This window comes from Diplotaxodon limnothrissa, linkage group LG3 (assembly GCF_057381915.1).
Source record: "Diplotaxodon limnothrissa isolate DT_005_m linkage group LG3, D_limnothrissa_male_GT1.1, whole genome shotgun sequence".
NCBI classification, from domain to species: domain Eukaryota; kingdom Metazoa; phylum Chordata; class Actinopteri; order Cichliformes; family Cichlidae; genus Diplotaxodon; species Diplotaxodon limnothrissa.
The window spans coordinates 15,873,096-15,923,940 of record NC_140598.1 but is presented as its reverse complement, the minus strand read 5'-3'; the positions used below and the strand labels follow the sequence as shown (position 1 = coordinate 15,923,940).

Sequence of the window (50,845 nt, the reverse complement as noted above, 5' to 3'; positions counted from 1 at the left end):
CCCAGAAAGAAATGTAAGTAGAAATCGATGATCTAAGTGAGAACATGAGCCTTTAAAAAGTCCCAGTGGGTGCAGTCAAAGCAGTCCCTCAGTCCCAGTATAGAGTCTTTGGTCCAGACTGGAACAACTGTGTGCCCAGTTTGAGCTCTCTTCAGTGCTGTGACCTGACAGACCCAGAGGGGCCATCACATCACATTTAGAAGCTCCCCTAATGGAGCCACAACACATGTCCAACACTTAGTCTGTCTTGTTGGACCAACTGGAAGAAATGATTCAAGGACTTAGTCACAGAACAGAGATTCAAATCTCCAAAATCCAACTGGCTGCATCAGGACATATAGTCTGAAACTCTGCACAGTTTCCTGTTTGAAGCTGCTTCCTGTTGGCTTCAGCTGTTTGGAGTTTCCATTTTCTAAACTTCTACATTCTGAACCTTCTTCAGCTCTGAACAGATGATGAAACACTGAATGATTTCAAGCTCACACTTTGTCTAATAAACTTACATCTTTCATTCTTTATACAGATTGTATCGCTGTGGTTTGTCAAAGATCAGCTGTGATTATCTGGCAGCAGCACTGAAGTCCAACCCCTCCCATCTGAGAGAGCTGGACCTGAGATACAACGACAACCTGCAGGATTCAGGAGTGAAGCAGCTGTCTGATCTTCAGCAGAGTCCAGACTACAGACTGGAGACTCTGAGGTCAGTAGAGTGATGGAGTGAGTGGGTGGTGCTGTCAGCAGTATTGTACTAAACACAGTCAGTATGAAACAAAGATCCAGTGTTTCCTGTAAAGCTGCAGCTTCTCAGTGAAGCTGTGAGAGGAGAATGGTGACAGGCTTCAGGATTGGACACAAACACTTCCTGTTTCTGACCTTTATGGTCACCATGGTAACGGCTGACACGCTCTGATCAAACACTGTCAACAGCCAATCAGCTCTCTGAACAAAGCAGCACGCAGACCAATGACTGCATTCGTTTCCAAGTTTAAAGCAGTGAAGAACACAGTCTGTAGGTGAGGAAGAATTTAGTGAGAGCAGATGTTTGGATGGAATTCCTCCAGTTAACAGCTGGAACCGTCCATCTGGATTGTTGGGCTTGTTGTTGGGGTTCCTACAGAGCTCAGAGTGGACACACCAAGGTTCTTCTAATGAATGAAAGTCCAAACTCAAACTAGGAGGGAAAAACATTTTCATCAACTTCAATAAAAATCCAAAGATTAGAAAAAGTGAAGCAACAATGAGTCCTAGTACAGTCCCAGCACTGAAGTCCCTGCTGCTCTTTATACTGGATGTGCTGCATCACTGACTGACAGCTGATGAAGAGTCTCTGGAAACACTCGTTTATCTCCTCTGCTCTTCCTTCTTCTCTCTGCAGGTGGAGCTGATGATGGTAAACAGGACGGTGTGTGTGCTGAGAGAGGAGGAGCTGTGTCCTGATGATCCAGAGAGGTTGAAGCAGCAGCAGCTTGTGTGTAGAGACGCTCTGACTGGGCCATGTTACTGGGAGGTGGAGAGGAGAGCTTCATCCAGCAGTGACTGACAGAGGAATGAGAAGAAGTGCAGATGACTGTCAGTGCTGCAGAGTGAACTGCTCTGAGAACAGCTCCACTGTCAGACACAATGTAGAGTCCAGCATCATCCCTGTGTGTCCCTCTGGATCTGACAGAGGATCATCAGTGTATCTGGACTGCTCTGCTGCTGCTCTGTCCTTCTACAGTCTCTGCACAGTCTCTGTCTGACTCTGGCTTCAGACCCTCCTGGATCAAACTCACCTGGAAAGACTTTCAAACATCACTCAATAGATTTGAATACAGAATATATTTGATATATACTGTAGATGTACTGTAGAGTTGCAGTTTGTCACTTGTAAATACAGTCTGTGAGCAGCTGTGAGCTGAAAGATCTTTCTAGAAACACGAAATGTTTTCACTCTTCTGTTGCTTTTTCATATATTTCCACAACATTAATATTGATCCCACCTGTCTCACCTGTTTCATGCTTTTATACATAATAACAGGACACGTGTGATCTGAGCGCTGCTGTGGTTGCTGTGCTGCACGTCTTCATTTAGATAACAGAGACATCTAGTGGTTCAGAGGGAGAACTGCAGGAGGTGGAGCTGTGTTTTAGCATGGAAAACTTTTTATCTTTTAGGCGCAGATACAAATATGACAAGTATCAGTGTGAGATACAAAAGGTCACATCAGTCAGCAGAGGGAACAGTGATCACACAGCAATGTAAGAATAGAAACATAACAGTGAATCTGGACATGTATACAGATGGAAGCAAACAAACAGGATGTAACACTACATTAAAGCCACAAATGGGAAGAAAACAAACACAAAGGAAAATATATTTGATCTCAGGAATCCAAATCAGATGCTTTAGAGCAGGGGTCGGCAACCCTGGGCACGCGTGTCACAGCTGCCACGTGAAGGGTTAACTGATGGCACGACCATAGCTGGACTGGCCATCGGGCATACTGATGGTGATTTTTCGTTTTTATGGGCTGATGATGTTTTTTTATGTTTTTTGTAACGGTATAAACGATGGAAGGTGGTGGATTGTCCGGATGCTGGTCGATATGTAAAAATAAGTCAGTTGTTTGGTGGTGGCTATGGCGGAGCTTCCACAGAGGCAGCAGGTGGATGAGGGAAAGGGGAGGCAGGAGGAGCAGAGACCCGAGGCGGCCGCCGGTCCGAGTGTCAGGTGAACTGAACTTCAGGTAAGAAGTTATGACCTGCAGTCTGTCTGGGTCAGATATAAACCAAGTTTAGGTGGAGTTTATTTTCCTTGTGCTGACTTTTTACAGTCAGTTACAATAACTCATACTGTGTACTAGCTAGCATGACGGAGTTTCTATACAGCTGGGTGGTGCTATGATGTTACTGATAGTGAACTTTACAGTGGCTTGCAAAAGTATTCGGCCCCCTTGAACTTTCCCACATTTTGTCACATTACAGCCACAAACATGAATCAGTTTTATTGGAATTCCACGTGAAAGACCAACACAAAGTGGAACGGAAATCAGACATGATTCCAAACATTTTTTACAAATAAATAACTGCAAAGTGGGGTGTGCGTAATTATTCTGTCATGGAAAAACACACTGCCATCAACTGTTTTGTTTTTGTCAAAATCACTGTAATATAATCACTGTACCTTTATATACACGTGACTTGTATTAATGCTGCTGCCCTCTTGTGGCTAAAGTGTAATTATGTTCTTGTTATTAGGGAAAACATTTGAGAGTAACATGACAAATGAGTCAGCACTTTGGCTTCAGCTTAAGAAATCCTCATTTTTATGTCATCAGTTATAGTTGCATGTATTCATTATCATAATTTAACCTTTAATATTGATGTCTTAAATTGATTTTGAGTAAATTAGCAATTTTATGGTATTTTATGGTTGTATTAAATTAATACATCACTAATGAAGTAATTATTTCAGTAATTAATTTAAAAATGTACATAGTCAATTAAAGAAATATATTAATAATGAATTATCCATTAATTTCATTTAAAATGTTTCATTATTTGTTTATATACAATTATTAGTTAATTACATATTTAATCAATTATTGGTTTGTTTTCTATTTTAATTATTTTACTGACACATTTAATGAATTATTTAATGATGTATTTATTTAATTCACGTTGCTACTCCTGGCCCTGCATCGCTGTTCATAAATACATTTTATTTGTCAGCTTCACCCATCAAAGTCAGGGGGCGGGGTTAATGCTGATCAAGTCAAAACCATTGCTTTGGTCTGGTGGGCGTTCTTTTAGTGGGCTTTTCTGTCACGGCCTGCGTGGCAGACTATGATGAGGGGAAGGACGACCCAAATGCTGGACTCTTTGATGAGGTCAGTGCATTTATTTACAGTGATGCTAAATAATCCAAACAACAATAAATCCCCAGTGCGTTCCCGACTCTGACATGTCCTCTTGCCAGTGTTAGTGTTCTTTGTCTCCACTCCTCAGTGTCTGAGCACCCCGTGCTCGCTGCCCTCTCGTCTCCACACTCCTCCTGGGGAATAACAAAGAGGCAGCCGTCAGCAACGCCACAATGCAGCAGACTAACCTTAACTAACTCGCCAAGAGACTAACGTGAAGTTACGCAATGATCCAGCATCGGAGACAGCTCCACCACACTCCTAAGTAGCTCCTCTGACGAGGCTTGATCAGCTGCAGGTGTGAGTAATTCTCCTCCGCAGGTGTGGCCAGGCTCCTGGCTGACACACCCACACACACACCTAGATACACAAACATGGAAACAGGAGACAGCAGCACCAAAAACACACATGTCCATAACTTCTTACAGGCCCTGGGTCACCCAGACCCCGGTCCCATGACAATTCCTCAAAACTAAGTAGGCCTACACACCAGGGTTTGGACATGTGTGGACCCAAACTATACTTACACTTTACCCTTTTTTGTGTGTCACCAAATACACTTTAATATCTTCTAGACAAGAATGTAGTGGCACAATCTTTAACCTCCTAAGACCCAAACTCCTCCGTGGCATTCATTTTTAGTTTCTCTTTGATATTTGGGCTGATTGGGACCTGATGAATGTAAAAACAAAGTTTCTGAGAAAAATGAGAGCCACATATGAGGATATTTGTCTAAAATTTTGATAGCACAGTGGCAGTGTAACATCCTTGTGAGTGGATATCAGGCCCTTGTAGAGCAAAATGTAGTATTTTGGTCTAAACAACCCAAATTGTGATGTCCACATATGTGGACGCCAGGTCCTAGGAGGTTAAATATCTGCTCACTTTGTCAAAATGAACCTAATCATCTCTGATGAGTTCAGTGATGTCTGCCAGCTCACCTTGCAAGTGGTCGAGCTTATACCGCCGACAACGCGGCCACAACTTGTAAACCCCTGCTGACTATCAGCTCTGGAGTTATTTATTTATGTTAGTTTCAACTGTTCCTGCAGAAAGTAAGCACGTGTTACTGATAAAAAGTTCAATAGAAGCAAAGTCTAAACTTTGAAAACAAAAAACAAAAACCTGTCTGATTAAGATCTGATCTTTGGGGGGTTTCAATAAGCAGTGTGACCCGTGTATATGCATCAGGGGTGGTTTTGATTATCGATTTATCGATTAAAATCGATTCTCGCTTGGATAACGTGATATCGATTCATTAAAATCCTGAATCGATTTTTAATATAAATTTATTTTGGCCAAAACGCCAGAATCTCAGGTTAAACCTCCCAAAGTTTCAACAACCACCAAACAGCTAAAACAGTAAATGAGAGCAGGAACACGGATTCTGCACAAAGACGTAAACACAAAGCGCGGAGCCGCCGACGCATCAGAATCAGTGAGATGTGACTTTCTCACCTGACGGCACGGACACGAGCTGAAAGCCGACAGCTCGCTGATTCTGATGTTGCGGCGGCTCCACGCTTTGTGTTTACGCCCTTTTTGAGCTGATTCTGAAGCTGCAGGTTTGATCTCTCCAAACAATATTGAGTAAACCAGCATCAAAAGAAGCTCCAAACTACGCTTCACATAAACATCGTCATGAATTCCCTCTGATTGTTTTGCTGCCACCAGGATAAAATCACACTTCATGCACAGCTCTCTCTCTCTCTCTCTCTCTCTCTCTCTCTGTACTTCTAGAACAGTTTCCTGTTTTCTGCATTATTCGCTTGCTTGTTATGCACAAGTCTACCGTTCTTACAGCCTGTCGGACGCTGTTTTTTTTTTCTTTTACTTACTTCTGAAAACAAAGCCTCGTTTCTGCCGTTCAATACTGAACAAATTTAAACTTTTTAAAATGATGCAAAATTGCAAAACGCTCAGCTGTGTCTGTAATCAAACCTCTGTAACTTTGCTCTGCTTCACGTCAGCAGCATCAGGTAATGTTCATATGTTCATTAATGGTTTTCTTTGCTTTTTGATGTACTGCAGAATATTTGTATAAAATCCCAGGCCAGGAAAACCTTCATGTTTTTCTGTTTGATCCTCAGCTACTTTGACACAAAGGCCTCTGCTGTGACGCTCACAGCTTTGATAAAGTCTGGCAAGTGTCAGATTTCTTTTTATAGATATAAAAATATAGAAATGTACTGATGCATGTAGTAACTGTTAGCTTTAACTGTACAAGGCTTGTTAGACATAATGAAACACATCGTGCAGATTTCTGGATGTTAGACTATAATTTTTATAATGATTATTAATCTTGAGTCTAAAAAGTCAGTCAAGTATATCCAGGATATCTTTCTGTTAACTGGATTCACTGACCCTAACACTGGGACCAGGATAAGCGGTCGCATGAAGCTGGTTATCAGCTGACAATCTTATGATTTAATTAATTTAATTAAGTTATTTAATTTTTCTAATTTTTCCTCTACATTTCCCCTGAAATGAAGGGATTGTGTTAAACATGCTTTAGTTCCTCACATTCTTCTGCATCTCTTTGTTCAACCCCCTGAATTAAAGCTGAAAGTCTGCACTTCAAACACATCTGAGTTGTTGCATTTAAAATAGATTTTAGTGTATGTACAGAACCAAAATCAGAAACTAAGTTCTCTCTGTCCAGATATTTATGGACCTAACTGTATAATCTATACAGCACGTAAAAAATGCTGTAAATAAAGAAGTCTGTGAAAATGTGGCGCTTAAGGTCAATTTAAACTGAAGTGATATAATCTTCTCCCCACAGTTTGAGTTTGTATTGTCTCAGCTGCAGACAGACTATGATATTAATATTATTAGTTATTAATATTATTAGTTATAAAGGACACCTTCCTGCCTTTAGTCTTATTCATGATGATTATTAGTCGTCTTCTAATGTCCACAAGTCTGTATGATGTGTTTCATAGTTTCTAACAAGCCTTTTAAACTTAAGTTACTGCATTGCTGAAACACCAACATCTGCTTATTGAACAAAACAAAAACAACCAAAAGTCCACACATCTGATTTCATTTTTATTTTAATAGACTTCCAAAGATTATACCAGATAACTGGCCTCAGAATATAATTGAATAAACATTTTTGAAAACGATAACCTAATCCTGTCTTGACAGGCTGAGCTCTTCAGTATCCACCAACAGCATCGTCATGCTGAGTCAGACGTTTCTGCTCCTGGTGGAAATACTCTTCCTCTTTCCACATTGTACCAAATGTTTTTAAATGTTAGTTTCAATTTAAAATGAAAGATTAAAAAAGTGTAACACATATAAACATCAGATAATTAAGACAAGCAAATGGTTCAGTTCCACATGTGCGCCGCTGACACATTAAACTTCAGTAAAATGATGCAGTTATGAAACAACTTTAATCTAAAACAAACTGATTTGCTCAGGAGCAAAAACAGTGAAGTCAGTGACTGTAAGTGAGTGAGCTGTGCTGGTGACTGGATATCAGATTTCCAGTCATTAGAGCAGATAAGTGGCAGAACTATATTACTGATTTAATTTAAATGCAAATAGCCCAAATCCTGATTAAAGCATCAGGTTCACTTATAAAGTATTCTGTAGTTATCTTAGTGTCCATCGCCCTTCCCAACATGGGAATAAAGCAGCTGTGAGAGAATTAAACATGAATGAATCAATGGTACGGAAGTGGAGGAAGCAAGAAGAATGAGCTGAGTGAAGTTTGACTCATGCGACATTTTTGTTTCGCTTAATGCGCCTTATAATCCAGTGAGCCTCATGGTCTGTAAAATATGGTGCATTTGCAAATTATGTGCACAATATTGGAACTAAACTATTTTATATTGACAAACAGCGGCCCGCATTAAACTGTGACTGTCACCAGGTAATGTGGGCGTGTTTGCTGAATAAGCAGCAGGTGTTAAACAGCTGACAGGTGAACAGGATGCATGCAGGTAAACTCGAGGGCCCTTCGAGCTGATCGGTGGTGTCGTGAGGAGAATTTCAGCTCATTATTCATGTTACAGAAACACAGAGGTACGAGACCAGGCAGAAGACTTTCTGATTATTTGTTTTTAGTTAAAATAATTCCATTGTTGTCTAGTGATGGTGTGGTAAAGCTCTGTGAATGTGTCCAATTTTTCCGGCTTTGTTGCTTCACCCAAAGGCAGATCACACAAAGTTTAACTGCTTATTATGAAGAACTGACATCTGCTGGTCATTTAATGTTCAGCAGCACTGCTGTGAGAATACCTGTAGGACACATACCAGTGGATATGTGAGCACATGCACAGCTGCAGGGCTAGAAGGGCCCAAATGAATTAAATAAATAGATTCTTAAATAATTAATTAAATGTGTTATTAATTGATTAATTACATTTATTTAAAAATCATTAAATTTTTAATTAATTTGTTGTAAATGTTGGAAATGAAATTATTTGGCATTAAATCAATGATGTATGTATTTAATAAGTATTTTGAACTTAGATTCCTGTCAACTCACAATCGACACAAACACAGTGAACACAAAGCTCCAGCTGTCTGACAACAACAGGAAGGTGACACATGTGGAGGAGCTTCAGTCACATCCTGATCATCCAGACAGATTTGATGTTTGTGAACAGCTGCTGTGTAGAGATGGTCTGACTGGTCGCTGTTACTGGGAGGTCGAGTGGACGAGGAGGGCTCGGATATCAGTGAGTTACAGAGGAATCAAAAGGAAAGGAAGGAGTGATGAGTGTGTGTTTGGTGGAAATGATCAGTCCTGGAGTCTTTGCTGCTCTGATCATTATTCCTCTGTGTGGCACAATAACAGAGAAACACCCATTTCCTCCTCCTCCTCCTCCTCCTCTGTCTCTAACAGAGTAGCAGTGTGTGTGGACTGTCCTGCTGGCACTCTGTCCTTCTACAGAGTCTCCTCTGACTCTCTGATCCACCTCCACACCTTCCACACCACATTCACTGAACCTCTTTATCCTGGATTTGGGTTCTGGGATCCATCGACTGGTTTCATGAAGGGTATTTCAGACTTTTTTGGCACACTTAGGTATGAATTGACTCTTTGTAGTTAGTCTTACCTGTTAGAGAAACAGTTCAGTCTGTACATGTCTGTGTCTTTCACTCAGAAACACATGATGAGATTCATGGATTCAGTCAGTTGATGTTTTAAACTAAATGATTCACAAATTATTATTCAACACAAGTTTGGTGAGCAGCAGGGCTCATCCTGCTTTTTGTTTTTGTGCATTATAATGATGAAATAACTTTGTCATGTCTGTGGTGGCCTTTGGAGAATTAAACCATCCTGTAGAAACTAGATATAAATGTCATATTTTCCAACATTGATATTTTTCTGTGTTTCAGACGACAATGAAAAGATAAAGAACAGTCTGTAAATCACAAGTTATCAATTCAAATGATTATTAAAGCCACAAGAGAAGCTTCCTGTTATTTGTACCACTCACCTGGTCATGTGATCCAGCTGTGCAGCCAATCATAACTGCCATCACTTTCTACTTTGATATTTCCATGGTGAATGGACTGATTCTTGTTTAACACATTCATACTCTGATGGATGCATCGGAGAGGGTTAGTGTCTTGCTCAAGGACACTTTGCGTGCCAGCTGGAGCAGTCAGGGATTGAACCACCAACCTTCTGATCATTAGATGCCTTGCTCTGTCTCCTGAGCTACAGCCATCATCAAAGCTCTTTCTTAAATCCTCTCTGAGAGGAGCTCAAACACGAGGAAGAGACGAAAGTGAGGGAAGAGAGTGGACTCATTAGTAAAATGAAAAACAGCCAGCGTTGATGTTTAAGACAAGTGAGGTAACAGAAACACTATATATAGCAGCGGTCACCATGGCAACATCAATGTCGGTTGCTACGTATTGTACTGATCCTGATCTGTGAGCCTCATATCAGGATATGCTGTTGTTTGTATTTGTTTGCATTGTTACCATTTTTGTGTCTTTTTTAACAAACTACTTTTATCTTGCCATCGTTTGTCAGAGAGTCAAACTACATTTGGTTCATCTTTCTACAATAAAAACATTTCTTCATCTTAATTATTGTATGTGCAGAGTTGTAGTTACTCACAGTGACCACTGGAGGCGTGTGATCCTGATAGTTTCCCTGGAACCGTCCAGTTCATCCACATGAATGAAGCTGTTGGTGATTAACGCTCATCTGTACAACTTTAACAACAATATCAAACATTTAATCGCTCTGCAAACAGCTTGTCTGATGTATAAACTGTGTCTTAAAGGATCAAAGTAAATGTCACATTGAAAGCAGATTTCACTGTAATGTCCTCTGTTTGAAATATTCCAAATATAATCTGGCTTGGTAATGATTTACTCATATATTGTCCACGCAGACTAAAGCAGTAGGAGATGAGATGAAAACAATTAGAAGAATCTTTACTCTTTAATGTCACAAATTCCTCTTTGTATGTAACATAACAACATACATGATACAGCTGCAGCAACTGAGGCGAGGAGAGAGGCAGCAACAAGAAAACTGGAAGAAGGAGACCAACAACACCACCTGTGGAAATCTTTCCCCAATCAAGCGTCATCATATCAGCATTTCATCAAAAGCACACATGCTCCGACCTGACAATGCAGAGCTGTGGCAAAATCATTGAATCATTTATGAAACAAATGAGTGCATCAAAAATAAGAGTGGAGCTGCAATGAAAGAGAAGTGAACTTTCTTCAGTCAACACAAAGTTTTCCCTGACAGGTGACATTTAATTAAAGTGACTTTATCACCACACACACATTCAGAGGCAGTCTACAGGAGCAGAGCTGCAGCTATTCAGCAAATGTCTCCCTGCAATCCTCACTGCAACACCTACATGTGAAAATGAAACCACCTCTACTGTTCACACATGAAACGTCGTGTGAAGAACCAGTTTTCCTCACATCTCTGTTTTAGTAACTCTGAAGTCTGAACTTTGGATTTTTGCATCCTGTTTGTACTGATAACTGTCAGTGGATGATTTTGATCCCAAAGAAATCTTTAACACACATGTAGTGATGGGACGTGTGCACTGAAACAATGGTTAGGAAACAGAAATCGCCTGAGAATCTGCTCATGTTTAAGATTTCTTCTTTACAAACATTTTCTATGGCTGTTCCCAGTATGACCAGTGATACAAAGCATGGGAAATGGGGATTAGTTCATTCAGACAAATACACTTTTTCAAATGTAAAAATAAAGAAATGAATCAATAAAATAAAAAGTCAAAGAAATAAAAAATAAGGGTCTGAGGCGTCTGTCTCACTGTATCCATGGCAACAATTTACTTCCTGTTCCTTCATATCAGAACCACATCTTTGAAATCAAAACATTTAAGATTCAAATTCAACCACAGATGTGTTCAATGAAATATTAAATGAAGCAGTGCAATGTTTTTATCACTATCCAAGTTTGAACTCTAAGTAGAAGATTTAAAAAAGCAACACACACACACACACACACACACACACACACACAGTATGCAGACATGATTTAGGTGATGATAACATAACGACTGCACAGACCCGTGGGATGATTCATGTCCTTTTTCTTACTCTATGCAATGATGAACTTCTTGCTTCAGGACCTTCTTGATCAATTTGTTTTCTAATCCACAGTTTTCTACCTGATCTGTGTGTTTGAAGTAAAATGTGTTGCTTCAAATGTAAAAGTTAAACAGACAGAAAGCATCAACGTGGACTTCAATCAGTGTTTTGTGTTCATACAGGTCAGCTGTTGCACACAGAGGTCCTGGATTTACACTGTGCCCTGGTTCCTGTGTTTCTGTATGTAGTTTAGTCTAAAGTGGATCCTCCTCATGCACAGACTGAATTATCTGTTCAACAATCAGCATTTCTGATTCATGGATTTCATTTGTTTTTGCTAGTTTTGACTGAGATTTCAACATATCTGTGGTGGCATCTGTTCAGTGTTATGGAAGTTTTACAGCACTAATCTCACTTCACTCTGTAACATAACAGTGAACAATATTACTATTAGAAAGATTATTAGAGAAGCCACAATCAGATGATCCCCTATGAGGTGTCCTTGGTTATAGTGTGAAGTCATCTGAGGGGAGAGAGAAGAAAGAAACACTTCAGTGTTAATGAAAAAGTCATCAGTCTTCTTATGGGAAGAGACCTCCACCAGACCAAGACAGATAACCATCCAACACGTTCTCATCCCAAAACCTAACAGACCGATGCCATGTGACAAACCGATGCCTTGTGACAAATCGATGCCATGTGACAAATCGATGCTATGTGACAAACCGATGCCATGTGACAAACCGATGCCATGTGACAAACCGATGCCATGTGACAAACCGATGCCTTTCGGTCTCCCTCTCTCTCTTGTGCTCCTGCCAAAAGCAAAGCAAAGCATCCACCCTTTTCTTACCGGCGTCGTGAATTGCTTGTCAACATCTACTCATCCTAACGTTGGTCCAGTCTTTGTCTCAGTGTCAAGTCAGTCAACACTTTAGTCCACATGGTCAGTCCAGTCACAGTCCAGTCACACACATCATGCACACACATTCACACTAGATCTTGCTGATAGTGGAGCCTCACGCACAAAGCATCAGAGTCTCCACCCTCATCAATATGAGCTCATTTATTTGTTGTTTCTTTTGTTTTTAGAAAAAGAGTTCTTTATGATCTTGGACTGGATTGACTCGCTGCAATCCTTTAGACAGGAACTGGCAGGTTCCCACAGGTGACCTTTTCCTCAGCCCATTGTAATCTGGAAAAGCTCACCTTATATTTGCTCTCACAACAATGTTTTACAGCGCTGTTAATTCAATCTTGCAGGCCTGCTTAGAACAAAGAAGGAGGAAAAGAGAGCTGATTATTAGCTCATCAGAGCACAAAACATCATCACCAAAGGGGGCGACACCTGACAGTTTTCTCTAAGTGCACTGTTACAAAAATAATGAGCCGCTCCTCGACATGTCCATGTTTAGTAAAACTCCCTCTATTGAAATAAGAAAACAAGCCAAAGCTAACTGACAGAATGAACCCATCACTAAAACAACGACCCCAAAAATCTTCATCACAGAAAAGTTTTGCTTACTAATCCAACAATATGTTGTGGGAATTAGAACTTTCCGGGTCATAAAGCTTTTGCCCGACTCTTGGCTTAACTAATACTGACATAGTCTGAAATCAGACTTAAAGTCACTCCCTCTGTTCATTTAGGATAAATGTATCTATATCTGATTTAGGCTAAGTGCCTTTTGTTTAGATGAACTGCTGGACTTCCAGACCAGCAGGTTTAGGGAAGTCTTTATGGGGTCACACTCTGACCCCCCCCCCCCCACACACACACACACACACACACACAGGCACGCACAGGCAACGTACTCTTTGTTTGTATGTAGACGTCATATGTTAATGAACGTCATATGTATATTCATGTAACCTCAATAAAAGAGCAGTGTTACGGGGGAGCGGACGAGAGCAACTGGGGTGAAGCGAAGGAACGGCGTTTGTCCGGTTCTCTCCCGTGCACGGGAAACATAAAGAACTTTGCCTACTCGTGTCTTGCTTTGCTATGTAATTAAATTGTCCTTAACGTTCCAACGAATAGGTTTATGCTACAAACCTATCACTGAGGTTAACTACACAACCCCTCGCCACCTCCTTATACACAGGAGTGAGTACAAAAGGGTTCGTACGGACGCATCAGCCGGCCGTCCTTCTGCTCGACACTGTTAGCTGAAAGATGATCGGATCATCCTCTGTCCTGTATTTAAGGCTGAGAGTCTTTGTCCAGTCTCTTTTCCACAGCTACTGTCCACAGCACTGATCCACCTGCAGCACAGCCCCACTCAGTTGTTTTATGATTTACATTGTGCACGTTTCCCTTCCACTGAGCTTACAAAACCTCTGACAGGAGAAGTCAGGCATGTGTTTCCCCCACCTCCCCTTTTAGGCAGTAATAAAATAGAAAACAAACAATCAAACAGGCTAAAGCTAGAGCACAAGCAAAGACAGCACCGGTGACTAAGTTCTCCCATACTGGACGTACGCTACCACGTGGGCTCAAACAGCAGCACATCAGCTCAGTTTACATACTGTTGACATCTTCATCAGAGGATCAGCAGGGAGCGCTGCTGAGCTGCAGTGGTCTCCACCAGAGTGACGGAGCAGGAATCACAAACAGCACAAACCCACCGTGTTGTTTCCACCCTGTTCAGGAGATCTGAGCCCCCATCCCTTTTTTTCATGTTGCAGCTCTGCACTGCAGGTCCTGAATGCCTCCCGGTTACCCTCAGTGTGCTTAGAGTTTAATTTACAACCGACGCTCACAGATCATCTGCAGGCAGGTGAACGAACCCTTAATGTGAGGATAATAGCAGAGCTGAGCTGAGGTCAGAAATAGTCAGGAACGGTGTCGACACAGTGAAGTCAGCTGTTTGGGAATTTGTCTGATTATCAGTTTGGGGGGGGGTCGGTGTTAAATAACAAAGGCGGTGTAGGATGGAGAGAGGAGGAGGGAGGGAGCAGTGATGATATGAAGTCAGAATACACATGTGGCAGACATAAGGGGGTCCGACAGGAGCAGCATCAGTCTCTGCTCTGTTTTGTTAATAACGTAGAAAAATAATTTTGTACAATCAAGCTACATCGACGGACGCTTTACCTCACGTACCCTAAAATTAAAAATCAGTGACAGTAAGACGGAGGCTGCACATGACACCATGACTGAGTTCACAGCTGTTGCTTTGATTCTAACGTTTAAGACTTTTGGCATCGACTCCGTTTTAATAAATGAGTGCTGGGAGGCGTCGTTTGACTTCAGGAGCTCCTGCAATGCTCCTGCGATGCTCCTGCGATGCTCTTACTCTGCGGGAGAAAACCTAAAACCAAAAGTAGCAAACATGGAGCGATATGACTCGTTTAGATTTTGGGAAACGTGCATCGACAGGTACAGTGTCCTTTTCCCCACGTCTTTAAAAATAATTCATGCATAGATCCCCCACTGAGAAAACCCTTTTATATACTTTCTCCTTTGTACACATTTTATATAGAACTATATATAATATCATTTCTCTATATCTATATTTTCAGAAAAATTCTTTCCACACAATAAAAAACAACAATTAAACAAATGCTTCAAACAAAACAACAAAAAGAGAGAAGATGGAAGAAAGAAAATCACGACTGAGGCCAGTTTGGCACTTTGTCATGAGAACATGACAGAACTCTGTTAGTTGACGGTAAATAGCGAAACTCTATTTTTCTTTGGTTTTTCTTCTCCCTCGATGAGAAATGAAACACAGCAGTACTTACTTGGCACCTAAAAATGCTGGTCGAATGAAAGATATCAGTGTTTTCATAGTTATATGTTTAGTGTACGCCTCCCCCCTCCAGACTGCTCAGCAGATCGGGAATTTTTAGAGAAGAGCAGGAGGGAGGCGTGTCAAATGAGAGGAAGAGAGCAGTAATAAAACACGGATGTAGAAAAGAGAAGCATAATGTGCACATAACACACAGGAGATGGAAAAAGAGATGACGCCAACGTAAAAAAGAGAAAACAGCGAGGAGCGAGAGAGCATTCGTCCCTTTGACAAATGTTGGAGGTCTTGAGCCTGGAAACAGCAGACCGTCTTTGAAAACAGTATCTTTGAAAGATCTGAGTCACCCACCCCAAACTGCTCATCTGCTGCTGGACACTTCAGTTGCACCTCCACATGCCACCAGTGGAGGGAGCTGCCAAGTTTCACAGCACATGACGCAGCAGGTGGAGTTGCTTTTGGAGAAAGAAGAGAATAAGAGGACAGAACGAAGGCCCACGTCTAGAGGCCTCCCTTCCAGAGCGGAAGCAGAGCCAGTGTTCCTGGTCCCTAGGTGGCGCTGTGTCGGGCCTGTCCCTACTATACCCTGGTGGTGGAGTGGGGGTGGGGCAGGGTGTTGTTGTGGCCGGTGGAGGGGAATGTGTTGAAGGCGTGAAGAGGCTGCATGCTGGTGATGGTGCTGGGGATCACGGTGATGGTGTATGGCGTCATCAGCGGCACGTTGTCGGGGGCGCGGCGCAGCGCCAGGGTGTAGTCGGGAGGGCAGGCGGGCCGCAGGATGTCGTGGGGTCGCGGGGGCTCCATGTCGTGGTGAGCGTCGTGCTCCCAGTCCTTCATCTGCAGGGACATGATCTCCTCCTCCTGGCTGTGAGCCAGGTCGTTGGCGGGGCCGCCCCGCTGAGGGGACAGCCGGTGCCGGCGCATCTCGTGCCGCTTGTCACGCTTGTAGTAAAGGGCGGCGAAGGCCAGGATGTTGAGGAAGAAGAGCGACGCTCCAACTGCAACTGTCACGCTCAGTTCGGTGGAGTAGTCGCGGGTGTGTCTGGGAAAGAGGTCCTGGGGCGGGCGCTCTGAGCCCTCGGGCTCAGGATCTGATGGGAAGGTAGGGTAAGGATGACGAGTGGTTCGAGGAACGTTGTTTCTGGGCCTCATGGTGCTGGGGTCACGGCCTGCGGGGGAGCGCGTAGTGGTGGGAAAGAGCACGTCGTGCAGGCTGTGAAGATGAGGGACTAATTCCAGCCAAAAGGCCACTTTGTTAGCTCTGTAGTTGTCTCTGACACGAGGTTTCAAACCGATGTGAAGGTACTGCTTGTCCTTCCAGTTGAACTTGGTCCAGATGACCTCCTCGAAGCGGTTGGGCTTGGTATGAATGAACTTGGTGTCCTGAGGGACGGGCAGGTTGGGGTCCCTGGTGGAGCATAAAGGTTAAACGTTTCAGTTCAAAGTTATATTCAGTCTCCATTATAAGTAACATGTGGCATCAATACACTGAATACAGACAGGAGGCCCATTCTCTGTGCAACCTTTCAACTATCTAAGACCAACCGGCTGCTCTGGGATCTGGATGCTTTTGGTGAACCAGTATGTTCAATTCTTCAAAGCCACACGGGAATTAAACTAGCAACCTAGATTCAAGTATTCAAGATGACTAGAAGGCTATCAGTGAACATACAGTAACGTGTACAGTTTACACTACTGTGACATGAGGCCTACCCAGTCTTTGCGAAGTTAGTCCAGTAAGTCATGACCACAGCGCTCAGCATCACATCGTTCTTGGAGAAGTTGCACGGGAGCAGGTCCGTGGCACCGATCATCGGTACGCCGAACACGTAAGGTATCTCGTCTCCGTGCGCGGCGTCGGCCCACTCGGGCCGCGTCTCGGTGTGGCAGTGGTGGTAGAACGTGTAAAAGTAAACTGGGGACTGAAACTCAGCATGGAGTTTGGCAGTGGCCACAGCTGGTGCCACCCACTGGTGGTCCGTAAACAGGAAGCGAGTGAGAAATCTAGAGAGGAAAAAAAACTCTTTCTGATAACAGAAGGAGTGACAGGCAGCAGAGAGGAAGCATGACTGCATTATCCAAACATGTCTGTACTGTGACTGTGGTCCGGCTGTGAGGGGTTCGCAGGCCGATCTGTCAGAAACACCGACACTGAGATTGGGAGCCCACTACCTGGGGGATGATAGCATTACTGCCCACAGAGCCTCAAAGGTTAAGGCGCAGACACGCCGTGATGTGGATGAGTGGCTCTCTTTAGCACGCTTGTCTTGTTTGATGCACTTCACTGGGCTCACATGTTACTGATTCCATTCTTTACTCGCATGTTTTAAACGCTTAAAGCACTTTCACAGGTTTTGATATTCTTTTGAAAATTCATGTGAACTCAAGCTGTCAGAATTGTAATGTAAGCTTTGATAATTGTCCACATTTGTCATTTTGACGATTATCCGTTTATTTTAATGAATACAGCAAACAGAAAAAAACGAACAAATCAACAAACGCGGCTCCTAATGAGACAAAACCTGATGATGCTGCAAAATGCAGTTAAGTGAGAGGAGGCTGTAAAATGGAATAACTGAAAAAGTGGCAGTGTACAGAGGTGGCGTCCTCACCCTCTGGGTAGCCGTAGAGGTTGTCAACAAAGTTGGAGATGGTGTAGTCGAACGCCGCAGCTGAGATGCCGTCGTTGTCCTCACTGTCGTCCACAAACTTCAGCCCCTCTCCCTGGTTCACTCCTATCAAGATGTCATAGTTTAGGAGCTCCCGCTGGTGGAGCAAATAAGGAAGAACATGCTGAGTGCTGGAACAGAGCCTGTGTGCATCACAAGTCTACAACAGGAAGTGCAGCTGAAGCACAGCTTTGTGAATTGGCAGCATTTCATTTCCCAGTAAACAAAATAAAGATTAGCTGTTGCCATGAAATTCCTACTATAAACTGTAAATACTGCAATATATGCAGGGTTCATACACATTTTTAGGGTCAAATTCAAGCACTTTTTAAGCACGTTCAAGGTCAATTTTCAAGCTTTTCCAGCACATTACCAAAAAAGAAGCATGTTTCACTTTGCATCACCTCAGTAAGACCTTGTAAAAATTTAAACAAATCATCTGAGGTCGATTTAAATGTCTTTTGTTCCCCTTTTGTTAAAAGAGCAGCACACAAAAATACAGAAAAAGGAAACGGTTGCCTTACATGCATATAGTGTACAAACTCAAAAAACACATTCCTCTTAAAAATGCGCAAATGTGAACAAATCAACTTGTTAGAGATCTTCATCTCCACTGTAAATAAACAACAAGCCAGAGAACAAGAAAACTGCACCAAACACCACAAACACCAACAAATTAATGTCTTCTCATCAGACATTGAAGCTTCTTTCCTGTGTGACATAAAAAATAAGAGACAGATGTTTGTTTGTTTTTTTAACTAGTTAAGCACCCACGTTCAGTCATCCACCCATTCACGCACACATTCACACACTGGTGATGTAGCTACAGCCACCCTGGGGCGCCACCAGGCCCTCTGACCACCACCAGTAGGCAACGGGTGAAGTGTCTTGCCGGGTGAAGTGTCTTGCCCAAGGACACAACGACCGAGACTGTCCAAGCCGGGGCTCGATCACAAGGCGAACTCCTAACTCTTGAGCCACGATCGCCCAGTGGGGACATGGGGACATTTCAATTTCCAGCAGGAAGCTCCCCCTTTTTGTTAAACCCTTTAGATCAGGGGTCGGCAACCTGCGGCTCTTTAGTCCTTATAGTGCGGCTCCGCGTGGTTTGTGAAAATAAATTAGCTGAAGTGTATTTTATTTATGTTAGTTCTTTTTTTAACTTGTAGTTCTAAATTGGAAGATTATTGTGATTTTGCAATATACAAATAAAATTATATTTTGTTATTTTTTCATCGCTCAAAATAAGCGTCACACTCGCGGAAGCCGGTGTACCCGGCGAAACGCCGTGCATTTATCGAGCCTTTCAACCCCAGATAGGCCAATTATGGCTCTTTGGGTCTTAAAGGTTGCTGACCCCTGCTTTAGATGAACAGAGTTTTTTAATTAAATACATAATCTTTAATAAATGTTCTCTTTTCTAAAAAGTAGGATAATTAAAAAAACTTTTATTATACCTCTATTGAGTAGAAAAAAAACTCGTGTTTTCTGTCGTCTGTTATATAATATTAGGGATGTTTGTGACAATTAATTTCTTAATCGGCTGGACTAACCAATAGTCCACAACCAGGAAACACTGAAATTTTAAGTTAAGTTTGAAAACAGTTTAAAAAAAAAAACACCCCATTCCAAAATGTCTTGTGACAATCTCATTGGCTTAGGGAGTGATGATGTCATAGATCTTAAGAATCTTAAGTCCTTTGATGTTTTTCCTTAAGTAGGGGTGAGAAACAGCAAGTTTTAGTTCGTTTCAGCAGCATCTGTGTTTGCAGCCTACAAAACGTTCACCACAAGCTCTTCAAAGTCATCGTATAGAAACTCCAACATGTTTCCAAGAAAAAAACAACCAATTCAAAAAGATTACGCCGCCTCTCCTTCCTGGCGTGGCCGGCCAATTTCCCCAAATGGCGTCTCATCCTTCCAAAGGGCGTTAGAGGAGAGTAGGAAGGAAAACTACCTTCTCCAGAAAAAAATGCAACAAATTGAAGAAGACAAACTTCAACTGGAGGACAAATGTAGACGAATGGAAGCCCAAAATAAAGAGCTGGAAGAAAGACAACAGCGCCAGCCGGACATAAAAATTATTAATGAGGGCTGGGGAATCAAGTTTGCTCAGAGCCGAGAGCAGATTGTGCACCTCATTAAAGAAAACAGGCAAAAGAGTGCAGAACTAAAAGAAATGACCAACCAGCTCCAAGACAAGAAAACGATGACTGATAAGATACAACGGGATCTCCAATACATGGACCGAAAAAATCGGCTCCTCCAAAGACAGCTCCATGAAGCTGTGGAAGAAAAGAAAGAATTCCTCCAACAGAAGGAAGAGCAGGACAAAAAGCAACGAGACATGCAGCACGAACTGAAGAGCATGCAGGAAAAATACCGCATGCTGAAAGAAAGCCTGGATGAAACACTGCGCCAAAATAAAGACCTTCTTCAACAGAAAGAGCAACAGCAAGAAAGACTGAAAGAAGGAAAACGTATCGTCCAGGACTTTGAGTCTAAAAATCTAAAACTGCAAGAGTTTTGTAATCAGCTGGAGGACAAAGCAACTAAAGTGGAAGAAGAAAAGGACAAACTGGAGAAACGCTGCTCACAGATGCAGAGAAGGATAGATCAGATAGCGAGAAACAACTCCGAGCTCGTTAAGGGGATTTTGGTGGAATTCAATAACTTGAAGCATGAAAACACTCAAATGCAGGCGCAAAAACAACAAGAAGACAAAATACATGAAGACCTGCAGCTCACGCTCCAAGAAATCCAGAAAAGAAACGAGCAGTTAGAAGACAAGCACAAAGAGGTCCAACAGAGAAATGCAGACATGCACAAGGACAAGCTGATACAGGAGGCAACATCCAAACAACTCAAAGACAAGCTTGAAGAACAACAAGCAACATTGGAAGAGGTGGAACAAAGATGTGAGAAACTTGAAGAACAAAACGCAGAAACCATCGATGAGCTGAGAAATCTCATCCTGGAGAAAAAAGCGCTCGTGGAAAAGTGCATGAAAAAAAAGAAAAAATGGTTCCACTTGTTCCGGAGGAGAGACGCTACTGCTTCCTCACCTGATGTAGCCTCGTCTTGCTCCACCTCTGTTAACCCCCCCAACCAGTCCCGGCCGTTGACTGTCCCCTCCTGAGCCTGGTTCTGCCGGAGGTTCCTGCCCGTTTAAAGGCAGTTTTTCCTCCCCACTGTCGCCAACTGCTTGCTCAGAGGGGATTGTTGGGCTTTTCTCTCCTCTGCCTTGTTTCTTCATTTACTTGTTTAACTTTTTTCAACTTATCTAAATAATAAACCAATTAAATTTATCCTTTGAGTATCTTTCATCTCATCTTTACAGAATCTTTCCAAAACATTTTCAAACATTCAGATCTGTCTTTTATTTTCTTCTTGAAGCCTCATAAATGGTGAACTAAAAACTAAAAAGTGTCATTTCATACACATTTTCAATTCACTTCAATCGCACAAATGCAGAAATAATTATTTGCAGTATCTTATTTATTATGAGAATGTCATGCCTGATCATTTGTACCTACACCACCAAAAATGGGGGCAAAAGGGAGGAGATCATGTTTAATCGGTTATAAGAAAAGGTCAGAAATATAAGTGCCGACATGAGCAGTGTCCACAGAAACCTCTGACTCTCAGCTCAAAGCTCATATAAACCATTTCTACAACCAGCAAACAAACAAAGACACCGAACAGTTAAAAGAGCAGTGACGTCACCACGAATCTGTGGTCAGGTAATATCCATGTTTTGATTGATGATTTTCTGGAGTTAAATGTGAAAATACTTTTTAATTTATTTAAAATTATTTAATAGCATATAACACCCAAAACATGCTGGGTGTGGAAATAAGAAAATCAGAATTTCCTCTGTTTGAGTCACAGTAACTTTGACATAGTAACATTTGCAGTAAGTCCTAAATGTTCACCTTTAAAATCCCTCCCTCTGTTCATTTTGCCCACATCATGTTTCAGTGGTTGGCCTCAGGTTCTTCAGCTTCCTGACAGTCTGAAGTCAGCTGACAGAGTTTCACCTGCTAAATACACAGAAAATCTTGTTAAAGCCGCACAGTTTGCCCAACAGTAATATTCCCATTAAGCCCTTTCTAAACACTTTATAACAATGTGTCATCACTAAATTATAAACTTCTTCTCCAGATCTGCACGACTGCACTTAGTCACAGACTTTATTTAATTGTCCTGCGGCTGCTATCATATATTTTACCAAACAGTTCTTCTCACACAGTCACAGATATATTTCTCTCAATGCAAACTTCACTCATGTCTCAGACAGGAAACTTGAGTTTTTCTTTTTTTTCTGTCCCCACTCATTCAACTAATTTGCATATTGAGTCACATCTCGAGAAGTTGCCCTGACAACAGAAATGCATATTCAAAACATTGCTGCATAATGCAATTATTATTCTTTTATTTTTATTTCTACAGTCGTCACTTCTTTTGCTCAATCAGCTGGAAACCACTTCTAATTCACTATTTTAAACCTGCTTTAAGCTTCTAATCACTGGTTGGTCCTCCCAGTCTCTTTTTCCTTGTCACAAAAGTCGCTCTATTGTCCTGCAACTTCCTGAGTTATTCCTCAGCTTCAGCCTTTAAGTGTGTTAAATCTACACCATTCAGCATTTATGTCATGTATTCACATTCATGAGTGTAAGCATGTCTTCATTGCGTGTATGTTGTGTGTTCATATTAATATTGAGTGTAAGCTGGTCTTCGTTGCCTCGATGTGTTTTTATAATCAGATTTAATTCCTGCATCTTTGCGCTGAACTGTGGATTCAAACTGTCTCACTTCTGATTCTCTCCAAAAACAATTTCACATGTGACAATTTCTACATGTGTGTTTTCTATTTTTCTATTCATTTATGTATTATTAGTTCATTTATTTCTTTATCTCTCTCTCTCTCTTACTTTTTTTATTTACCTTTCTGTTGCGATGCTCTGGATGTTTCTAAACCCCACAAATGCAGTCTCACTGTTCAACCCAATTTTCCTATGCTGGCATCCTGGCAGCTGCACGCTTGACTTTTCTCAGTTCATGGGCAGTTATTTTGCGCCTTGGTTTTTCCACACGCTTCTTGCGACCCTGTTGACTATTTTGAATGAAACGCTTGATTGTTCGATGATCACGCTTCAGAAGCTTTGCAATTTTGAGACTGCTGCATCCCTCTGCAAGATATCTCACTATTTTTGACTTTTCTGAGCCTGTCAAGTCCTTCTTTTGACCCATTTTGCCAAAGGAAAGGACGTTGCCTAATAATTATGCACACCTGATATAGGGTGTTGATGTCATTAGACCACACCCCTTCTCATTACAGAGATGCACATCACCTAATATGCTTAATTGGTAGTAGGCTTTCGAGCCTATACAGCTTGGAGTAAGACAACATGCATGAAGAGGATGATGTGGACAAAATACTCATTTGCCTAATAATTCTGCTCTCCCTGTAGACTTTTGTCTTATCGCCTTAACCTCCATGGTCTCAAATTCTTTCAGGATATAATTTCTTTTAACCGGATTAGGGCAAATTTCATTTATCAAAATATTCCTGATCACTTTGTTTGTAAACCTGCTGTCACCAAATTCAACTCCAGCTATGCAGAGCTGCCTCAGTCCAGGAGAAATTTTAGAGTGCACAATATCTTCTTTTATCATTGATCTCAAAGGGACTGGGATGGCTTTCACTGGGGATTTATATCTCTTAGCAGTACATCTTACATCAAATTTCTCACAAAACGTCTCATGTTTTAGTAAGACCCCATTATCATCCATAAAATGAGCTACAGCCCAAATCCCTTTAGATCTCCATTCATCCACGTACACAGATTTCCTACACAAACGGATATACCTGTTGTTCCATATAGGGGTGTTGTGAGGAGTAAAGCTATGTTTATAGATTAATTTCCAGTAGAGACGGACCTGCTGATGGAAAGCTGAGAGTTTAACAGGTAACGAACTGCAATCAAAGTCACAACGTAACAAAAAGTCTATTCCACCCATTTTGCCAAAAATCACATTGGGAATAATGTTCCAAAAGGAATTTTTGTTCCTAATGAAAGATCTTAACCATTTCAATTTTAGTACACCATTCATAACATCAAAGTCAGTGGCATTAGCCCCACCCTCTTCATAATTCTTAATCACATCATTTTTCTTTATATAATGACATTTGTTCCTCCATATGAACCTAAAATTAAGAGTATTTATAGATTTAATTAGTTTTGGAGGTATGGGCAGAGAAAAGGCTGGATAGATGAGTCTGGACAGACTGTCCATGTTGGTTAGCAAGATTCTCCCAAACAGAGTTATGTCCCTTTGCAGCCACATGTTTAAAATTGACTTACACTTTTCTATATTGGTACAGATATTCTTATTTTCTGTTGATGTCTTATCCTTGCAAATTACAATGCCCAGATACTTCACCTCTTTTTTGATCTGCATATTATTTATTGCTTGCAGGGGACACTCATGCAGAGCTAGAATTTTGCATTTATTAATATTCAGCTGTAGGCCAGAAGCTTTGGAGAAATGGTTGATCGCCTGCAAGGCTAAAGGAATCTGGTCCTCATTTCTTAGAAACAGGGTGGTATCATCTGCCAGCTGACTGATTATTATCTGTTCACCCATCACAGTTAACCCCTTAATGTGACTGTTTTTAATCAAAATAATTCCTCTGACACAGAAGACCTACATTCCTGGTTTAATTCTTGCTGTCAAAAAATCATGGACTCTGTGGCTCCTTTAAAAACCAGGCAGCTTAAGGCTAAACCTGAGCCTTGGTTTAATGAGAGCAGTCGTGCTGTTAAGAGGGAATGTCGTCGAGCAGAACGGAGGTGGAAAAAGGATAAACTGCATGTATCATTTCAAATTCTCAAAGACTGCTGGCATCGCTACCAGAACACTGTTAAAGAGGCAAAAAGGGAATATTTTGCAAATATTATTTCTTCCAACTGTCATAACCCACGTGTGTTATTTAGGCCCATTGACACTGTTCTTAATACTCCTTTGAATGTCTGTTTGGAAGTTTCTCCTGAGATTTGCAATGATTTTCTGAACTTTTTTATTGAAAAGGTTGTCACCATCAGGGCTCTTATCACAGCTCCTGACTCTGACCCCTCTGTCTCTGTCCCTTGCGCTGCTGTTTTCACTCAGTTTGAGCTTGTGACGCTCTCCTCTTTAGAGGATGTGGTTCGCCATATTAAGCCCACAGGTTCCCCACGGGATCCTGTCCCTCCACAATTCTTTAAAGAAATTTTTCCTAGTATACAACAGTATGTCCTTGACATTATTAACAGCAGTCTGTCTTCTGGTGTGGTTCCTGCAAATTTCAAACATGCAGTAGTACAGCCACTGCTTAAGAAACCTGGCCTTGATCACACAGTTTTAGCGAACTATAGGCCTATTTCCAAGCTGCCTTTAGTCTCCAAGGTTTTAGAGAAAATTGTTTTTAGTCAACTGAAAGATTTTCTAGATGAAAATGGAATCTTTGAGGTTTTTCAGTCAGGTTTTAAAACCCTTCACAGCACAGAATCTGCATTACTAAGGGTTTTTAATGACATCCTTCTGGCATGTGATTCTGGTAACCATGTTGTTCTTGTCTTGCTTGACCTAACTGCTGCCTTTGACACAGTAGACCACAATATTTTAATTTCTCGATTACATGATGTAGTGGGTATTGGTGGCACTGCACTCAATTGGTTTAGGTCTTATTTGTCAGATAGAACTTTCTCTGTCAGCCTTCTCAGTTACGAATCGTCTTCTGCTCCTCTGTCATGTGGTGTCCCACAGGGCTCAATTTTAGGGCCACTGCTCTTTTCTCTGTATCTACTGCCTCTGGGTTCTATCCTTAGAAGGCATGGGATCTCATTTCACTGTTATGCCGATGACTGCCAAATTTATTTGACACTAAAACGCAAGGATGCCATCTCCATAAAACCTCTCTTGACATGTCTAGATGACATTAAAGCTTGGTTGGCTCGAAACTTTTTAAATTTTAATAAAAAGAAAACAGAAGTGTTGGTGTTTGGACCCAGTGGTCCCTGTGAGTCCTCCTCTGTTGTTTTAGGATCCCTGGAAGTCTATTTTAAATCTGTTGTTACTGACCTTGGTTTTAAGTTGGACAGTGATTTTAAATTGGACAACCAAATCAGAGCAGTGGTGAAGTCCAGTTTTTATCATTTAAGGCGACTGGCAAGACTAAAATCTTTTCTTTCAAGGCAGCACCTTGAAACAGTGATCCATGCTTTTATTTCTTCCCGCCTGGACTACTGTAACTCACTTTATGTGGGGGTCAGTCAGTCATTGCTCTCACGTCTGCAGCTGGTTCAAAATGCGGCTGCACGACTCCTAACAGGAACTCGAAAAAGAGAGCATATAACCCCCGTGCTGGCCTCTCTGCACTGGCTGCCTGTGTCTTTTAGAGTTAATTTTAAAATTCTTATGTTTGTTTTTAAATGTCTACACAGTCTTGCCCCGCCTTACCTCTCTGAGCTTCTTCATCCCCACATACCCTGTCGGTCTCTCAGGTCAGCTGACCAGCTGCTCCTGGAGGTACCGAGATCCAGGAGGAAGCTCAGAGGGGACAGGGCCTTCTCTATTGTGGCTCCAAAATTATGGAATAATTTGCCCATGCATGTTAGAGAGGCCCCTTCACTGTCCACTTTTAAATCACGTCTTAAAACCCACTTTTATTCCTTGGCTTTTAACCTCAGTGAGACTTAGTTTCTTTTTTAATGCAGTAGTTATTTAATTAATGATTTCACTCTTCTTTTATTTGTTTTTTATTTATATCTCATGTAATTTTATTTTACAGTTCCAATGTACAGCACTTTGTGTCAGCTGTGGTTGTTTTAAAGTGCTTTATAAATAAAGTTGATGATGATGATGATGATGATGAAAATAGACAACAGCTCAGCAACCATGATGAACAGAAGTGGTGAGCTGCTACATCCCTGCCTTATCCCTCTATTAACCTCAAACCTTGAACATGTACCATGTTCTAGCAAAACAGAGCTGTTAATGTCATTATATAGCATCTCTATAACATTGATAAATTCCTCTCCAAAACCAAAAGACTGCAGAGTTTTTAATATGAACATATGTTCAACTGAGTCAAATGCTTTGTAAAAATCCAAGAACAGGATGTACCCTCTCTCTTGGATTAATTCACTGTATTCAAGGAGATCCAAAACCAGCCTAATATTGTTATGAATTAGTCTTCCTTTCAAAAAACCTGATTGTGTTTCACTGATAATGTTTGAGATGCCTTTCTTTAGCCTCTCAGCTACAGCTCCAGACAGGATCTTATAGTCAGTGTTTAGTAAGGTGATGGGTCTTAAATTGTCTAAAATTCTTTTATCCTTACCCGATTTAGGGATCAGGGTTATCAGCCCTTGTTTCGTGCTCGGCATCACTTCTTTTTTCTCTATCGATTCCTTTAATGCATCAAACAATAAAGTTCTTAGGTCCTTCCAGAAGAATTGATAAAAATTAGTAGTGAGTCCATCTGTCCCTGGGGACTTGTTTAATGCCATTTTCATGACCACCAAATCCAGTTCCTCAATTTTAAGCTCTGAATCACACAGATCTTTGAACGGCTTGTCAATACATGGGATGAGATTATGAATCTTATCAAAGAAACTATCAGAATCAGCTGCTGAATATTCTGAGGAGTACAATTTGGAATAAAAAGTGAAGACTTCTTTTCCAATCTTTCTGAAATCTTTACATTCAGTCCCATTTATCAACAAGCTTGAGATTAGATTTCTCTGCTGTCTGCACTTTTCCAGCTTACTAAAATATGATGAGTTCTTTTCACCTGCCTCAATCCACTTGGCTCTCGATCTTATAAAGGCACCCTGGGCTTTCTCTAGGTAAAGATCGTCTAATTTAGTTTGTAACTCCATCAATTTATTCTTTTCTTGCACGTTTAGTTTTTCTTTACTACAGCACTGAGTTATTTCACGAAGTAAATTACTTTCATATTCCCGTTTTTCCCTGTTCAGTTCTTTGCAGAATTTTATAGTGAATTCTCTGATTTTGAATTTAATAAGTTCCCATTTCTGTATATTACCCACTACTGAGTCATCATTTTTTATATCTGTAATTTTATGTCTAATTTTATCACAATACTTGTCCTTATTTAAAAGGCTGGCATTAAATTTCCAATATCCCCTGCTACTACGTTTCATCCTTGTTGGTTCTAAGACAAGATCAATGAAACAGTGATCAGATAGGGGTGCTTTGGAGATTTTAGATGGTGAAGTACACCTCAAAATGTCATCGCTCACTAACCAATAATCAATTCTTGACCTGCTTTCTCCATTAGGTTTAAACCATGAATAATTCTTAACTCCAGGATTCAAACTTCTCCAAATGTCTGTAAAATTATTATCACTAGAAAAGTTCTCAATAATGTTATTCTGTTGCCTCCTTCCTAAGCGAGGAGGCCATCTGTCCATCCATTCATCTGAGGTCATGTTCCAGTCTCCTCCTACTAGGATGTAATCTGTGGGGTACATAACTTTAAACTCTGAAATAACATTTGTTAGATTTTCCAATAGACGTTTATTTTGACCTTCGTTATTATGTCCATAAAGATTTGTAACAATTAGAAATATACCTTCGCTCTTCAAGCTGCAGTTGACCAATGACCCTCACTATCAGCTTTATATGTTATAATCTCCCCTGGGAACTTATTAAAACAAATCGCCACACCTCCAGATCTGTTAGATCCACGACTGAAAAGAATCTTGTCTCCCCACTGATTAGCCCAAAAGGTAACATCGGCATCCACAGAGTGAGTCTCTTGTAAAAACAGACAGTGACATTTTTGCCCCTTGCAAAATAAAAGGGGCAGGGATAGCTCAGTAGGTAAAGTGGTCGCCCCATGATCGGAAGGTCGGCAGTTCGAATCCACTTAACGGCTACCCTGAGGTACCCCTGAGCAAGGTACCGTCCCTACACACTGCTCCCCGGGCGCCTGCTTAGTGGGCTGCCCACTGCTTCACTGAGTGAATGGGTCAAATGCAGAGAAAAAACAAGTAATTTCCCCATGGGGATCAATAAAGTATCCATTATTATTATCATTATTATAAAAAAAGTGCCTTTCTCTTAACAATTTCCTTCAAACCCCGAACGTTTAATGAACCAAAAGAAATTTTTGAGTGAACCATAATAAGAGTATGCTAAGAAAAGAACTTTTTTTTAAAAAAGAAAAGAAAAATATATAAACATGAGTTTAAATTGTAACACTTGTCACCAACTCAGTGACTAATAACCTTTAACTTTAAGTAGAACTCTTTTGTCCCATTAATAATATTCCACTGTATACAGTCTTACATCAAGTCTTTCATTCAACGTCGACGATCCTCCGTCCTTCGATGTATCCATGAGGACCCCGGAAAAAGGCCCGTTTCCCAGCCCGTCTGGCTTGTTCAATTTGCGGCCACAGCCGCCTCCTCTCTTCCCAGTCCTCCCGCGGCAGTACCTCAGCGAAGTGGAAACCGCCGTTCTTACAGACAGCCGAATCTTTGGTGCGACGCCAAATCTCCTCTTTCACGTGTCTCAGAGCAAACAGAATGATGATATGTCGGACCTTGTTCTCAATCTTCTTCCCAACTCTATGCACCACATCCACAGATTCTTCAAGCTTTGATATCATATCAGGTGCGATCTTGCCAAGAATTCCAATAACCAGCGATCTGACACCTTCATCTCTTTTCTCTTCTAATCCTTTAATCCGGAGGCACCACCTCATTTTGTACCTTTCTTGCTCTCACACTCTCTCCTTGAGATCGTAGTTATCTTTGGTCAACTGCTCGTTTCGTCTCTCCAACTCTTTAACCTTTTGTTTACATTCTTTCACCTCCTCCGAGTTGAACTGAACCGCTTTGGCTAGGCTGGCTAGCATCGTACTAGCTTGCTTGCATTGCACACTCAGGTCAGCTAGCTGCTCGTCCACTCTTTTTTCAAGGTTTAGAATCGCTTTCAATATAGTAGCATTGGAGACTTCGTCACTTTCACTTATCTCTGCTGACTTAGCTTTCTTTTCTGCAGGCTTCTTACAAGGTGTAGATGGAACCGAATCGTTGCCCCGTTCCCTTTTGCTCATCACTGCTACGTCCATTGCTACGTAGTCATAGGGTTGCCAACCGTCCCTTAAAAAACGGAATCGTTTTTTTTGTAGAAACAAAAGCACACGTCCCGTATTGAGCTAATAAGGGACGTACTTTGTCCCATAATACAGTGAGAATCAAAAGTGGTCTATAAATGTTTATGGAATTAACGCTTTGTTTGAAAACATAATTCCCAGCCCCTCTCCTGCTTTGTGACCAATGAGCTGACAGCACACTTATGACAATTCGAGTATGACAATTCAGATAACCGCTCATCTCATTGGTCGAGGAAAGGTCGCTTGCGGAGAAAATACCGGAAGACAACAGATGACCACAACAAGAAGCATGGCCAACAGGGAAACAAACGCCGACACTGCGGTGCAAGTCTCGAACGACAGTACACCTAAAGCTGGGCAGACACTGTGCGATTTTTTCAGTCACGTTATTCAGCTCCTGCTCAAACTGCACGATTGACTCGCAGTTGGTAGGTCACGATGCAGGGTCTCACACTATACCACCCGATGCTCTGATGCGACCTGAGTGCTCACACTGTGCCTCCATAACATGAAGGTTATAACAGAAAATCTGTCGCTCTCTCTGTCTTTCACTCACACAGACACACACACCACCACCATCAACTTTGTTAAATTGCTAATGAAAAACATTGATCAGGCAGCTGTGATTGAGCAGCAGTGTAAATCCAACTATTTTCACGGTTGTTGTGGTCGTGATAATTTTGTGAGGCCACATCGAAAAGGCTCTGATGAGCTTTTCAAAGTTCTACAAGTTGTGCCTTCATCGCTTGTGTCCACATCACAGCCGTGCTGCTCCGTCTTTTTCACCAACGTTTACGTGTTTGCGCGTGAGCAGTGTGAGCGGCTGTGGTGACACGCTCACGAGCGATTGATGATCGGGAGCTGGTCGTGAGGTGTTAATCGCTTCTCGTTACCCCACGTATACTACACGATGCACGATGAAGGCCAAAATCGGGCCGATCGCCAAATCGGTCGCACGACTCAAAAATTGTCTCAAAATGGGCCAAAAATCACACAGTGTGAGCCCAGCATTAGAGCAGCAATGTTTGTTCCCTCAGAGAAATAAAAAAAAAAGGCTGCAAAAGTACAGGGAGGAATGGGAAAAGGGAAACACCTGGCTGGAAAAGTGCACGATAACACATATAAAGCGCACTGCACTGTGTGCCGGCGCACTTTTTCCATAGGCATGCTTCTAATGGTGGGCACATGAAGAACATGAGGGGCGTGAAAGCTCGGGGAACCCTAAACCAATTTGTTGTCCACCAGGCCACGGCAGAAGCAGATATGGTATGTAAACACTGGTTTGTTTTTTAAACCCTCTGGTTAAGGTTAATATGGGCATGTGCAGTGAATATCAGCGCTATGTGGCCAGAAGTGTGATAATATAATTTATTTTGTGTAATAAACAACTGCAAGGATAGATGATTACAACAAATAGATGACTAATACATAAAAGTAATACATAGATGAATAATGATGATGAGTTAAGATGCGTAATCATGGGAACAAGCGGGTTTACAAACAGGAGCAGCTGATTAGCATTAGAAAAGCTGAAATAATACCTCAGCTGAAGCCAATTGCACTAAATGCACTAAATGTGCACTGTTACAAGAATATTTTTCGTTCTATTGCTTTCTATTAATTTATATAATTTTAAGTTAAGCAGGACAGAGTTCTTTTAAAGAAAGATTTACTTATATTCTCAAAAGTTAAGCATGACAGGCTTCTGTTTAAGAAAGAAACCTGTTTTACTGTGTTAATGTTGTCATTTTGAGCTAAAAATAAATGGCTAAATGATCATTTGTGTCCCATATGGTCATATCACAAAGAATAGAATATGCATCTGCTTAAATCAAATTCAAGTCAAATGGTTAAAAAATAATTTCACACACAAAAAAAGAGCTAAAAAATTCACCACACTGGGAAGGGTGAAGACAACTGGGTTGCCCGGCCCTGGCCACGAGGTGTCCCTTATTTATTTTTCAGGGAGATGGCAACCCTACGTAGTCATGATCCGTTCCTTCTCTGCTGTCTTCCTTTCCATCACATGGCGATGTTGTTTCTTGTTTTTTGAGGTCGAGTTTGAATTTAGCAGGTTTAACTATACTTGGGGCAGTCATTTTACTACTTTCGAGTGGAAACAATAAGGAACACAAAGTAAATTCTGGGACAAGTTCAACGAGCTCCTAATTCGTGCGACTGCTCAACTCGCCATCTTGCGCCACCGTCTCACTACTAGATGAACTTGTGACACACATCTGCAGTAGAGGCTGAGTGGCTGCTCTCACACCTGGAGCATCCAAATCGACCCACAAACACGTTGAAAGATGCAATGCCATCAATGTGGATTGTCCAGACTGAGAGACCTCTTCCCTCTGACCCCTCCCCAAACCCTCAAACCCTCCTACCCACCTCGACATACAAACTCTGTGTGGCTTCACGTGTTCTGTTGATGTTTACATGATCGAAATAACTTGAACACAAACACAAACAAAGAGGAAGACCGCACCGGAAGGAAACAACTACAAGTCCCAGCATCCTCTGTGTTTAGGGCGCAGCAGTGAAAGTGAAAGTATTGAGCCTCCGTTCAGAGCAGCAGGAGGAGGAAGGTGGAGCTGAGGCAGGTGAGTGTTTACATGAATATGTTTCTTCTTATGACATAAAATAATTCCACGCTGTTCGTGTCTGTGGGTGAAATGTGAGGCCGGTCGGCTCCTCTGAGCGCTGGTTTCCTGTAAGTAGAGAGGAAGTGAGTTTAGCTGAGCCTCCATTAGTGTGAGAGAGCAGGAGGAGAGTGAGAGCTGTGCTGAGGCAGGGTGAGTGTTAACACCGCTCTGACATTACTGTGTCTCTGTGGCGGGAACAACAGGCTCCGTCAGTGGAGGCAAAAATAATCAGACTTTGGTTTTTCAAAGGAAACAACTTTATGTCGGAAGTTCCCGCACGCTCATTGGATAACGATGTGTCAATCTCGAGCTATTAGCCAATGAGCGTGCGGATTCACAGAAAGACCCGCCTTTATCACGGGACTTTAAAAACTACAATGGCGACAGAAACTCCGTGAGTGGAGTTCAGGGTGACGTTATGAAACTGTGACGTTTGAGCCACTTCCCGTTGATCGTGAAACTGATGGTTTCTGGTGTTTGGGTCTGTTTTTCTGTATTCATGCAGATAAAGTGTAAACTCAGATGAATTATACCATCAAATGTTAAAGGAAAATATCAGGATGAGTGTCTGTGAGCTGAGAAGGACGTGAAGCGAGCAGTTTATCCCAGAGCTGAAGCTGCTCTGTGTGCAGAGATGAGCTCAGATTCCTGCTGTGATTGATCAACAGTCACAGAAATGTAGACTTGTAGTTATTACTGCAGTATGGTCACAGCAGATACTGATAAACATGTATTATGAGGATGGATGATCAAGTTTCTCACTCTCTCCTTTAAATCTCAGTTTTTTCTTCTTCACAGTTTATCTGTTAATTTATTAATGAATAACACTGAAAGAGTTTCTGTTATATTTCCCCTTGAACATCAGCTTATTAGGGCGGCATTAGGAAATAGCCCCCCTCCAAAGAATGAATAAATGAATGATGATAATAATAAAATGATTCAAAAGCAGAGCTCAGAGTGGTAGAATGGTCAAACATGGATCCACGGGTGGTTCAACTGCATTTGGTGACGTGACTAAAGCAAATCTTTCAAATAATCCCACCATCAACGGGATGTTGTCTCCTTTACTACGGTTACTTTACTTGGTCACCGTGTGAATTTCTTTGAAATGAACCAAATTCTTTTATTTGTTGGTTGTTGCATATTTAACCTCTACAGTCAGGAAAGGAGGAGATGAGGCCTCAACAATGTTGGGTTGTAGCTGTGGTTCAGGTTAGAGTGAGTGTCCATGGAATAAATGTAAGTCAGTGAACTGGAAACATGACTGTGTTCAAACTTTGTTTTCCTTTTTATAATGAGTCTAATCAAAGGTGGACAGAAGTATCTCCACTTTGACTTTTCTGTGTCACCATCAGAGCTTCTGCACAGTGTTTCTGGGGCAGATAACATTGCAGCATTATGGAGACATTATGGAGACAAAAAGAAAAGCGTCTGGACTTCTTTAAGTTAAACTTTAAAGAAATCCAGACGCTTTTCTTGGACTGTTGGTTTCAGTGTTTAGTCTCATTCACACACTCCCTCAGACTCTTCACACACACTGATTTGCTGACATAAACACACTCCTGTGTGCTTCACACACACACTGAGGACCATCTACAGACTGTGAGCTCCGTCTTCTTTGTCTTTGGAGCTGAACTCTGACAAAGTTAGGAACAAAACTTTCTCCAGCGTGTGAACTTTCCTCCTAGACTCAGTCTGAGCAGTCAGACCACATATTTCTAAAGCAGCACATGAAGGTGTGGCTCACACACACACAGGTGAAGGAAACAGCTGCAGTATTAAAAACTGCTTCACTGTCTACAAATATATGAACTGAATGTTTCTTTCAGGCTGTAAAAACCTTATTTATCCTCCATTACAGTCCTGCATTCAGAGCATTACTTCTGTTATATTAGTACATGTATTTTATTCTGATGAACACATGAAACTCTGAGCTGGATTGAATCCATTGAATCAGAGTCCAGGACTCAGACTAAACACACTGAATGTGTCCTGAGCTCGGCCGCTGTTCCACAGTAACTGCTGTCAGAGTCACTGTTACTGAGTTAGCTTAGCTAGCAGAGCAGCTAGCAGTTAGAGTATGAACTCTGTAAGCAGTCAGCTCGGTCCTGGACATGGTTACTGACATAAAGCTGCTCTCTGCAGCCATGTTTGACCTGCTGCTTTGTAGGACTACAGTAATGGAGGATTTGGAGGCTGAACTGGGCTCTGTGACACTTTTTGTAGTGAACTGATGAAAGCTGCGTCTCAGATGGATGTTAGTCCAACACATCAGACACGACCTCTGCAGCTCTCAGTTGATGTGCACATGAATGATTTGTGTTTCCTCTGCAGGTGAAGGTAGAAAGTGTGTGTGAGCTGATGTGAACTGAGCAGCATGGATCAGTGTGAGGACAGAGAGGAGGGAGTCCCTCCCTCTAAAAGCACTCTGTGTGGGGAACATGAGAGCCAGACCAAAGCTCAGAGGTGAGATGACCATCTCTAACTGTCCATGACTCTTCTCCATGTCACAGCTCAGCACTCACATCACTGCTCCATCATTATTCACACTCATACCTCTGTGTGTGTTGTTTTAAAGCCCAGAGCTGTGGGGCGTACCAGGCTCAGCTGGACATAACCCTGAAACTAATCCAGAGCCTGGACCTGAACCCAGCTGTGTTTCCTTAAAGAGCAACGACTCGAAGGATGTTGTTGTAAACTTTAACAAAAGACTGTTATGTGACAAAGAGTAAGTACATTATTTTTATGAGTTTCACATTGTTCATCATGTCTTTAATTTAATATTTCCAGTTTTTCCTTCCTGTCTCATGAAGCTGTGACATTTATTCTTTTTCTTTTAGGATCAATAAGAGGCCAGAATCTCCTGGACCTGAACCCAGCTGTGTTTCCTTAAAGAGCAACATGTCGAAGGATGCTTTTATATACTTTAAAGGCTGTTCTTCTGCTGCTGAGAGGTAATGTGTGTCTAGATGTTGTTCCTGACTCTGTATTTTTGAATAAATCCTCATGTTTAATATCAGCTCAGCTCTTTTTCACACATTTCTATGTTGGTATGTGAAGCGGTGTGTGTTGGAGTGTTTCCACAAACACAGCAGTCAGAGTGGAAAGAGTGGATGTTGTAGGAGGTGTTTGTGTAGTGAAGAGGCTGAGTGTCTGTAGGACTCCAGCTGCTCCAGCAGGTGTCTCCTTTGTGCTTTGCTTCAAACACAGTGTAGGGAGGAGCTTCCACTCAGGTGTTTCAGGTGTTGCTGGATGGAGGAGGACAAATAGTTTTTCCCTTCAGTGACACTTCAGCAGCTCAATGTTCTGGGAGATGTTTGTCTTTATGAAGGTTTATGGATTCTTGTTCTTACTTTGGTTAAACTGAGCAATACATTTTCCATCTAACATTTAAAGTAAATTTCCAGGTGAATAAAAGATCTGCAGCTGCAGCCTCTGTGATGTTTCACAGTCTGAAAGTAACAAATTCAACCAGAGTTCAAACAAAGGCTTAATATACGTGTGTGTTTGATATAATGCCAACAAGTACAAACAGGTGTTCTTACAGGTCTTAATCACAGAGGTCTGATAAGTCTGGTGACTTTCACACTCAGCAGTTTTGCTGCCTTTTATTTTATATTGGCCTTTTTAAAGCCCTTCAAAGTCTCCCACATTCATACAGAGCTTTTAACACCAAACTCCTTTACAGTCCTTCTCCTCTCACACACGATCACACGACTGATTTGTCTGCAGCAGCTGTGTTACTGCTAGTATTTTATTATGTGTGTAATCTCCTCATATTGTTCCTGTGGTTTAGTTTGACTTCCTTCTGCAAACTCAGCTGCTCTGTTGCTGATACACGTCTCCATGAATATGATTGATCAGATGCTGCCATGTTTCATGTGAGCGCTCAGCTGAAACCCTGGGTTGACTTATCGAGTTAATAACAAGCTTCACGTGACTGTGAATGCTAAAGTGAATCCAGATAAAGGAAAGAGACCCTGCTAATGTTGGACTCACTTCTTAGTGTAGATCCCAGGAGGAAGTTCAACATAGCCATTCTTTGTGCTAGCTCGACCAAACCTGAGACCACAGTGCAGGATAATGATCATCATCTGTCTCTGTCAAGGACATTTAAAATCCACAAATAACAAACATAATTATATTTGATCATTAAAAATATGTTTTCAATTAAAAAAGCATGAGCACACTGGTGGATTACAGAAACATGAAAACTCGTTAACAGTAAAGTTAATTTAGACGTAAACAAAGTGTCAAACATACTTAAGTAGAAGGACTGATGTTTGTGTTAAAATACCCTCTTAAAGCTGAAATAATGATTCAACTTCTTTACTCAAGTAAAGGTAAAAGAGTACAGGCTCTGAAATGTACTCACAGTATTAAAGTAAAAACGCCATCTTTGAAGGAAATTTCTGCCAGTTTTTGTGCAAAGTTCCCTGAATTTCTACCTCCAACATTAATATGAGAAAATTATCTGAACTTTTATTCTAATGAATTTAATCAGCTTGAACATTTTGTAGCACAAAAGTAGAAAAAACTCAAAGGGAATCAAAAATAGCTCCGTTTGCTGTTGCCTGCATTGTAGATGGGCGGCTTTGCCTCAACACCTAAACAGGAAAATGAGTTTAGTCAAGTATTAAAGTGGGATTGAAGAGGTGAGGAAACCAGAGATCAGGTGTTGTGGCGCAGCATTAAGATAAGATGGGGCCTGATTATTTAAGACCTTGTATGTGAGGAGCAGCCAATGAAGGGAAGCCAAAACAGGAGAAATCTGCTCTCTTTCTAGTCCCTGTCAGGACTCTTGCTGCAGCATTTTGGATCAGCTGAAGGCTTTTCACTGAGTTTTTAGGACATCCTGATAATAATGAATTACAGTCGTCCAGTCTGGAAGTAATAAATGCATGAACTAGTTTTTCAGCGTCACTCTTTTTAGCATTTTTTAACAACAAGGTTCTGTCTATTAGGGCTCTTGTTTCGCCGACTGCTGCCTCAGATCCGAGTCTTTCTCCTGTGTGCTCAGCTGTCTTAGAGCAGTTTGATCCTGTTTCCCTTAATGACTTGACTGCGGTAGTTCGTAACCTAAGATCATCACACTGCCCCTCTGATTGACTCCCCCCAACTACTCTTTCAAGGATTGTCAGGTTGGAGATTGGCCTATAATTAGCTAAGACAGCTGGGTCTAGGGATGCTTTTTAAGTAAAGGTTTAACTACAGCCAGCTAGGGATGGGTACCGTTTAGATTTGAAAACCTGCTAAATCAGAATCAGTTGCTGATGATGGCTTTTTTATTTTACATCAATCACGTATAATCTTAACTCAAAGTGAACATAGACTTGATTGAAGTAACTCAGATCAGCCAATTCAAAATGCTAATTCAATCAACTCTGAGTTCATGGCTAGACTCAGTTTGTTGGCCCTGCACCTTAAAACTATTCCCTGTTTGTCCCTCATGTTTTTTGGATATTGTTTTCACATCTTATGTCACGGCTAGCGGGGCGAGCCATGTTGAATTTAATAAAGGACCCAAGATGCCGACACTGCTGTGAAGTGAGTGAGCTTTATTGAAACGGTGAAGTGCAGTGGAGATGGCCTGTGCAGAAGCTAAGATAACCTCTACTGAAAAAACTACAAAACTAACCTGAAACCTTAAACGGAGACACGGGGAGACAACACAGACGAACCAGCAACAAGCAGGAGAAAACAAAGGGCTCATATACACAAAAGAGCCATCAGGGAATGAGAAAAGGGAGACACAGCAGGATTCATTGGACATAACCAGACAAGGGGAAGCAAAAGTAGACACACTAACGTAGGACATGGCACTGTCAAAATAAAACAGGAAGTGAACACAGAGACACAATACTAACACAGTACAGAGGGAACACAGAAACCAAAACCTCAGAACTAGAAAATCTTAATCAGAATGAAATTGTAACAAAAGACAATAACAATCAAAACAAAACCACTGAGTCCACAGACTCGGGACATACATCGGCTCAAACTGTGGTCATAAATATTTTGTACTTGTAAATCAGACTGTGTAGTTGTGAACTGAGTTTTGTAACATTGTAAAACAAAATATCTGGAAAGTTCATGTTTTTGCGTTCATTGATTTGTGTGTGTAATAAATGTAAGAAACATTAGAACTACTTTTGCTGACACAAAGTTTGGCGAGCACTGCAAGTTGTCCCTTTAAACCAGTCACTGATATAAAGAGAGCACCTTGTTCCAGGGCATCTGAGCATGGAGGGAAAGCTTTATGCAGGAGATGGTAAGAGCTGTTGGGACTAAAGAAACTGAGCAGAAAACTACAGACATCTGGAAACTGAGTTGTTAATTCTCAGTGGGATCAGCAGGACTAGCAAAGCTCCACCATGACAGTCATCTGATTGACTGAACCCATTCAAACATCACTTCATGGACCTTTAGCTTGTGTCTGTGTGTGGACAGACATAACATGAGCTAATTATACATTACTCCTCCACAGAGTGGACCAGCAGAGAGCAGAGGTTTCCACTGGTCAGTCTGCACAGCAGCATCAAACACACCTGGACTCTGTGGTTATGGTTTGTAGTACTACGTTTACATTTGTTCTTTTCAGTCACCTCTATGCTGCACTTTGTGGACCAGAGGATTGTCAGTGTGTCCAACATAAGTCAGAGTTTGGGCTCCATGATTTCAGTCAGATTGGGGTGACTGTAGCTCAGGAGGGGAGCAGGTCAGCTACTAGTTAGGTTTGTGAATCAAACCCTGGCTGGCAAATGTACTGGGTAACGTACTAAACCCAAGCTGCCCTCTGATGCATCCATCAGAGTGTGAAAGAAAGTATTTAAGCATAGAACAATGTGCTTGGTTGAATGAGGCATGTTGTATAAAATGCTTTGTGTGCACAGAGTATCAAAGAGAGCTATATAAGAACCAGTCCATTTACCACTGGGTAATTCATATAGTCTTCTTTTCCAGCGGCTGGAGGACAACATCACCATGTTTGTGAAGAACGAGCTGAAGAAGATCCAGAAGCTTCTGAGTCCAGATCACCCAGAAACTTTAAAGAGCCAGATGGAGGATGAGGAGATGTTTGAAGGAGAGGATGAAGATGAAAGAAAGAGCTGCAGAGAAGCATTTCTGAAGATCACACTCCACTTCTTGAGGAGACTTAAGCAGCATGAGATGGCTGACCATCTGCAGAGCAGTAAGAGAATTTCTCTAAAGACTGAATATTGATCTTTCCTAATAGCTCAAGAAATGGACCAATAGACATTCATCCTTTCAGGGTACTGAAAGGCTATGATATTTATTATATAATATTTGTTTCTGAATTTCTTACCTTCAGAAATATTTGCTCCACTCTGTAAACGTGAACTTAAAGCCCAACTGAAGAAGAAGTTCCAGTGTGTGTTTGAGGGCATCGCTAAAGCAGGAAGCCCAACCCTCCTGAATCAGATCTACACAGAGCTCTACATCACAGAGGGAGGGACTGCAGAGGTCAATGAGGAACATGAGGTCAGACAGATTGAAACAGCATCCAGGAAACCAGACAGACCAGAAACAACAATCAGACAAGAAGACATCTTTAAAGCCTCACCTGGAAGAGACGAACCAATCAGAACAGTGCTGACAAAGGGAGTGGCTGGCATTGGGAAAACAGTCTTAACACAGAAATACAGCCTGGACTGGGCTGAAGACAAAGCCAACCAGGACATCCAGTTCATATTTCCATTCACTTTCAGAGAGCTGAATGTGCTGAAAGAGGAAAAGTTCAGCTTGGTGGGACTTGTTCATCACTTCTTTAATCAAACTAACGAATCAGGAATGTGCAGGCTTGAAGACTTCCAGGTTGTGTTCATACTTGATGGTCTGGATGAGTGTCGACTTAATTTGGACTTCAACAAAACTAAAATCCTGACTGAAACAAGAAAGTCCACCTCATTGGATGAGCTGCTGACAAACCTCATCAGAGGGAACCTGCTCCCTTCTGCTCGCCTTTGGATAACAACACGACCTGCAGCAGCCAATCAGATCCCTCCTCAGTGTGTCGACATGGTGACAGAGGTCAGAGGGTTCACTGACCCACAGAAGGAGGAGTACTTCAGGAAGAGATTCAGAGATAAGAAGCAGGCCAGCAGGATCATCTCCCACATCAAGAAAGCTCGAAGCCTCCACATCATGTGTCACATCCCAGTCTTCTGCTGGATCACTGCTACAGTTCTGGAGGATGTGCTGGAAACCAGAGAGGGAGCAGAGCTGCCCAACACCCTGACTGAGATGTACATCCACTTCCTGGTGGTTCAGGCCAAAGTGAAGAGGATCAAATATGATGGAGGAGCTGAGACAGATCCACACTGGAGTCCAGAGAGCAGGAAGATGATTGAGTCACTGGGAAAACTGGCTTTTGATCAGCTGCAGAAAGGAAACCTGATCTTCTATGAACCAGACCTGACAGAGTGTGGCATCGATATCAGAGCAGCCTCAGTGTACTCAGGAGTGTTCACACAGATCTTTAAAGAGGAGAAACAACTGTACCAGGACAAGGTGTTCTGCTTTGTTCATCTCAGTGTTCAGGAGTTTCTGGCTGCTCTTCATGTCCACCTGACCTTCATCAATTCTGGACTCAATCTGCTGGAAGAGCAAGAAACAACTTGGAAGGTGTTTCAAACAAGAAAATCTTCAAAGAAATACTTCTACCAGTGTGCTGTGGACAAGGCCTTACAGAGCCCCAATGGACACCTGGACTTGTTCCTTCGTTTTCTCTTGGGTCTGAAGACTAATCAAACTCGTTTGCAAGGCCTCATGACACAAACAGGAAGTAGCTCAAAGAGCAATCAAGAAGCAGTTCAGTACATCAAGGAGAAGCTCAGTGAGAATCTGTCTGCAGAGAAAAGCATCAATCTGTTTCACTGTCTGAATGAACTGAATGATCGTTCTCTACTGGAGGAGATCCAACAGTCCCTGAGATCAGGAAGTCTCTCCACAGATAAACTGTCTCCTGCTCAGTGGTCAGCTCTGGTCTTCATCTTACTGTCATCAGAAAAAGATCTGGATGTGTTTAACCTGAATAAATACTCTGCTTCAGAGGAGGCTCTTCTGAGGCTGCTGCCAGTGGTCAAAGTCTCTAAAAAAGCTCTGTAAGTTATAAAGTTTTTATTATTTAATTTGGTTGGTATGTTATGGAAAACACACTGCCATGAACCTCTGTTTTGTTTTTGTCAAAATCACTGTAATATAATCACTGTACCTTTATATACACGTGACTTGTATTAATGCTGCTGCCCTCTTGTGGCTAAAGTGTAATTATGTTATTGTTATTAGGGAGGATTTGAGAGTAACATGCCAAGTGAGTCAGCACCTTCGCTTTAGCTTAAAAATCCAAATTCTTATGTCATCAGTTATAGTTGCATGTATTCATTATCATAACTTAACCTTTAATATTGATGTCTTAAATTTATTTTGAGTAAACTAATGTTAAGGTTCAAATATTGGGGAAGGAGAGTACAAACAACCATGGTCCAGAACTTGGTCAAACGATTTTAATGAAATACACGCGTGGGAAGACCAGCTCCGTTCGCAGACCGGGCTGATCTCCGACTTAATCAAAGCATAAACAGATATTTTATACCATCAGGGCTTGAATTTAATGACGCCCCCTCATACGTCACAAACAGAATATATGCATACGTCAAATCAAAACCACAATGACTTTTAACACAGTTTAAAAGAACATTATCTCCTATCTTCATGGCAGGTACTTCCTGTCACTGCCGGATGCTCGCTTATCATCTTGACACATCAGCAGCAGTTCTGCGACAAACTGCTCTTTTGCAACCCCGAGCAAAACATGATTAAACTTCCACCTATAAATGATTCTCTTTAACTAAGTGTGTGCCTCGTCCTTAAAGGCTCCTCAAAATAACCTGCACTTAGACTCTGCTTTCGGTTTCAGTTCTGCAAAAGACACACTCTTCAAACCTGCAACTTCCTGTCAGCCTGCAACTTAGTCTTTCTGAAAGACACACACTGTTTAAACATCTGAATGCAATATCAATTCTGTAGATTATATTATTAATGCAATGGTAATGATGATGATTATTAACAATAGCAGCAAAATATCTCTCCAATCTCAATACTCCCTCTCTCGACCTCTGGAACACCAGAGGTCACAATACATTGTGTTGGGTCACTCCTCGGCCCACTCAGCTGCTTCCATGTCCATCCATGGCATCATGGACATCGGGGTCACCACTCCCGCTCTGACCCTCTCTAGCTGTCCTCTGGCTCAGCAAATCAGACAACCTCATGTCCTCTAAGTGGTCCAGTAATAAACACCAGCTCCCCCTCGAGAACACTCCATGCGTAAGATTAGGTTTTTTCTGCGTCCCTCTCTTGTGGTCCATCATGCCTCGGGCCTCCAGGATCCTCACCCCCCTGTGGTCGCCGAGATCTTCTGTAAAGCAAACAAAACACCTTTTCCTGCACCTCCCTAACTTATCATCTTTGGGACTCTTTAATCAAAAGCCTGATCCTAATTATCTTCTTGACTTATTGACTTGTATTTATATATATTCTTCAACATTACTCATCATTTTAAAACTCTTAAAACGCTGCTTTCACGTCCCTGCATGCGTTTCCTGTCGCTTGCCTTATCTAATCATCAACATCCTGTACACAGAAGTCTCGCTGCTGCAAGGCCTCCACTCTGACCTAGAATCTCCTTTCACAAGAAAATCATTATAAGCGCCTATTCTACTAAAAGATCCAAAAAAAAACAACCACTTTAATCAATTAAGTTTAAACATATAAGCAATTACTCCTGCATACATTTTATCATAGCTAAACGCTGCCTTGAAACAACTCCTGTGTGTTAACACTAACTTCATTTTAAAACTCACATTTCCTATGTTATAACCTGTTTTTGGTACAGCCTTTTTATTTCATCTTGCTCCTTTGATGTAACAATACCTTCTCATTCTAGTTTATCAGACTTAACCAAAATATATGCTTTCCTTCCTTTGGTCCTTCTCTAAAGCAAGAAACTCCTATTCAGTTCCTCTTTTCTGTCACTTGTTACAGGGCCAGCTCAAGTTCAGTTAAACGCTAAATTAATTTGAGGCCTTTTGCCTGGAATCAATACTGTCATGTGTGTTTATGGACTCTATATGTCTGTAAGCGTGTGCAATCCTTCAATAACTCATATCATCCTCACAGTAGATTGGCTAATCATAGCGCTAGCCAAAGGCTCGTGACCCACAAGAGACGAATTGAGCCACAACTCCCTTAAAGGCACAAAATGCAATATGTATAAAAAGTCATTTCTACGTATAAGCTCTCCCCTTTATCCTAAAAATAAATCTATGTAATATCTGTATGTGTGTCTTCTATTCATTAATGTAATTGTCAGTTATTTTCTCTCTTTATTTTACCTTCTTTTTGTTTACCTCTTTGTTTGTGACGTGGACATCCCTAAACCATCCTGAGTTCCGGCTTCAATTTCAACCCAATTGTACCCTCTATTCTCGCAGTCGAACTCGTCTGGGCTTCACCTTCCCACTGGCCCCTGTGCCCTTCTCTTAGTGTCCTTTGTTGTCTTGTGATCCCCAGCAAACACAGTCTGTTTCTTCTCTGTTTCTTCTCCGTTGCTCTTTTCAGTATTTTCCTTTTAGATTAAATCCCAGCCTGGCAAAATATCCCATTCAGTGTCTTTAAACAGTTATGTCACACTGTTCTTACCAGCCTGCAGTTCACCGTGCATTTTCCATCACGTGCTTTTCTTCCATGCTGCTGCTGGTATCGTCAGTGTAGTTTCAGTTGCACTGTCTTTTGCCTGCTGTTAATTCTTGAAGTCCACGATGTTCTGTCGGTCTTCATCAGGAGATTAACTGTCCTATGAGCTTCTTCTCAGGATCGGGACAAGTGGGAGGTCAAGCTGTAAAATTTTAAGCCAAAATCTGGCCTGTTTTCCTCCCAATTCTGTTAATCAATGGTTTTGTACTCAAGATTCTAGGTTGAAAGAAGTCCACCTGTATTGACACACTAAAGCATACAATTAATATCCTTTTCATTTCTTTTCTTAAAACCTCCATTTGCTTCATCTGCCTGGAGTTTAACTCGTATGTTTCTCTCTCTGTGTGCTCACTTGTCACAGTCAGTTCCTTTTATGGGCATGCAAAGTTCCTGTCACACACACCATTTCCTGTCAACCTTGCAGCTGCTCAGAACCATATTTTCTGTTTCTATCTCTCCTGTTTTGTTTTTTTTACAGGCTAATAAAACTCTTGTTTTACTAAGTCTTGATCTAAAACAATTCACCCTTATTTCACGCACACACTTCTAAATATACTAAATTCTTTGCGTTTGTCAGATCGTCTCACACACACACCGCCTTTTCTCTCACACTTCCACTTCTGCACTCACTCTACTATCAACTTTCATAGTGTTATTATTATTTATTATTTTGTACAAATCACACCCAATCACTCAAAACCTGCTACTCACAGCATTCACACACTTAAACTGTGACAAGAGTTGAGGAATATACTCACAACACGCTTTCCTAAGAGTATTTCAGACATGCCTTTCATAATCAGAAAGAGCAAGTCAAAGAAAACAATTGAAACCTCTATTAATTCTCACAGCACACACATAGAATAGAAAAAATAAAACACACCAGCATTTATTGCTGATGAGAGGTTACTCCTAAAAGTAATATGTTAGTCTTAAATATATACAGTGCACTCACTATATTTATATATCAAAACTCAGTCAATTACTATACATTCACTACGGCAACTCAAAACTTTATTTATAGCCCTCTAATGAACATAAATGGCGTCTTAAACACACACTCAACAATGTTTGCAGCAGTATTTGTAAAACCAACTGTGGTTTAAACAGTTCACTGCTGACTAATTTGCATTTTCACACTCACACACACACAGTCTAAAAATAGCTCCAGCACTGCCTCAGACTCCTTTCACACAGAGATCTCTTATTTTATATTACAAAGACGTCTTATATTTACAACCACTGTCACATCTGTCAGCTTTAGCGCCTAAACAATTTCGACAAATTTGAGTTAACGGTCCAACCGATAAAGTCCAACTTTTTTGTGATCAATTAACCAGTATCTGTCCAACAGTTTCTGGCCTCATCTCTAAAATCCCTAACTCAATTTAAAAGCGTCAACCAACCCAAACTTTGCCTGAAGCTCTATTTTTGGCATTTCACAGCCAAGGCTTACCCCGAAGTTTTAAGTTAAAGTTACACGCCCGAAGTCCAACTTCTGCTGGCCAAAAAAGCGCAGACTACCGTTCCAAACGGTAAGGAGACTCTAACTCCTAGTTATTCTGGAGTGCCCCAAGCTCCACAGTGACCAACTGACTATCCCTCTTCGAGGACAATGCCTAAGCGTCCTTGGCATTGGCAAGCGTTACCTCTGAGCACTGCGCTTCCTATCAGTCCAACTGACGTTCTTGAATAATTTATAATACTTTGGAACAACAGTAAAACAGCCAAAAAAGTGTAAGACTGAAGCAGGTCCAACCTTATAACCAATACGGGCTCCACCCCAAACAATAACCAAATTCCCTAATATACTAAAATCACTCAGCAGTCCAACTGCTTTCCACGGTCCAACCGTATTAAATCCTTTAGCAGTCCAACTGCATTAAATCCTCAGTACTGTCATGAGATTCTCATCAAAATCAAAGCAGACATTCCCCAGTAATTTCAGTGAGTAGACTTTAATTTGTAATGTCCAATTTGGCACACTTTGGAAATAATTCAACAGGTAGTGCCTTACCTTTGGATAAGCGGCTTAGAACAACAATGAGAAAAAGAGAGCTGATTATTAGCTCATCAAAACACAAAACAAAATCACAATGAATTATCGGTTAATTTCATTTAAAATAATTCATTAAGTATTTATGTACAATTCAAATTAGTTAATTACATATTTTGTTGGTTTGTTTTCTATTTTAATTATTTTACTGACACATTTAATGAATTATTTAATGATGTATTTATTTAATTCACGTTGCTACTCCTGGCCCTGCATCGCTGTTCATAAATACATTTTATTTGTCAGCTTCACCCATCAAAGTCAGGGGGCGGGGTTAATGCTGATCAAGTCAACACCATTGCTTTGGTCTGGTGGGCGTTCTTTTAGTGGGCTTTTCTCAATACTAAGTAGGCCTACACACCAGGGTTTGGACATGTGTGGACCCAAACTATACTTTTACCCTTTTTTGTGTGTCACCAAATACACTTTAATATTTTCTAGACAAGAATGTAGTGGCATAATCTTTAACCTCTTTTGGCTCCAAACAGAAGTGACAGACTTGAGCAGGGTTCATTTAAAGGCTGACAGAAGTGGAGTGGTGACGGGGAGATGTTTGACAGGACAGTGTTTCAGCCTCCACAGGTTCATGTTGTGCTCCATCAGTCAGTGAAGATGAAGTCAGTGCTGATGAGGCTGTAGAGTGTGTGAGGGATGTGAATGAGGATGATGAAGATCTGATGATAGCAGATAAAAACAGGCTGCAGAGACTTTGAGCCATACAGGGCACACAGTGTGTGTACAGAACAGCTGAAATCATTATGGAGGCCTCACTGGAATATGGAAGCATCACAGTACAGCTTCAGTGAAGCATTAAAGTCTCTGATATGAGATGAGAAATGAAGCAGCCAGAGCTTTTTCATGAGTGGAAATCCACTGTGACTGTCAGCTGCTGCTACAGCCTCCAGATTAGCCAGCAGCTCATCCTGCTCAACATGGACCTGTGGTCAGAGTGTGTGCTGGATAATCCGGCCCAGGATGAGGCCAAACTGACATGGGATGAAATGTCTGTCACATAATTGAGCTTAGTGTAGTTTCATTTCTGCACAATTTAAAAACAACCAAAACTTTGTTCTGTCTTTTCTATGTTATACTGTAGACTTTCTTTGATACTGTGTCCAAAAGGAGCAGCTTTTACTTTGAAGGGGAGGCGTCTCTGTTTCCTCTTCAGGTTGGATGATGGAAGCAAATTAGTAGCTGTGTCCCAAAACGTCGGCTGCATCCTCCAGAGGCTGCATTTGAAGGCCGATTACGTTACAGCCAGGCGATGAAGGCTGTCCGTATTTGTCGACTCCTTCAAATGTGGCCGACAAATGCGTCCTTCATTTCCCCGAATTTGAAGGATTCGTCGGGTGTGTCCTTCGTGGCCCACCATATCCCAGAATTCATAGCGCGGCCCAGCCAAATTTCAGCTGCCAACAATGGCGGCTGCTACTAAGTTTTCAAATTACTCTTATTAATCTTTCTGGGTCACAAAATAAACTTTTAACATATTTTCAGGCGAGAAAGTAGCTGTGTAAACTTCAAATATCTGCTTGGTTTATCAAGACATCACATATTTGCAAAAGTGTGCCGACGTTTTCGGAGACGTCTGTTCCCCACCCGCTCGCTAGCAAGCCGGGGGGTTCAATGGTCACTCCAGCCGGCGAGAGCAGCGGAGGCCCGGCTTCATCGTTTTCAGACCCCGCTCTTTCGCTACTGTCATGGTCCGGATTTTGAGGAAGAGACTACAACTGGGATATAGTTTGGGTCAGCACAGATCATTTATTAAAACACACATTACAGTGTGGGAAGAGCCGGACTTCTTCTTCGTTTGCACAAAGACAGAAAGCTTTATAGTCATTATGACGTCACACAGTTAGACCTTACTGGCAATGATAACAGTTCCTCGCACTCAAAAAGTTCTCCTTATATGGACATCATATGCTACTTTAGAGAAAAACAAGTGTGTAATACATTGTGCATTCTGTGATAGTGTAGCTTTCAGAGAGACTATCCTCAGACGACCCTCCTATTATTACTAAGTGTGAGTGTAAACGTGCATGTGTTATATAAGTGCGTGCATGTGGTTACGGGCCGGCGTACGTGCAGAACTGAACGCAGATGGGCCTGGGTCCAACAGGACTGGTGGGTCTGAGCGGTGTGACTGCACTAAAGTGCAACAACTTAAGCAGATAACAAGAATGATACAGAACCTCAATAGACAGTCAGTGTGCATTAATATTTGCTCAGAGTAACACAGATGTAATTAAAAGATTATTCTGTCCACTGATTCAACAATGGTAAATGATTAACCAATGATAACTGATTATAAGAATACAAAATAAAATATCTCCTGATCACACTACTCAGGTTAAACATGATATATAAGTCACTCGGAGAACTTAAAAATGTAATTGTTTGCCTTTTTTCTGTGTTTTATTTGTTCCGGAGTAAATCGGTTTGGCTGAGATCAAAGTTCCTCCGGGATTTTCACACAGCTGAATAAACGTTAAACAGGAAACTGATTAAACAGAAGTGTGAGACGGTCGAGAGTTTACGCCAGTGTCCTGTTATATTTTAGATAGCAAGGAGCAGACGGCCGAGTTTATTAAACTCCACCGAGACAGCGGTGACGCAAATCTGAAGGCTAGACCGTCCCATTTCACAGCCTCGCACTTCCAGCCTTTTCGGTCTTTGAAGGACCCGGCCCACGTAGACCACGAATACCGGGTCCTCCGAAGGATGCAGCCGACGTTTTCGGACACAGCTAGTGTGCGATGTTCTTTCAGTGTTGCACTTTGTAGACGCTCCCTGAGCACTGGTCTCACAGCCAGCTGCACATAGAGACCAGTGTTGTTAGTCCAGGTCAGAAGATGACTTGTTGGAATGAAAATGAGCTTGTAGTTTGTCTGCTTTAATAATGTGACTGGAAAAAGGTGTTGGACTTCAAATATGTCCATTTCTTTCACACTTCACCTTTAAAAGTGAAGCCTTGTGGTTCCTGGAAGGAAAAACACGACTTTTTCAAGTCTTTGTCCTGTTTTTATGATAAATGTACGACTTTAATGTGAAATATTCAGAGTTTTTTCTCTTGTTGTGTTTGTTTGAAGCTGCTTCCTGTTGGCTTCAGCTGTTTGGAGTTTCCATTTTCTAAACTTCTACATTCTGAACCTTCTTCAGCTCTGAACAGATGATGAAACACTGAATGATTTCAAGCTCACACTTTGTCTAATAAACTTACATCTTTCATTCTTTATACAGATTGAGTCGCTGTGGTTTGTCAGAGATCAGCTGTGATTATCTGGCAGCAGCACTGAAGTCCAACCCCTCCCATCTGAGAGAGCTGGACCTGAGCTCCAACAACAAGCTGCAGGATTCAGGAGTGAAGCGTCTGTGTGGTTTCCTGGAGAGTCCAGGATGTGGACTTGAAACTCTGAGGTCAGTCAGCATGTTTTAGTTGTGCTGAGATGAATATGATGTGAAAGTTGTGCTGACACTAAACTGCAGACATCAGGCTGATATTATACTGATCCACACTGAGGATCTTCATGGTAAAGTCTGTTTTCTTCTTCTCTGGTTTAGTCCATTGACTGCAGCAGAACAATGTTCACATTTCAAACAGTGAGACTCAACGTATGGCCCGCGGCCCACACGCGGCCTGCCCACCTTTCCTGATTCAGAGAGAGGGGACCCTGATTAACTGTGTAGTGTTCTTCCTCACAGTTCTAAGTATCAGACACAACAATGAATAATCCACAGCTGACTGTCTTTAGCAGGTCAAAGGTCACGGCACACAGCAGACAGTGGGAAATATTATAACTCTGATCATTTATCAGCACATATCCATATGTATAAAAACAAAGCTGACACTGTGAGACTTGATCAGAGGTGTGATCATCACAGCAGAGGCCTTTGTGTCAAAGTCACTGAGGATCAAACAGAAACACATGAAGCAGATTTTCCTGTTCTGGCTTTTTATAGCAGATAACCTTCAAAATATTCTGCAGTCCATCAAAAACTGAAGCAAACCATGAATCAACATGTGAACATGAGCTGATGCTGCTGAAGTGAAGCAAAGTTACAGAGGTTTGATTACAGACACAGCTGAGAGTTTGTAATCTGTCATCATTTTAAAAGGTTTACATTTCTTCAGTATATCCACATTTGCAGCTGCTACCTCAACCTCCACTTGTCCAACACAACTGCTGTCCACTGCCTCCATGACATTGTGATTTTGCTGTTGGTCTTCTGTCAGATCTTCATCAATCACTTCTGCACGGGGCACACCTTCAGACTCTGCAGCTG

General features: G+C 41.6%; 3 protein-coding genes across 3 annotated transcripts; 2 read left to right on the top strand and 1 right to left on the bottom strand.

Moving 5' to 3' along the window:
* The first annotated feature begins 8,356 nt into the window (after window positions 1–8,356).
* On the top strand, window positions 8,357–8,968 carry LOC146634673 (stonustoxin subunit beta-like). Its single transcript, XM_085343461.1, has one exon. It carries the CDS (start codon window positions 8,357–8,359, stop codon window positions 8,966–8,968), a length of 612 nt encoding a protein of 203 aa, XP_085199587.1.
* A 6,828-nt stretch (window positions 8,969–15,796) lies between these two features.
* Window positions 15,797–30,037, bottom strand: LOC146634672 (neuroligin-2-like). The gene is made up of 5 exons (XM_085349933.1): window positions 29,691–30,037; window positions 29,399–29,531; window positions 17,813–18,046; window positions 16,931–17,244; window positions 15,797–16,625 (listed from the first exon to the last, which is right to left on the bottom strand). Exons 1-5 carry the CDS (start codon window positions 30,035–30,037, stop codon window positions 15,797–15,799), a joined length of 1,857 nt encoding a protein of 618 aa, XP_085206059.1.
* Window positions 30,038–39,160: 9,123 nt separating this feature from the next.
* On the top strand, window positions 39,161–41,856 carry LOC146634671 (protein NLRC3-like). Its single transcript, XM_085379152.1, has 3 exons — window positions 39,161–39,293; window positions 39,691–39,919; window positions 40,061–41,856. The coding sequence occupies exons 1-3, from the start codon at window positions 39,291–39,293 to the stop codon at window positions 41,854–41,856; spliced, it is 2,028 nt and encodes a 675-aa protein (XP_085235278.1). The 5' UTR covers window positions 39,161–39,290.
* Window positions 41,857–50,845: the final 8,989 nt, after the last annotated feature.

Excerpts from the sequence above, each read along its gene's own strand:
- LOC146634672 (XM_085349933.1), bottom strand. The coding sequence starts at position 30,037 with ATGGACGTAGCAGTGATGAGCAAAAGGGAACGGGGCAACGATTCGGTT. Across the intron at positions 18,047-29,398 it reads GCGGTTTCCACTTCGCTGAG|ACTTGTGATGCACACAGGCT; the intron begins GTACTGCCGCGG and ends TTCCTGTTGTAG. Across the intron at positions 17,245-17,812 it reads AGGGTGAGGACGCCACCTCT|AAAGAGTTTTTTTTCCTCTC; the intron begins GTACACTGCCAC and ends TTCTGTTATCAG.
- LOC146634673 (XM_085343461.1), top strand. The coding sequence starts at position 8,357 with ATGTATTTAATAAGTATTTTGAACTTAGATTCCTGTCAACTCACAATC.
- LOC146634671 (XM_085379152.1), top strand. Across the intron at positions 39,920-40,060 it reads GGCTGACCATCTGCAGAGCA|AAATATTTGCTCCACTCTGT; the intron begins GTAAGAGAATTT and ends TCTTACCTTCAG.